At 45.7% G+C, this 71,347-nt stretch overlaps 4 protein-coding genes and 2 long non-coding RNA genes across 6 annotated transcripts; 3 read left to right on the forward strand and 3 right to left on the reverse strand.

The window, feature by feature from the left end:
* Positions 1-20,749: 20,749 nt before the first annotated feature.
* Positions 20,750-26,571, reverse strand: LOC100192686 (sec23/sec24 transport family protein). The gene is made up of 14 exons (NM_001363269.1): positions 26,057-26,571; positions 25,911-25,982; positions 25,493-25,546; positions 25,214-25,389; positions 24,946-25,132; positions 24,641-24,786; positions 24,411-24,565; positions 24,218-24,299; positions 24,021-24,136; positions 23,596-23,691; positions 22,854-22,977; positions 22,151-22,416; positions 21,645-21,859; positions 20,750-21,202 (listed from the first exon to the last, which is right to left on the reverse strand). Exons 1-14 carry the CDS (start codon positions 26,382-26,384, stop codon positions 20,976-20,978), a joined length of 2,244 nt encoding a protein of 747 aa, NP_001350198.1. The 5' UTR covers positions 26,385-26,571; the 3' UTR covers positions 20,750-20,975.
* Positions 26,572-27,995: 1,424 nt separating this feature from the next.
* LOC541612 (Ferredoxin-6, chloroplastic) lies at positions 27,996-29,508 on the reverse strand. The gene is made up of 2 exons (NM_001111367.2): positions 29,290-29,508; positions 27,996-28,912 (listed from the first exon to the last, which is right to left on the reverse strand). The coding sequence occupies exons 1-2, from the start codon at positions 29,414-29,416 to the stop codon at positions 28,239-28,241; spliced, it is 801 nt and encodes a 266-aa protein (NP_001104837.2). The 5' UTR covers positions 29,417-29,508; the 3' UTR covers positions 27,996-28,238.
* Positions 29,509-30,919: 1,411 nt separating this feature from the next.
* On the reverse strand, positions 30,920-37,426 carry LOC100382900 (uncharacterized). Its single transcript, NM_001175588.1, has 5 exons — positions 37,122-37,426; positions 33,030-33,162; positions 32,250-32,903; positions 31,982-32,102; positions 30,920-31,401 (listed from the first exon to the last, which is right to left on the reverse strand). The coding sequence occupies exons 1-5, from the start codon at positions 37,196-37,198 to the stop codon at positions 31,376-31,378; spliced, it is 1,011 nt and encodes a 336-aa protein (NP_001169059.1). The 5' UTR covers positions 37,199-37,426; the 3' UTR covers positions 30,920-31,375.
* A 4,212-nt stretch (positions 37,427-41,638) lies between these two features.
* On the forward strand, positions 41,639-43,224 carry LOC103630401 (uncharacterized). Its single transcript, XR_002263278.3, has 4 exons — positions 41,639-41,889; positions 41,993-42,490; positions 42,596-42,691; positions 42,786-43,224. It is a non-coding gene; the product is annotated as an uncharacterized lncRNA (long non-coding RNA).
* A 502-nt stretch (positions 43,225-43,726) lies between these two features.
* On the forward strand, positions 43,727-44,731 carry LOC118472321 (uncharacterized; the record flags this gene model as incomplete). Its single annotated transcript, XM_035960307.1, has 4 exons — positions 43,727-44,008; positions 44,089-44,174; positions 44,249-44,340; positions 44,493-44,731. Coding segments are annotated over 4 exons (699 nt in total), but the record flags the coding sequence as incomplete, so codon positions are not given.
* A 2,240-nt stretch (positions 44,732-46,971) lies between these two features.
* Positions 46,972-49,009, forward strand: LOC118472259 (uncharacterized). The gene is made up of 3 exons (XR_004850376.1): positions 46,972-47,061; positions 47,152-47,316; positions 48,426-49,009. It is a non-coding gene; the product is annotated as an uncharacterized lncRNA (long non-coding RNA).
* Positions 49,010-71,347: the final 22,338 nt, after the last annotated feature.

Here is a 71,347-nt window from a genome sequence, read left to right on the forward strand (position 1 = left end):
TCGATGGGCGCACCGGACAGTCCGGTGCGCCATCGGGCACTGTCCGGTGCGCCATCGGGCACTGTCCGGTGCGCCAGTCACGTCACCCAACCTTTAGGGATCGACCGTTGGAGCTCTGACATGTGGGGCCACCGGACAGTCCGGTGGTGCACCGGACAGTCAATGTTCACTGTCCGGTGCGCCTTCTGGCGCCTGCTCTGACTTCTGTGCGCGCAGTCCGCACTGTAGCGTTGTTAGCCGACCGTTGAACTCGACCGTTGGCGCAGTAGCCGTTGCTCCGCATGGCACACCGGACAGTCCGGTGAATTATAACGGAGGGCCATTTCCAGAAACCTGAAACTGAGCAGTTCTAGTGGATTCACCCTGGTGCACCGGACACTGTCCGGTGCGCCAGACCAGGGCAGCCTTCGGTTTTCTTTGCTCCTTTTTATTTGAACCCTTTCTTGGACTTTTTATTGGTTTGTGTTGAACCTTTGGCACTTGTAGAACTTATAATCTAAAGCAAACTAGCTAGTCCGATAATTTGTGTTGGGCAATTCAACCACCAAAATCATTTAGGAAAAGGTGTGACCCTATTTCCCTTTCAGGATCACTTAAGAGAGGTTCACTATAAATCTTGTCCCTTGGGACACCATAACGTGGAGTAGGCAAGCATTTGAAGTTTGACCAAACCACGGGAAACATTATTGTGTCTGTTGTGCTTGTTTCTTTGTGATTGTTCTTCCTCTATCTATGTTCTATCTTGAAAGGGCAGTGAAGAGAACTTTTCTCTTCTTCTCACTCCGACTTGGTCTTATTTTGCACTAACTCTTAATTTGGACCAAGTTTATGTTTTAAGTTATGTTTTGCAGGCATCACCTATTCACCCTCCCTCTAGGTGACTCTCCATTCCATACATCAAACTTCAATGGGCTATATAGACTTTTTTCCTAAAATAAATATACTTCTAGGTCTAACATTAGATGTCAATGTTAAAGAAAAGTTATATATATCATATATAGATTTTATCATTACACTTTAAAAATAAAGTGAAGTGGCCTATGAGTATCCATCTGTCCCACTTTTGATAGCGTTAGTTCAACGACAGTTATGTTAAAAAGGTCCTAATGAGCCCCTAGCTCTAATACCACTAAGAGGGGGTGAATTAGGAAAACTATTTTTGCACTGATCTAGGCATCTAATTTTTCACTTAAACAAAATCTATGCGGATAACCAAGCATTGATTTATGCAACTAAGATTTTGTCTAAGTGTTGTTATCTCTACCACATAGCCTATAATTAAGATAATAAGATAAATCACACAACCAAAGGCAACAATTAAATGTGAAAACTTAAATGAGATAGAGATACAAACTCTCATTAATGTACCAGTATTTTTACTATGGTATCAGAAAGCGCACAAACTTCAAACTAATCCTCGTTGGAGACCCTATACAAAGGACAGCCCTTGTGAGGCCCAAGCTCTTGGCTAGGTAACTCTATAGATAGTTGCGAGCCTCCTCCGCGAGCAAGTGGCGCTCTCCTTCTAGCCTCTGACGGATACTCCCATCATCTCCACTATCGAGATTCCAGCAAAAATGTCGCAAGCCTTGTTCCCTCTAGTACACGATGGTGGCCACACCCCAAACACGATTGGTGTGTGTTGGGGGCCTCTTTGGCCAAAGGTCTTTAAAACATATCGGTTATTCCTAAATCTGTTTCAGGTATAACAAGGTAATAGCTGAAGGATACCTTCTATCAGATATCATAATGAGGGGTACCCAGATTATGCCCCTAAGCATACCTAACACTTGAGTACCGAAAAATTAGAAAGCATGTTCCCCGAGATCAAGCAGGGTTGAATCACGATTCATTTGAGGCCCCGCTCAAAGGTCGCTCAAAACTGCATCTCGCCCGAGCCCATCCATGAGCGAAGGCTGCACCCGTGAGAAATCCTCGACTCGCTCGATGGCCCCCCTTCACTAAAAGCAATTTCCATCTCACCCGAGCTCATCTCAGATAGAGGACAGCCTCATGCCCAGCCTTAGCCGGAGATCTCGGGAACCATGAATACGTGTGCATTAAATGCAACGATATGGATATCTGCTCCATATGACACTGCAGTCAACAGAGGACGATGGGATGGGACCACGGTCCCATCTACTTTCACCAACCACGATGACGCACACCCACGAATACCAGACACTGCTCCCCCACTCTGGTCACTGTTCTCGAACAACTCCGGATGGTACATGCAAACGTCTAGGCATAGCCTCACCCTCGGGAGAGAACTCTGCCACACCCGAAGACGGCTTTAGCCTCGAGAGAAAACTCTGCCTCGCCTGAGCTCAATCTCAGCCAACTGCCTTGGAAGTAGCCACCAACTCCCGATGAATCCCGCAGGAGGTCACTCTGGCGACTATTCTAAACCACTCACTACACGACTGTGTGCCTAGGCACATGCCCAATTGTGGCCTCGGGAGAATCCTCCGCCTTGCCCGGCCTCAATCTCAGCCAACTGCCCTGGCAGTAGCCACCAACTCCCCACGAATCCCGTAGGAGGCCACTCTAACGACTGTTCTAAACCACTCCCTACACGATTGTGTGCCTATGCATAGGCCCGACCGTGGCCTCGGGAGAAACCTCCGCCTCGCCCGAACATGGCCTCGGCCTAAATAACATCGACAAAAGGACGCCCGACGCCACCAACCCTTCCACAAAGACATCTGACAACAGGATGGCTACAAAAACTATAGGGCTGGTGTCAAGTCTACTTTATGCCATACGGGACAAATTACTAAGTGCTTTTCACCATACTTATCACTATTTCAACAACTACGGCTCGAACAACACATCCACAAGATGGGCTCGGGTACGCATCCGAGCCCTCGACCCTGGTCTCTGCTCTCTTCTTAGTCAAGATACGGGATACAGGGGTCGGACATCCTTCCAGTGATCAAAGGCAACCTCAAGGACAGAAGCCATCTCCGATGGCCATACTGTTATAGGGGCTCGAGCTTCCCTCCTCTCCACATTACGACAAACCTTGGTGCTCCTGGGATCCCTCCTTGAAGCTATAAAAGGAGGAGTTCAGGGCTTCCAAGGGTAGGGGAACAACACTTCATAGGTTTTGCTCTCCATGATCGATATTGGCACTTGTCTCAATCATCCTTAGAGACTTGGTATCCACTCCCTCTCTCGACTAGCTTGTACCCCCTACTATAAGCACTTAGGGGCAAGATAATATAAGTCTCATCCCCCCTCTACTGAAAGTAGGGCCTTCTATTGCCCGAACCAGGATAAACCTTGTGTATTCTTGCATCACCCATCTGGATCGGGACATGTAGCACTAATTCACTAGTTGGTTAGGACCCTCAGGTCAAAACACTAACACCTTCGTTTGGAGATGGTGTGTAATCATCACAATTGCAAAGACGAAGCTACAAGCTTTGGTTTAGTGGTGAAAATGCATGACGACGAAGCCAACAAGAGCAAGGGGAAATCCTCAAGACTTGATCGATAAGACTAGGAAGGGAAAATACAACAATGCCCTTTGTTGATTTCATAGTTCATATGTATAGGTCTGAGGGAATGATTGTAATTTTTACGAAGTTATACCTCACCACTACAAATAGGTGTATAGTACCGTGCATCGAGGACACCTTTTCTGGTGGTAACGAACTGAATCGCTCTGCCTACGAAGATGTTTCGAACTTTATCTCCTAATTGCTTTCTGTAAAGCCGAATGTATAACTGTAATTATTTTTGTCAATAAAAATTAAGAAGAGTCATATTCATGCGTTTAAGATGAGTTGTTATGTTTTGACCCTTTCATTGATTATTTACCTCATTAACCTTATTTTAATTAATCTCTTTAAGAAGGGTTGATTAAAGGGTGAAGAGGAATGTGGGGGATAGATATCCCCCGGGTCCACTAAAGGAGTAAAAGACCTCACGAAAGGCCCAAGGGCCCAATAAATCATAAGGTCATTCCTTCGTGGGCCTGGGGAGAAACAACCAACAAGGCAGAGCGACGTGATACCGGATTAGTGCAAGCCCGGATGGCCCACAACGTCGAGCGAGTAAATCGCAACAGAGACCCAACTTTCCCGCGCTGAAGCCCCCATGCAACAGAGCCATGCAAGGATAAGTCGGCGAGGGTTACGTAGGGATAAACTCAAGAGGTTCACTACCTCTTAGCTACTTGTTGTTATCATATCCACATGTACTGCCCCACGGTCGAGTATATAAGGCCTAGGGGCACCCCTTCAGAACGATCGACCCTATCTTACTTAGCCACCCACATCAACTCTCTGAGTCTTCAATCCAGAGATCCCTCTTGTAACCACGCTCACCAAGCATATTCACCAGGACGTAGGGTGTTACGCATCTCTAAGCGGCCCGAACCTGTAAATCTTGTCCACTGTCCCTCGTGCGATCGGCACGAACCATTTTGCTACAGTCGTCGACACCGTCCTACTCCTAGAAACACCTTGAGGGGCAACCCCGGGTGTGCGGTCGGACCCAAAACACCGACAGCTGGCGCGCCAGGTAGGGGGTGTGTTGACGATCCAAGCTAGCTCAATGGCCGTCACCTTCAACAGCAAGATCACCATGCGTCCCGGATCCGTATTCTGCTTTGGGACAATCTCATCTGTAGCGGATGAAGAGGGAATTCTACACCGTATCGCGGATCCGCCGGAAAAGAAGTCTCCTCCAACGAACCCCGAAAATGCCGGAGAGGCGCAACCTCCAGCTCTTCGGAAAAAGATCGTCTCCGAAAAGTCGGGGGCCGAGAGCTCGCTGACCCGGAAGACTCCGCAGTCTACTTCCTCGACAAAAGAATGGACACGGATCGCAAGGAAGAAGGAGACCAGGGAAAAGCAAGTCGATCTTTCCGTTCCTCCGGCCTCAAAGGAGAACGGAAAGAAAGTCGCCATGACAGCAGCTCCATTCTACCCCGACGTCCTCTTCATCGGGAGAGTGGAATCGCCTACCGTCTCCGACGACGAGCTGACCGCACCCGGAGAAGAACCGCCTCAACGAGAATCCCGCCGACGGAGGAATCGGCGCAGGAACGTTCGACGACATCACGCGGCCGGAGAACGGGATCCGGAGCAGCCTGTCTCGTGAGACGAGGTCTCGGAGATAGGAGAAACTCCGGAAGAACGCGTCTTCAGAGAACGAAGGAACTCCCGACGACGTGATCGCCGACGGGCTCAGGAACAAGCTGAGCAAGACGCAAGACAGCGTCGGGAGAATCCGCTCTTCGGGCGCAACCTGAATCCCGACTTCGCCCGAGCTATGAACACGCCAAGCGAAGTCGGAGGGGTACTAGCTCGGATAGCTGATGGACTTCCTCGGACTCCCGACGCCGAGGGATACCGACGCCTGTTCACCCAGGCAGCCAACCATCTTCTACCGCTCGCTCACCCGCCGAACGATCTACGACACGCCATCAACAGTCGCCGAGACGCGCGAAGCTCCATCAATGCTTCGCGCGAACGGCGGCATGAGAACGAGATTCGCCGTCGGGAGGAGTACGACCGGGATCATGGCATCCCGACTCAGAGCCAGGCCACCAGGACTGAGTCGGCAACGGCCTCAACTGGCGGTACCACTCGGGGACGGTCGAGGAACCACAATCACAACTCCCCTCCCTGGGACAGACGTCGTCCCCGACGACAGGAGGACACGTGCGGAGTGTCCGCTCTTACTCCGCGCCTTAGAGCCATCCAATGGCCTCCCAACTTCAAGGTATCCAATGTCGACAAATATGAACCTAAGCAGGATCCAGGGGGTTGGCTAGCCGTCTACACCACCGCTGCTCGAGCTGCCGGGGCATCTGAGGACGTTATGACCGCGTATTTGCCCATCGTCCTTGGGCAAGATGCGCTACAGTGGCTACGACATCTACCCCGACACTGCATCGACGACTGGGGAGACTTCAGTCGACGTTTCACCGCCAACTTCCAGTCTCTCTCCGACAAGCCAGCGCAACCGTGGGACCTCAAATCCATCAAGCGCCGGGGGGATGAGACTCTCCGGTCGTACCTCAAAAGGTTCCAGACCATGAGAAATCGCATCCCCGAGGTCACGGAGGCGGCCGTGATCGAGGACTTCTACAGAGGATCCAACGACTCGGCTTTTGTCCGAGCCATACTACAGAAGGCGCCGACTACTTCCGAGGAGCTGTTCCGGGAAGCCGACCTCTACATCACCGTCGACGAGCGAGCTCAGGACCTCATTGGAGGAGCAAAGCCTGCACCGGCAGCACCACGACGCGACGCGAACCAGCCACCCGACAAACGCTGGGAGAAGAGGCCTCGCGAAGAAGTACACGCCGCCGGACCACCTGCCTCTCGCGCCCGAGGAGGACCTCGCGGAGGCGAGCGCACGCTGGACGACATCCTCGACGCCCAGTGCCCATACCACAAGGACATGCGCCACACTCTCCGCAACTGTCGGGACTTCAAGCACTCCGTTGGGCATGGCCGACCCTTCCAACCTCTACCTCCTCCTCCGCCGAGGGGAGGACCGGATGAACCACGACAACCTCATCAGCCGGAGGAGGGGGGAGGAGGAGCTTTCCCACGCGTCGACAGGGAGGTCAACGTCATCTTCGGCGGACATGGGTCGCAAGAGAACAAGAGACAACAAAAGCTCAACGACCGCCAGATACTGGTGGCGACCACCGGTCCACCCGCCCCATACCGGTGGTCAGAACACCCGATCACCTTCACTCGGGAAGATCAATGGCTCAACTTCGACCATCCGGGCAAATACCCGCTCCTCGTCGATCCGGTGATCCGAGAGAGCCGGGTGAAGAAGGTGCTAGTGGACGGGGGGAGCAGCATCAACGTCACCTTCCCCCGGACACTCCAAGGCTTGGGGGCTCACCTCAAAGAGCTCCACAAGTCGGACACTCCTTTCTTCGGCATCGTGCCGACGGAGGGGGAATACCCGCTGGGCCACATCTACATGCCGGTCACCTTCGGAACTCCGGAGAACTACAGAACCGAGTTCCTAAGGTTTGAAGTGGCAAACTTCGACTGCGGGTACAACGCCATCATCGGAAGGCCGGGATTGGCCAAATTCATGGCCATTCCGCACTATACATACATGATACTGAAGATGCCAGGACCGCAGGGGATCATAACTGTGCGCGCCGACTTCCAAGGCGCCGCAGAATGTTTCCGAGTGGCCATCCAAGCAGCCCTCACCACCAAGCCGTCAACGGTCCCCTCCACACTGGCGAACTCTAAGCCTGAGGAGGACCTCGCAGTACCGGCAAACGAAGCTCAGGCCGCGACCTCTATGCGGCCGACTGAAGAAACCAAGCGAATCAACCTGGGGTTCGCTGATGAGCGCAAGACAGCCATCATCAGCTCTAGCTTGGACGACAAATAGGAAAGCACGCTCGTCCAGTTCCTGCAAGATAACCGAGATGTATTCGCATGGCAACCTGCGGATATGCCGGGAGTCCTAAGAGAACTGGCCGAGCACAAGTTGAAGGTTTATCCCCAGGCGAGGCTGATCCGGCAAAAGCTACGTCGTTTCACGCCCGACAAGAGAGAGTCCATTCGCGCCGAGTTAGCTCGCTTGGTTGCAGCTGGATTTATTAGAGAAGTATTACACCCCGAGTGGTTAGCCAATCCTGTTCTTGTACTCAAAAAGAATAAAGTGGATTGGCGCATGTGCGTCGACTATACTGATCTCAACAAACACTGTCCGAAGGATCCCTTCGGGCTCCCGAGGATAGATCAGGTGGTGGACTCCACCGCTGGATGTTCTGTGTTGTCTTTCTTAGATTGCTATTCCGGGTATCATCAGATTAGTTTGGCAAAAGAAGACGAGGAAAAAACGGCGTTCATCACTCTGTTTGGTGCTTTCTGTTATACCTCCATGTCGTTCGGCCTCAAAAACGCTGGAGCGACTTATCAGAGAGCCATCCAAACATGCTTAGCCGATCACTGGGGCAAGCGTGTGGAGGCTTACGTAGATGATGTGGTAATCAAAACAGAGAATTCAGAAAACTTCATCGAAGACTTACAGCTGGTTTTCAACAGCCTGAGACGATATAGATGGAAGCTCAATCCTGAAAAATGTGTTTTCGGGGTACCAGCAGGAAAGTTGCCCGGGTTTATCGTCAGCCACCGGGGAATTGAGGCTAATCCAGATAAGATTGAAGCTATCATGAAGATGGAAGCTCCTCGGTCACAAAAGAAGGTTCAGCGACTCACTGGATGTATGGCAGCTCTGAGCAGATTTATATCCAGGCTGGGAGAAAAAGGTTTGCCATTTTACAAGCTACTCAAGAAGGTGGATAAGTTTCAATGAACTTCAGAAGCACAAGAAGCTCTAGATGCACTAAAGAAATTCTTGACAACACCACCAGTACTGAAACCACCCCGGCGAGCTATGTCGACTCAACCGGCTGAAGATTTGCTACTGTATATCTCTTGCACGACTCACGTGGTAAGCACCGCGTTGGTAGTCGAGCGAGTAGAAGAAGGACACGCCTATCCAGTACAACATCCTGTTTACTTCATCAGTGAAGTTCTAGGCCCCTCGAAGAAAAAGTATCCTCAGGTTCAGAAGCTATTATACGCAGTACTTCTAACTGCCTGCAAGCTGCGTCACTACTTTGACGACCACAAAGTCATAGTAGTCACTGGTTTTCCAATAGGGGATATTCTTCACAACAAGGAAGCCATTGGCCGAATAGCCAAGTGGGCTTGCGAACTGGGATCCCACGACATCGAGTTCCGACCTCGCACTGCCATCAAAACTCAAGCACTGGTTGATTTCGTATCAGAGTGGACAGAACAACAAGTACCGGATAATCCAAAAACCGCAGAAGTATGGCGAATGTATTTTGATGGCTCGCTGAAGCTGCAGGGAGCAGGAGCAGGGATTCTCTTCACCGCACCTGGAGGCGAACACCTCAAATACGCCCTACAGTTGCTATTCCCGGCCTCTAACAATGCAGCCGAGTATGAAGCTTTGATACACGGATTGAACATCGCCATATCACTGGGCGTCAAGAGATTGATGGTATACGGAGATTCTCTGGTAGTCATCAGCCAGATAAACAAGGAATGGGATTGTTCAAGCGATTCAATGGGAAAATACTGCGCTGCCGTCCGAAAGCTGGAAGATAAATTCGAGGGTCTGGAATTTCATCATATAGAAAGAGATCGGAACACAGCAGCCGATGTACTGTCCAAGCTCGGATCCAGTCGAACTTAGGTCCCACCCGGAGTCTTCGTGCAAGAAATTCTGCAGCCGAGTATCTCAATGGATCAAACAGAAGAGTGCAACATCATAGATCAACCCGAGTCAGACTCTGATGACTGGAGAAGGCTGATTATTAAGTATATAAAGAATGAAGAAGAACCAGACGACAAGAACTCGGCAGAGCGCATTGCCAGGCAGTCGGCTCACTATACACTCATTGGGGAGGTATTGTACAGAAGGGGCGCATCAGACATTCTCATGAAGTGCGTTCTCCCGTCCACTGGGAAGCAACTTCTGGAGGAGGTCCATGCAGGGCAATGTGGAATACATGCAGCATCCAGAACACTAGTCGGGAAGGTTTTCAGGTCAGGATTCTATTGGCCGACAGCGAAGAACGATGCAGCCGAGTTAGTTCAGAGGTGCGAAGCTTGCCAATACTTGTCAAAGCAACAGCACATGCCAGCACAGCAACTACAGACCATACCAGTAACCTGGCCTTTCGCATGCTGGGGACTAGATATGATTGGACCTTTCAAAAAAGCTCAAGGGGGATATACTCATGTATTGGTGGCGATTGACAAATTCACTAAATGGATAGAGTTCAAGCCCATTGCTTCTTTAACCTCTGCTAAGGCCGTGGAATTCATACAAGACATAATATTCAGATTCGGGATACCAAACAGTATCATCACTGACTTAGGATCCAACTTCACCAGTTCAGAATTCTTCGACTTCTGCGAGCAAAAGAGCATTCAGATCAAGTACGCATCTGTAGCGCATCCAAGAGCCAAAGGGCAGGTTGAGCGAGCTAACGGAATGATATTGGAGGCACTCAGGAAAAAGGTCTTCGATAAGAATGAAAAATTCGCAGGAAAGTAGATAAGAGAATTGCCTTATGTTGTTTGGAGCCTAAGAACCCAACCTAGCCGAGCCCTGCATGGAAACACCCCTTTCTTCATGGTCTATGGGTCGGAGGCAGTGCTACCTGCTGATCTCAAGTTTGGGGCGCCAAGGTTGATCTTCGAAAGCATAGCAGAAGCTGAGGCCACCAGGCTGGAGGACATTGATGTACTTGAGGAAGAACGGCTGAATGCGGTAATCCAATCAGCACGGTACCAGCAGACTCTAAGGCGCTATCACGACAAGGCTGTGCGGCAACGGTTCTTTTCAGTAGGAGACCTCGTCCTCCGCCGAATTCTAACGGGGGAGGGACGGCACAAGTTATCACCCTTATGGGAAGGACCCTTCATGGTAGCAGAAGTCACTCGGCCCGGATCGTATCGCCTCACTCAGATGGATGGCACGGAAGTTGGGAACTCCTGGAACATAGAGCACCTCAGAAAGTTTTATCCCTAGCTGTATTTCAAAACTGCTGGGGCGACAATGTATTCTGTAAAGTGGAAATATGTCATCAATAAAGAGAGATTTCAAAGATACTCAGTTCGTTTACGATTGACTTGCATCCTTACTTAACTCAGGGTGACCACTATGCCCTACAAACGGAGCAATCGACTTAAGTCGGCAACGACTTAAGGCGGTGCAACATGCTCACGCTTACTTAACTCGGGGTGACCTCTATGCCCTACAAACGGAGCAATCGACTTAAGTCGGCAACGACTTAAGGCGGTGCAACATGCTCACGCTTACTTAACTCGGGGTGACCACTATGCCCTACAAACGGAGCAATCGACTTAAGTCGGCAACAACTTAAGGCGGTGCGACATGCTCATGCTTACTTAACTCAGGGTGACCACTATGCCCTACAAACGGAGCAATCGACTTAAGTCGGCAACGACTTAAGGCGGTGCAACATGCTCACGCTTACTTAACTCGGGGTAACCACTATGCCCTACAAACGGAGCAATCGACTTAAGTCGGCAACGACTTAAGGCAGTGCAACATGCTCACGCTTACTTAACTCGGGGTGACCACTATGCCCTACAAACGGAGCAATCGACTTAAGTCGGCAACGACTTAAGGCGGTGCGACATGCTCACGCTTACTTAACTCGGGGTGACCACTATGCCCTACGAACGGAGCAATCGACTTAAGTCGGCAACGACTTAAGGCGGTGCAACATGCTCATGCTTACTTGACTCGGGGTGGCCACTATACCCTACTAACGGAGCTACCGGCTAAAGTCAGTGCAGCTTAAGCCGGTGCAACATACTCGCGCCTATGTAATCTAGGGGATGACTTCCATATCCCGCAAACAAATTTCATAATCATCATGCGTCGTTACCACAACTTTACGAACCAACAAATTCTGATACAATAAGAGAATAATTATGTCATTCGAATGATAAACTGATGTCCTCTAACAAATACTCGATCATGCTAACCGCGCGCTCAGAAGCGCGCAAAATGTTTCTCTATTTCGCAATGTCTTTCTCAGGAGCGACCGACGAAGAAGGGCGACTCGAGGAATCGGGGGCAGCATTCACGTCAGCCTTTATGTCTTCAGGAACAACCACGCCGGGTCTCCTCATTAAGATTCGTCCAGCCCGAATAGCCTTGTCCATGGCTTTATCGCGCTGGGCTTTGAGAGTAGCAGCAGTTTCTTCGACAACTTTAGCAGCCAGCCGAGCAGCCTCTAACTCCTGGGCAATGGATTTCTTGGAAGCTCGGAGTTCTTTGATGGTGGCATCCTTCGCTGATATCAATTGCTTAAGGCGGGTCACTTCGTCCGCAGATTCTTGCAGCTTACAACGCTGATTGTCCAGTTCCTCCATTGTAAAGCGGTGACTCCTCTCCAAGATTGACAGCGAACTGCTAGAATCACGATACAATCTGTCTAGATTGTCACGAGAAGCAGCAAGGATACGTTTTTCTTCCTGCAAATAAAAATCAACTCCTTCAGAAACCAAGCAAGTAATAAGAGCATAGCAAGGCAAAGCACAGTTTTGTAAGTTACCTTTTCAGAGTCAAGCCGAGCATGAAGAGAAGAACTCAGGGCATTGGCGTCATCCAAGGCAGCGGAGACCTGATTTAGTTCAGTTTGGCTCTGAGAGTACTTCTCCTCGAATTCAGCGCACCGTTGAACTATTTCAGCCTGATCTCGGGAATGTTTTTCCTCAAGAATTGCAATCTGCCGAGTCATTCCTAGCAAGAGGTAATCAAACAAAACGAGGTCAGAAGGTAAAACAGTCCACAACAAAGGCAAAGAGAAGAAAAAGGGCACTAACCGGCGTTAGTTGCCTCCAACTCGGATACACGACGATGAAGTGACACTGGATTCCAACACGCAAGAGACGAAGCCACTTCTGGGACGGAAGCACCCTGCAATCTCAGCTGGCTGGCCATCCCATCCACCAAAGCCTGATGAGAAAAAACAGATGAACATAATGACAACAGTTCATGCAACATAAAGAACGAGCTAAAATACAGCACAGTACCTGGAGGTTGGAAAAGAACGAACGGATCCCCAAATCAGGAGAAATCAGCTGATAACCAGGCGCAAGGCCACCACCCGAAGCAGCTTGCAACGGACCAGAAGGAATCAGCTCAGTGCCTTCAACAGAGCCAAACGCCCGATCAGCGGGGACGCTGCCCTCTAAAGCGACTCCCTGGTCCAAAGTTTGGGCTACCACCATGCAGCCAGAGTGTGGAGGTGATCCCGCGTGAACGTCCATGGAAGTGCAGGAAGGAGACCCTGCTTGGGCACCCTCGGGGGCTGGGTCATAGTTGGCACTGCCCACTTGAGCCGGATCATCCCCGGCAGCACCCTCGGGGGTTGGGCAGTGGCTTACACTCTTCACCCGAGCTAAGTCATCCCCGGCGACATCCTCGGGGGCTGGACATGTGTCGGCACCATTCTTGAGGTCCAGGCTCTCCGCAGTAACCACCTCTAAGGTTGACGAGCCTTTAGCCACTTCCATGGGACCAGGACAATCCAAGTCAGCATCCCGACCCTCGAGACCGCGCTCTAAGGTCGACGAGGCATGGGATGACCTCAACCCAGCATCAGGCACGGCAGCGCAAGCCTCTGTTGCATCATCATCCACTGGCTCTGATAACAAGTCCTCTGGGACCATATCCTCAAGAGTTTGATCAAAGTTGGCCAGAGACAGTTCTTGCAGACCGATGAGGGCAGACAAAGCAGGAGAAGGAACTCCACTACTTCCACCGCTAGCAATGAACTGCCGACTGTTTTTCCGAGTTAAAGGAGCTTCATTTTCTTCCTCCTCATCTTCCACAGTGACAACACAAGCAGCACCCCCATTGGGTTCGGCAATAGATGGAGCACCCCCATTGGGATCAGTAGCAGTTTGGGTACACCAATTGGGGTCAGCGTCAATAAGTCCAGTCGCAGGCACTTCTTCAGTAGCAGGAACTGAGGTACCAGCATCCTCATCAAAACTGGATACTCGCCGGAGGCGTCTTCTTTTCTTCTTTTGCTCATCAGCAGAAGGCTCAGGCTGATTGGTTCGGTTAGGGCGTCTTGGGCGAGTACTGACAGGTTTCTGGACATCCAAAGTTGTATCAACCTCTGGAAGGGGCACCACTACCAACGTACCAGCAGGAGCAGCGCCGGAGGAATCCTCAGCTAGCAGATCAAGCATGTCATTTATGTCCGCATCACTAGGGTTCAGGGGCACCTCAAAATGGACCTGCCGTTCATCATCAGGAATCTCCCCAAGCGAAGCAACCAAAGTACTGACTTCTTCAGCAGAGGGTCGCACTCTAAGGCCCAAATTGCCATCAGTCACAGGCGGATTTGACACAAAAAGGGTGAAGGCTTTGGGAGGAGGCAGGTTCCAGGCTGAGTATGCCACTGGAGCACCAACATTTGACACCTTACCCCTGAGGATCATTTCAAGTCGGTTTACCAAGTCTACAGAAGGAATTCTCCTATTGGTAACCCGAGTTGAGTCGACTAGCCCTCGATACAGATATGCTGGATAGGTCCTGTCTTTCAGTGGCTGAATGTTCTTGAAAACAAAGTCAGCGACCACAGCTTCAGCAGTTAGACCTCTCTCTTTCAGCAGTCCAACTTCAGTTAGCAACACACCTGCTTCAGCCACTTCCTGATCTGTGGGAGACTCGGTCCAGCTCGGAGTGCGAACGTCTGGCTGTCTTCCCGACCGGGAGGGGAGAGAATTTCCATAATTATCAACTATGAACCACTCTAGACGCCACCCCTTAATACTGTCCTTGAGGGGAATTTCAAGATACTCAGTTTTCCGACCGCGGCGCATCTCCAAACTGGCACCTCCGACCAACTGATGCTGTCCCCCGGCCATCCCAGGGCGACAATGATACAAATACTTCCATAAGCCGAAATGCGGCAGCACGCCAAGAAAGGCTTCGCATAAGTGGACGAAAATGGAGATTTGCAGAATGGAATTAGGGTTCAAATGGGTCAAGTTAATGTGGTAGAAATCAAGGAGGTCGCGGAAAAAGGGAGAGATGGGAAGGCCGAGGCCGCGGAGAAGAAAAGGAGCGTAGACTACAGACTCGTGGGTATCCTCTGTCGGGACAGTAGTCCCGTGGCAAATCCGCCAAGAACAGAGTTCCCGCGGAGGAAGAACCCCGATGGATACGAGGTGGAGAAGTTCAGCTTCGGAAATAATGGACATATGGTTACCTGCGAAAGGCAACTGGCTGTTGGGGTCGATCAGAGGGATCACCGCAGCAGACGAGCTCGCAGTTTTCCTCTTGGGCGCCATCTCGATTTTCACCAGCGAACAGAGTAGGAGGCGAATGGCAGAGAGGATTCAGAAGCGGGAATGCAAGAACTAGGGCACGGAAAGCAAAGGCGGCTAAAAGCGCAGCTCTTATGGGATATTCTCGAGCCAGATACCGTTTCAAAAAGTGCCCAGTCATCACCCGGCGGTTATTTCCGAAACCTCAGCATGACACGTGGTCATTCGGCAGTTATTTCCAAAAAGCCGATGCGTCACCTCATCACTCGGTTATCATCCTCAAAATAACTCATGCGGCCGGCTATCACTCGGCGTTGACTCTAAAACGCTGATTTCATATTCAGTCGCTCGGCATTACCTCTAAAATGCCAACGTCACCATCCAGTCACTCGGCGTTGACTCTAAAACGCCGATTTTATATTCAGTTGCTCGGCATTACCTCTAAAAAGCCGATGCCGACCTCCAGTCATTCGGCGTTGCCTCTAAAACATTGATCTCGTATTCAATTGCTCGGCATTACTTCTAAAATGCCGACGTCGACCTTCAATCACTCGGCGTTGCCTCTAAAACGCTGATCTCGTGTTCAATCGCTCGGCATTACTTCTAAAATGCCGACGTCGACCTTCAATCACTCGGCGTTACCTCTAAAACGCTGATCTCGTGTTCGATCGCTCGGTATTACTTCTAAAATGCCGACGTCGACCTTCAATCGCTCGGCGTTGCCTCTAAAACGCTGATACCGACTACAAGATTACTCGGCAGCTACTTCTGGAAGCGTCAGTGTGATGCCCAAGTTATTCATCAGTTTTATAATCAAGCAAAGCGAGACATCAAGAAGAAGCCAACGTCATTCTTTCATTAAGGGAAGACAATAAGCTTACAAATCAACTCTTTGCGAGTTGATGCTTCCCTACTATTACTACATTACATTACTACTACTACTATACTACACTATACTACTCTACATTACTACTACATTATTCTAACTACACTATACTAATATCTAAAGACCAGTGGCGCTTAGCCACTGGCCTTGCTGCTGCTGCCACCGCCGCCGCCCCTGGTGCTGCCGTTGCTGCTGCCGCCTCTGGTGCTGCCCTTGCTCCCGTCGCCGCCGCCGCTGCCCCCGCCACTGCCGCTGCCGTCACCGTCGCCACCGTCGTCGTCGTCACCGTCGTCGTCGTCGTCATCCTCGTCCTCGTCGCCGTCCGAGTCCTCCTCATCCGAGGAGTACTCCGACTCATCCGAGCCCTCGAGCCCGGAGCGCTCGACGGCCCGGATGTACGTCCAGACTTCCGCGGCAATCCCCTGGGAGTCGTCTGAATCATCAGACGACGCCGGGGGAGAGACGGGAGCCGGAGACCCCTCGGACTCGGAGGAGAACTCCTCCTCCGAGTATTCCGAGCCGCCGAAGTCCTCCGACGGAGGAGTCGGCTCGCGCTTGCGTTTGTTACTCTTGCCCATGGCGGAAGTAGACAGGAGAAAAGAGAAGGATGCAGTAAAGAACAGCGAAGAGATGTGAAAAAACCAGAGGAGCAACGGCGCTATTTATAGAAGGGAAAGGCAACCGCTCACCTCCAACCGTGGTCACTGAACAGTCGCAAAGCATTCAATACGCACTTCCACCCGTCTGAAGACACGTCAGGCGGCTGACGCCGTTTCACGCAACACTACACCCATTGGGACTCCAGTCAACAGCGCAAAGGATATGATTACACTCATCGTCCCATCACATTACTACTCAGAAGCAGCCGGCTAAAACACTCAGCGTACCAAGCCGTCCCTTGCCCACACCCATTGGGGGGGGACGCCCAGGAATTATCAGTATATTTTTCAAAACGGTCACATCTGTGCAGGGCACGCAGTGAATACCTCAAGACAAAAATGAGATATCAGTAAGGATCAGAGGAAAGCCAAATATAGCCAGCGAAGTACAAAATATAGCTGACAGAAGCGACGTGAAGACTAGACAGAGAACGTCCATCAAACGTCCAATCAGTCGCAGAAGCAAATAAATTGCACTACCTAGCAAGATATGGATGGATTGCGAACTCGGCTACTAAAGACAAAATATATGCTGACCTCTGCAGCAAAATATTGATGACATAATGCTGACCTACAAAGCATAATGCAAATAACTTCATGCCAATTTCTACAAACGAAAGGGATGATTTTCAGCAAAGAGGCACGAAAGGAAGACCTTCGAATGGATTATCCTTAAAAAATCCATTTGAAGGTCGGGGGCTACACCCATTGGGTGCACCTCCGGTGCACCCCATGGATTATCATTCCAAGCCGAGATAGCGCCGACTTCTAAGGCATGGGACAAAATTAAAAGACCAACCCTCAACCAAGATGCAGGAGCACAAATGGAGATAATTTCTGGGGAAGACCTTCGAGTAGATTGTTTTCTAAAATCTACTCAAAGCTCGGGGGCTACACCCATTGGGTGCACCTCCGGTGCACCCAATGAAGTTCAGAATCCTACAAAATTGAAATGCCGACCTCTAAGGCACAAGCATGAAACCAAGCTTCGGTCAAAAGAGTGATCGGAGCAAGAGAAGACAGCAGGAAGACGTTCTTCTTCAAAACACCCGCAAGCTGGACCTGGGATCTTTGGGCTGATTACTTCTAAATTAACCCAAAGATCGGGGGCTTGTGGGGGATAGATATCCCCCGGGTCCACTAAAGGAGTAAAAGACCTCACGAAAGGCCCAAGGGCCCAATAAATCATAAGGTCATTCCTTCGTGGGCCTGGGGAGAAACAACCAACAAGGCAGAGCGACGTGATACTGGATTGGTGCAAGCCCGGATGGCCCACAACGTCGAGCGAGTAAATCGCAACAGAGACCCGACTTTCCCGCGCTGAAGCCCCCATGCAACAGAGCCATGCGAGGATAAGTCGGCGAGGGTTACGTAGGGATAAACTCAAGAGGTTCACTACCTCTTAGCTACTTGTTGTTATCATATCCACATGTACTGCCCCACGGTCGAGTATATAAGGCCTAGGGGGCACCCCTTCAGAACGATCGACCCTATCTTACTTAGCCACCCACATCAACTCTCTGAGTCTTCAATCCAGAGAGCCCTCTTGTAACCACGCTCACCAAGCATATTCACCAGGACGTAGGGTGTTACGCATCTCTAAGCGGCCCGAACCTGTAAATCTTGTCCACTGTCCCTCGTGCGATCGGCACGAACCATTTTGCTACAGTCGTCGACACCGTCCTACTCCTAGAAACACCTTGAGGGGCAACCCCGGGTGTGCGGTCGGACCCAAAACACCGACAAGGAAGGTTAATTCATTTATGTTGCCTTGTTTTTTATATCCTTCGGGAATCAAAAGCAAGTGACCAACAGTGTGATCTCACAAGATATAACCCCTTTTGGTACAACTATACTGACACGTGCAAGTGATGTGCGCAAGCACTAAGGGTTTTAAGGGTGTCTAACCTCACTCCTAACAACTAGGAATAACTTAGAGCACGCGCTAACAAGTGGTCTAACTAACCTAAGCATTTCGCAAAGCACTTATGCTAATCACCGAGCGATTCTTTAAGCACTTGAGTGTCTAGAGCTAAAGGATTGGAGTTTTGGCTCACACACTATGTTTCTCAGCTCCCACACTTGAGAAATAACTAGATGGGTGGTATTTATAGCCCATAAGCGTAAAAGATATGTTGCCTGCCATGTCAACTAGCCATTATGACCTAGTCGTTTCTGATCCTTGAGCCTTTATGTATCCGCTCACTAGACATGTCTGGTGAATTAGACATGGATCTAGTTGTGTTTGCAACCCTTACTGAGTGTCGTATGTGGTACGAGATTCGGTGCATCACAGGACATGTCTAGTGTGTTGACAATCCCGTACATGTTATAGAGCTTACTGGTGCCCTGTCTGGTGTGCCCTCCGGTGCACACATACGCGTTTGGTGCACTCTATCTTTAGCTCAATCTTTAGCATAGGCACTACATCTATATGGTGTGACATCTGGTGTACTACCTGACACATCTGGTGCACTATGCAACTTGTTTTCTTTGTGCCTTCATGTTTTTTGCTTGGGCTTCCTCTATCTTGTGTTTTGGACTCTTGCATGATGTTGATAAGTTTTAAATGAGTCTTCTAATGTCTTGCTTTAAGGTGTTGATTGTATTGATTATCTCGTTGTCTCTGACCAAGTCTATATTGCATCCTTTAAAATAAAAACATAAACACTAGAAAATATATTAGTCTAAATAGAAATACTTATGTTGATCATCGAACACCAAAACCTTTAATTAAATAGGCCCATTTTCCTTACTATCGTTGAACTCTAGATGCTTCTACTTTTGTGGCCATTTCACTCTAGGAGCATCCTGAAGAATACCAAAAGATCTAGTTGTAAGTCTTAGTCTCGAGAAATCCTTCTTCTCGGGAACATCTTAAGAGTGCCCGGAAGATCTAATTATAGACCTTAACCTGAAGGGACCCTTAAATCTTGCTAAAATGTTGAGTGAGGGCCTTAGGAGATTGAGAGCCCTAGAGGTTCAAGGATGTCGGGGGAGAGGCTAGGAGCGTAGGAGAGCCCCGAAGGTCCAAAAGGCCCGAGAGCATATGGCTAACGTATGCTAATGACATCTTTGAAAGATGTATTGAGATTATCTAAGACCTTGTTTGGAACCTCTAAAACTAATAATTAGCTACTAAAAATAGTTATTAGGTTTCAAAGAGTCTCAGCTAATACCATAGCTAATAGTTAGCTACCTCACAACTAATAATTAGTTTATTAGTTGGCTCAGTCCAGCTAATAATTTATTAGCTAGCTAACTATCAGCTCTAGAGTTCCAAACAAGGCCTAAGATATAGACTTATCTGAACGCTGATACGGTTATTTGATTTTTTTTTCCAAACGAAAAAATTATTTAAAAGATCGCAAGGAACACTTTGCCGGCCTGCAAGGAGACTACTAGAGTGTTTGGTTTGAGTAATCACTCTATCCAAAATAAGGTGGTGCATCATGAGTTCATTCCTCAGATTTGGTGGGATGACTCCATTCCTCATATTAGTACTAACTAACTAACTATAAGGAATGAGATGGTGATGGATCAACTCATTCTATTCCACAAACCAAACAAAAATAGTGAGGAGTGAGAAGATGATGGACTAGCTCATTCCTTAAACCAAACACCTCATACATGTATAAAACCGTCCACATCATCTACCATTGTAACCATGGTGCCAAAATATGCTGTGGTGTACATATGACCATAGATACACATATTTGACAAGTTCACGTACACATATTTGACAAGTTCACGTACTTGCTTACCTGTCTTGCAACTTTGCTGGATCAAGGATACAACCATATATTCATACACGTTGTATGGTGGATTCACACTCTATTTAAAACCTTTAAAACTAATAGTTAGCTACTAAAAAATAGTTGTTAGGTTCCAAACACCATCAACTAATACCGCAGGTAATTGTAGCTAATTGTTAGCTAGCTAGCTCACAGCTAACAATTAGGTCTCGTTTGAAAACAGTCTAGTTTTTAAGAAATCAGTTTTTATTTTTTAAGTTAGAAAAGACCAACTTTTTGGTTTTTAAGAAATTAATAATCTAATTTCTATAAACTGAGTCATAAATCCATAGTTTTTAAGAAATTAATAATCTAATTTCTATAAACTGAGTCATAAATCCATATGTTTGGAACCAACTTAATTTCTATAAACCAGTTTTTAAAAAATTATATGCTTCCAAGTAGATCCTCAGTTCATTAGCTAGCTAACTATTAGCTCTAGGTTTCGAACGGCCTCAATTTAATCGGAATAAACAGCAGCATTAATATACACCAAAATTTGAGTTCTCCAAAAAAAATCAGACAGCCAGGATCACACGGTGTATTGGTGTACTCGACCCTTTTACCAGTGTACCAGAAAGGCTTCTCTGATTAATCAAGCCTAAAGCAGTTATTGCCAGAAGCAACTACAAATCATGTGGCCCCTCATATTATTTTGACATTGTTTCTCCATTTTGGCTATCTAAGTTAACTACTACGATATTAATTAGGGTTAAAAAGCATCCGAGTTTATACGCTCTGCAGCGGGACCAAAAGGGTCTTCTAGCTGAAACTAGCTTCCAATTTCTTCCTGGATGATCTCTCCTGCAACATTCCTAACGCTCTCACGGAAGGCTACAAAACCTGAACCAGTTGTAAGACCTGATCCATCGACATCTTGCTCTTCAATGAGATAGCTCTCAAACAATGTTGAATCATCTTCCCCTCCATGGATGAATGTAAGCTTTGGGGTTATACATCTGTCCTGCTTCAGTTTATTGATTGTTGTTCTCAAAAGACCTACATGGTATGTAGAAATAATCAGCAGCTGAAACAAGCAAGTACGAGTGCTCCTATCTATCCTCAATAACAAAAAGTAGACTTTCAAGAATATTAATATTAAGGGTCTAATATCTAGTCAGCCACCACTACACCAAACAATATTCTTTGGAGCTTTGCAGCAAATCTTTTTCTTTAGTGCTTGTTGGTGGTCTTGTTTCAAACTATTCTGCCTGTTTTATCTAGTTTTCAGGTTGGTATGTAAGGGTGTCTGTGGGTGTTTAATACTTTGTCCGGCCATGCTGGACAATCCTGTTTCTACTCTTCTTAATGAAACGACAGGCAGATCTCCTGCGTTGTTCGAGAAAAAAAATTGTTTGGAGATTTGAGCAATTCTTTTTTTGTGAAAGAATATATGTACTACTCAAAATATGCACAGGAAAATGAAAAACTATGTACTTACAGTCACGGGGTGGAGGAAAAGGAAATGAAGGATCAGCAGTTGAGGAATAGTAAACGATAAGGTTGGTAAATGTGTCAAGAAGAAATATTGGGCTCTCGCTCATGATTAGAGCAGCACGGCTGAGAGTGTGTCGTGGGAATGCTTGCTTGTCAGGCGAGGAATACGATATTAAAACCGGATATATAGCTTTAGCTAGAGAAGATGGCTCCAGTGCACTGCAAAAAAATCTCAAACTTGTTAATTTATAGTTAGAATATTTGTTCACGTTAATTGAATATGGGATGAGAGATCCTTACAGCAGGAACATTATATAATTTTTTGTTCTCAAAGTGAGCAACTCAACATGGAATGTTTTTTACACTTTTTACATCTGTTTCAGAGAATCATGAATAATATTCTAACTAAACAAGCCTTCTTTGGGATAAAATATCAAAGTTTAACATAAGGAAAATTGTTCACAGGATATGCTGCAAACCAGAACATAGCGAAATAAAAACAATACGAACCTGAAAAGGCATTGTAGATATATCCTGTAATCTGGGTGTACACCTTCTTCATGCAAGCGAAGAAGAGGACTTCTCAACAATGCAAAAACAAGTTGAGGTATCGTTTGAAGCTGCGGGCACTGCGAGAAGTCAATGTCTATGCTCGATAGTGGAGTTCGCACATCAGAACTCAGGACCTGATTATACCGGGCTGCAAGGAGGGATAGCCAAGCATGAACTTGATGCCTGCCTTCTCTAACCCCCTTATCCACGCATTCTAAAATAACCTGGAAGTGTATGTGAGAAGATTTAGTGTATATCACCATATGTAGTGGAAGGATACAGCTCCATTGTAAGAAGTACAAGGAATCGTAGTGTTCTCATTGTCTTTTATCAGAGTTCAATGATCGCTGATATGCAAACATCTAAAATCATTGAATAATCTGAAAACATTTTTAATTAAGAAAATCCTGTTGATACTACCGGTTAAAGATCAGCAAAGGAGAATCTTCCTGATAGCTGCGTTCATTGATCCTTGTTCCAAATTAATTCACTGATCTTTGATCTTTGTATCACAGAATTTCTAATACTATCAACACATCTTGATATTAATCACCTCTAATCAATTGTTATACTATGTTTTTTCTATTTCAATTCATTCTGCACGACTTGTAGAGAAAATAATATACCTGATTTAAAGCAGAAACAAACATAATATAATTACCTTATGAACAAGGATATGCAGTACAACCTCTGGATCTACACTGTCATAAATTTCACTGATATTCCTAGCTGGACGGTACTGCAATGTTCTTATTCTCAGCCGCCTCTTTAGAGAGAACTTATAACTGCGAAGGTGTAACATTACAAGAATAGAGATGAGCTCCAAGGGCAGCAACAAAATAAAACATAAGTAGCCAAAATTGTGAAAAGTAAAGGATGTCAATATGTTTCACTTTATGTAATGTTCTCATGTTGAGTTGCTGTTAATATGATAATTAGTTTGATAAGAAACCAGAAACTTAATAGTTGCGAAGTTCAAAAAATAACTGGATCAAAAATATTGATAGTTGAAATGAGTATGCATGTAACAAGCTAGTTATCAGTTGAATAGCATGAATATTAGTTGGATCAAACAAGATATTGATTTCTTTTTTATGAAAATTTTCATGGGAGGCCACTTCTCTGCATACTTATAAAATGTATAGAACTATAGATAAAAAAATACAGATGTATTAAGGATAGGGGTATGTGCAAGCCCCCGTGGCTAAAAAATCAAAATATTTATAATCCCTGAAACATACTGTCATTTTTATTAATGTTTTAGCTTGATGAATAACAGCTAACTAGTGAACATTCCTGCTTGAACTATCTTTTCCACTGAACATGAATACAAAGGTATAGTAACTGCAAGGCATGCAAGATGCTTGTTAACTATAAGAAAGCAATTTCTTGTCTCTATGTACCTTGCAGATGATTGTGATCCATCGCCTGATGTCTCCTTGGCAGGTTCAATCACGCTGTACTGAAAAGCGATCTGCACAACAGCAGGATCTGTATGCCTATAAATATATATCACATTAGTTAATCACCATCAAGTATTACACATCCCCATCAATTAATATGATCCAGAAATATGTTTCTACAGGTAAACAGCTAAAATGTACATTTGAACTGTGAACTACTATCATTCACATATAAATTTGCTTCTTCAAACTGCTTGGGCATGTAGCTTCATTTAGTGAGCATTAGTGCAAACTAGATTAAGTGCAACGAGAAAATTCTGATTCTGGCAGTATCTGCCTTTTAAGAGGAAATCAAATATCTCCTTTGACAAATACATCATTTAGTAGCAAGTAACCAATTACAGGGTTAAGTTAAAATAATATACCTGGAGAAACCGTTGTTATGGGAAAACTCAAAGTCATATGCATAAGTGGCAAATGAATCACAGCAGATAATGTGTTGCACACTTTCATACTGAGGGTCAGGAAAGAAATGTCCATACTGTAGAAGGATGAATGCATTACAAACTGGCTACACATATATAGTAGGGTTAAAGTGAACATAAATAGAATGTCTACTTACAGAATTGCCTGGTTCAAAATCTGAAGATGTTCTCAGCCTTAGAACACAACCAAATGCGTAGGGTCGACTTAGTAAGCGGTATCTGTTTGTGGGAATTGCAAGAAAGGAAGAAAAGATCATTCATAATTATTAGGAAATTTGGCTGTCAGAATTTTCTGAATAGAACACAGAATATTCATTCAACCAAGCATACATGTCTTGAGGAAGTGTTGAATCATCTGCATTTGCATAAAGAAATAGATATCCACCACTTTCAATACTTAAAAACTTCAGTGAAGCCAAATCCGTGTATTCATCAGTTACAGCAAATATGTCTATGCAAACTCCTGACTGAACAGCAACAGCTGCCTGTTTCAATTGTCAATAAGATCAGTACATGGCAGAGAAAGTCAAACCAATTTTGAATTTCAGACTCATGCTTACTAGGTCTCTGTAGAAAGGTATCTGTTCAGGGAGCAATGCAAGGTTAGCGTCTACCCCTTTACTAGCATATTGCTCCCCATATCTCCTGGTATCTAGCAGACCAGCTCCATAATCAGGAGCACCAGACAGAAAAGCAAATACTCGAGCTGCTCTCCATATGACAAGGAACAAAAGTAAATTAGCATAAAGATACTGGTTACTAGATTGTTTGCAAAGTGTAAACATACATCATCTTATGAGTTATTAAGCTAGTTGCCTGATTGACACCAGATATTTCATGAGATATGGAAAGTGTGTCCACTCACCCAAAGCAAAAGTAGAACCATATCCTGAACTTAGGTACTCAATTAAAGCAGACATGGCTGTCCCAAAACCACGTCCGCCAAGCAAAACAGCATCCTCTTCATGCCCAGAAGCAGCCCCTCTCTCCCATGAAGATGTAGGTCGCAGTGTCTCCAGGGCAGCAGCAATTCGATCCTTGCATGTGTCAACCTGCCGATAAATTATCTTACCGTTAGCAATAAGTCCATGTCTAAATCTCTTTGTAATTCAGCTGGTAGCTTTGTAACATACTGGAGCCAAAAAAGAAAGTAGGGGCATGGCATCTTCAAGGGCAACAGGCAGACCATCTTCTTCCAAGTCCGGAGGAATAAAAACATTTTTCACAAGTGGAATCGGACCTTGGACATCATACAACCCAATCTTGTGGCTGAATGTCATAAGCCCAAATAAGGAGCCCGGAATAAGAGCTGTTGCATGGTGAAAACCCAAACGAAGAAGGGTCAAACTGAATTGACAAATGACAGTCATTGGACGAACCAAAAAAAAATCAGAAAGTTCAGAATTTCATACCTTCTAGGGCCGCAAGAAGTGCACTCTTGATAAGTTCAAGGAACTCTTCAGAGCCTGAAGGCATTATCAAGTCCCAGATTACATTATAGCGCATCACACAAGATCAACAGACTATATGGCGGTCCAAAAGAAAAAAATGGTGTGTCCATGATCAGCAATGAATGATGTGCCAAACCTAGGCATTATTTCCTCTCTTTTTATTTTGTTATTTGCTTTGAAATAGACAAAAGTGAGAGTTTATCAAGGTCCATTCATTGCCTTGTGTTCTTTTTATTCCCAAAACATGTTATCATTTTTCAATCTAGTTGGATTCTTACGGTATGACCTAGAATTCACATGTGAAGGTAACTTCGCACATCAAATGGACTGTGATAGAATTAGATGGTCGGAATGTACTGATCGAATGGACTGGACTTACATGCGAGGTCCACTGCGGCCACATAAACAGGCAGCGCCTGCACGCCGTCTCCTCCAGCCCCTGCCTCATCCACTGCACGTATTTAACCTACAGGTCAAAATTCATCCCGCATCACGCGGCGGGAAGGAAGCTGCGTGCCGTAGTACCTGCGATCTCGAGGTCAACGAAAGAGGAATTGAGCTCGGGGCAGGCGTCGGGACGCTGGAACCGTCGCTCGGCCTCGTCGTCGAATCCGTTGAGCGTGCCGCAGAGCGCGCAGGTCCAGCCCCAGCGCTCCAGATCGCAGTGGCTGCTCAAGTACGCCCAGCAGTGCTCGCAGCGTGGGATGCGGTCCCCGCCGGCGCCGGTGGTCGGGGGCTGGCCGCGCTCGTCGACGGCGGCGAAGGGCGTCACGGCGACGCCCCACTGGACGGCGCACGACTCCAGCGCCTCCGGCGTGGCCGGGAAGCGGGAGACCGTGGCTCGCACAGCCATGGCCGAGGCAGTGGGGGGACAAGTCTGAGATTCAGGCACGCTTGGGAGGTGCGAGTGCGATGCCGAGGGGGAAGACCAGCCGGACCAGTCGACCAGCGGAGAAGGCGAGGGGCGCGACCGCGCGAGTCGTCGGGACTCGGGAATCACGGCTGCAACAGCCTCAGTGTCTGACACGCTGGGCCTACACACAGAGAATGGAGAAGGGATACGTTTCTTCACTGGCTAGAGACGCACTTGTTCGGGGTTTATGTTACGTCACCATGTTAGCACAAAGCACACACCCACTTGCCACTGTTTCCCTGCCCATCCCTCCGCCAGCAGTTCACTATGTTCGTTTGTCTGATCCGTATCGAATTATACTACTTCTACAGTATTTTTATTTCTATAAATTATAACTTTAACAGTTTAAACATCTAACTTTAATCCAAAATGAACAATTTATTAAAGAGGGCAGAAAATCTTTGCTTTTATTAGACTTTGTAACCAATGTAAACCGTGTAAACCAATATAAAATATAGGTGGATCTTTTTAAAAACATGAAGAATAGTTGTAAGAGTTGATTTAAAATATGTTATTTTAAAAAAGGTTTTCCCACCTCTATCTTTGTATTAGTTTGTGACTGTGGATCCTTAATGAGGGTACATATTACACTCCTTTTATAGGTTCATTTATACGATCACTAAAGTTCAGACCTTCACGAAGATTTGGAAAACTCTATGTTAACGAGAGAAAATAAAGCATATGCGATTGTAAAATGTAGGAAGGACACTAGATTTAAAGGTTCATGGCGGCAGAGCGTAACAGTCTACGTTCTCGTGGCTGTTCTCTTGATTGCTAGTTGTATTGCTTGGAAATCAGAAATAGGGAGTGTGCTCATGTGTAAAAAGTTGTATTTTATCTAAGATTTATTTATTTTATATGATATGAGTTTTTAAAAATAAACGAAGCTATAAAAGTCTCAATGGCTTATCAGACAAAAATGTACAGGTAATTTGGACGATCATCTTATGCAACAACTACGTAAGTCTTTATTTGGTTATTTCCATTCCATATAAATTAGATGGAATTGAAAACTTATAAGGCCTAGGTTGGATATTTTGGGATTGGAGTGTTTTAGAGAAATCGAAGTGTGTTTAAATCCCTAATAGATCAAATTTCTCCTTAATACATCTTAATCCACTTCAATCTCACTTATTCATAAAATACTCAAACTAGGTTTAAAGAATTTTGACTTGATAGATATTAAAACACACACAATCTCATCCAATCCATATGGATTGAATGGAAACGAACAGGCCCAAAAGACTAGTTTGGAAGCGAGAAAATCGGAGGGGATTAGAGAGTTAGATTCCCCTTTTATTCAATCTCTTCCGATTTTATGGCTCCCAAACTACTTTAGGTCTTGTTCGTTTGTGTCGGATTGCACCCGGAATCGTTCCAACTAAGTGCTCGTTCGGTTAGTTAGGATTAAGACCTAGAACTATTCCAGGTAATCAGTTTTAATATAAATAAAGCTAACATTCCAGGTGGAACAATTCCAGAAGATCCGTTCCGAACAAAACGAACAAGCCCTAATCAAAGTTTATATAAATTAGAGAAACAATCCGGCTAGAAATCGTTCCGACCCACCAATCCGACACAAACGAACAAGGCCTTAGTGGGCTTCTATCCGGCCACACTAAGCACCAACTTAGGCCCAAATGACCTCTAAATGGAGATGAAAACTGAAATCTCGAGCCAACTAGCCAATTGAACTCAATGCCAATTTCACAAGTTCGCACACAGACACAGTGTGCAGTTTTTGACATTGCTGGTCACATTTGCAGTTTGAATTGCAAAACCATATTGCCAGCATTATTGCCACAACTCATATGCCATGATCTCATCGAACGACCGAAATTGATGACAAGAACTAGCCCATCTCAACAACGAAACCCCCCTTCCGCTGGTGGCACGGAACAGCAACGAACGCACCACCACCTTTGGAGCAGCCACTGCATATGCATAAAGCAACCCAATCTCTAGTACAGGTCCTCCTCCTTGTGGGTGTGGATGACGCAGTCTGCCTTGGGGTAGGAGATGCAGGTGAGGAGGTACCCCTCGGCCATCTGGCCGTCGTCGAGGAAGGACCCCTCCGACTGGTCGACCTCGCCGGCCGACATCCTCCCGGCGCAGGTGGAGCAGGACCCGGCGCGGCAGGAGAAGGGCAGCTCCACCCCGGCGGTCTCGGCCGCCTCGAGGATGTAGGTGTCGTCGGGGGCCTCGAACTCGTGCTCCGTCCCGTCCGGGCCGACCAGCTTCACCTTGTGCAGCACGGCCGCCGCGGCCGCCACGAACCTGCTGGACAGCCGTGGCCCGGACGCGCGGGCCGCCTGCCTCGCGTGGCCGGCGAAGGAGAGGGTGTTGGCCGCCGGAGCCGCGGTCTGATAGTGATAGCTTGCCCCGGATCTGGGAGCGGGCAATCTTGCGGCGGTGGCAGTCGACATCTTGCTCCCCTGGTGATCCCCGATGGATGGGTGGATGGGTTACTGGCAAGAAAGCACAAGGGGAATGGTGTCACTTTCGGATCACTACTACTACTACTACCGAGTAAGGCACAGAAAATTGCGGATGGAAATCGAAAATTCGTATGGACATCTTGGGAATTATCACCTGTTTAAAAAATACCACGGTGTGACAACACTATTACGCTAGTATGAGTGAAAAATGAACCCAGCATCAGGGACAGATCCGGCAGGCAACCCAACATCCTGCCGCGACGCTAGAGCGGGGCCGAGGCAGAGCACAAACAAAAGGGGTGGCATCACATCAGACAGCGCGATCTACGACTACAGGGATCCTGCCGCGCATATGCGCCTGCGATCAAGGTGGTGGGCTGGTGGCGAACGGGTCGTGCGATGCGTACCTGCTCTTCCTGTTCCTGGACGGGACGGGGCGCGGCGGACGCCGGTACCCAGGCGAAGCGCGGGGCGGAGGAGGTGGTTGGGTGGGTCGATGGACGATGGATGCTGTGCAGTGCCGGGCACACGCATGGCGGCTTTATTAATAGGGGCAGCGTCGTCTTGCTGCCCATCGGCCTCGACGCCTCTGGGCTGGACGGCTGGTCGGCAGGCACACGGCTGGCTCCTTGAGCGAAAGGCCGTGGTGGTGCCAAGATTGCCGATCACAAGAGGAGGACGTATGATTCGCGCGATGAGCCGACGACCCTTGGTGGGGGTCCAGGGGGCGGATCAGCACAGCCAACCCTTACTGACACCAGGATCCCACGTGTCAGCGATAAGTTCTGGCGCAGAAGAACAGTGGGGAATAAAAAAAACAACCACTCAGGGCACCCCAACTGAAGTACTGAACTTGAGTACGATTTTTTTATATAGTTTTCCACGCAAAAGAAATGTTTTATCGTTTTGTCGGATTTCAAAATCATAATCGCACTTGTTCACAAAATATTGCTGAATGCAGAGATGAAGGGTATATTTGGTTGGGTTGTGGCTGTAGAAAAAGCTATTGTGGGCTGTGAGTTGTGAAAAAAGCTGACGTGGCTTGTGAGTTGTGAACTGTTAAAAAGCTGAAAACCGTTTGGTGAAAACCACTAAAAGCCGTTAAAAGTTCTTCGATATATGTTTTTTCACGGTTCCATCCAAAAGCCACTAAAAGCATATCAATGGATGCTTTAAATTTTACACTGCAAGAAAGTCAGCTTTTAAAAAAACTATTTTCTGGATCCAGCCCTTTGGTTTGGCTTTTGGTTTTTAGAGGACAAAAGTTAAAGCCAAACCAAACACACCCGAAGACTACACCAGTGGTCCCGTGCTGTTTTGTCGAATCTTAGTCATATTCGAAATAAGGCTCAGATACAAATTCAGATAGAGAAGTCTTACTCCAAGAGTCCAATCTTTAGTATTTGAATAAATCGCAGATACAAATTCAACCATGTTCACAGTTTACACAGATTTGAAACAATTTTGTTTATAGTTAGAGCATATACAATCTTATTTAATATAAGATCTCTTGGGAACTAATTAAAAAAATACTAAAGACAGACTCTAAACCCGTTTCTACATAATTCTCTATACATATTATTTTTAGCTGCATTTATGGTCTAAAGTCTCAGGTATCATTTTCTTAAATGTCTCGTGTTCTTGGAAAACTGAACCATTGTCTTATGTATAGAAATTATTTAGCAGTTCTGCCCTTAAGAACTATTTAGCAGTTCTTTTTGTCAATTCTTCCTTTTATGGTCAAAAATATATAGAAATTCTTGCCTCAATCAGGCGATCAAAAGAGTGTTCCCCCCCCCCCCCCCAAAAAAAGGTCGACAAAGAAAAGTTCATCCTGGATTCCCTGGTACATAAAAACTTGCACTTGTTCTCCTTGTACCTGTTGCTGTATGCATGCATGATTGGGAACTTAACTGACAGGCACCAAAAGGACGCACCAGCACAGCAAGCAGATGAGAACGAACCCTGGAAGGGCGTCCTTGCTCAATGAATCTGATAAGTCAAACGAAATGGCAGCAATTGGAGAGAGTTCCAGGTCCATGCAGGAAACCGTATTTGATACAATATCCCAGGTAAGGGCAGTTACAAACTATAGGTTCAATACAATGGATCATTTCTATTCAATTCGACCTTCACTTTCATAACAATATATTAACACTAGGTAACCGCACCCCAGAAATTCCACTCTCGTTGACCTGCCAATTCTGAGTTATATATGATGCATGAGCAAAAACTTTTACATCATGTGTTGGTGCTGAATAAATACAGGGATTAGTGAATAATATTTTTTATGACAGATCATGCCACTGACAAGCAAGCAACCAGAACTACCATCTGTAGGGCATGGCACATTGGAGCACAACATTGAAATGCTTTGAAACAATGATGGTCCTCCAGAATCCATGACACAGCACAAGCGTGATCACTATGAGTACAGCGTGGACTGTGGTAATATATAACACAACGTGAACCAAAACTATTAACGGGATTCGGTCATTTCACATGTGATACCAGCAGGCCTGCAGCAAGCAGGAAATCATCTCAGATAAATGGGAACAGAACAGGTTGAATGAAAATTTATTCTGGTCAGACTCCAGTTCGTCTTTGTTCAAAAACAAGATTCCAGTTCGATCTCCAACAGATTTCTACAACTTTTTGCTGATCAAAGTACAAACTAAAGAGTTCGCTAAACATTTGACAGTAAAAGAACATTAAGCACATAAAATGGCATTCTACAGTTCCATGTTGTCTTGGGGCCTGTTTGGATCAGCCACGGCCTAACAATCAGCCCTTGGTATCCAAACATGTCCTTAGTCAAAAGAAATAACTAGCAGTGTGTTATGAATCATATGCAAAATGGATACCGATGGTATTAAAGAGTTATCCCTGGACCTTTCATTTGCAGCAACCAAGTTTTCAGGAACACTATAAGTTACAACTGATGGTGTTCTGTTCTACATCTTTCTTCAGGTCTTAAGCAAAAAACAAATGCCTTAATTTCTTTTGTTGATTTAACCCTTTTGTTCCAAAACAACGTGATCAATCATCATATTTAAATGCTTAAAAAGAACAGATGACCCATGGAAAAAAGAAACTCACAGAGAACAGCAAGTGCAATCAGTACTGCTGTCACTAAACGGATTTGAGAATGATTATGATCTGTAAAATAACCAGATCTACATAATCTCCTCTTAATGACTTCAGGCCAGAAATACATAACCTACAACAATATAAATATAAAGTTATTATATATGAATATTAGTGCACAGAAAAAATATTTAAAGCGCCAGAAAACTTTTAGCCTAAAATAGATTACAGCATACAGAGAATCAGAAAATGAAACACGTGATTAAGAAGAGTAAAGTACCCTTCCAGATTGAGGTAGATTGAAAGAAGGTAGCATGTTTCCATTTCTCAAGCTATCCATATCTTCTCCATCCTTCCTCCTCTTGGTAAAGCTTTCACGATCACGACGTCGTTTTGTAAACCATAGGTTTCTTATAAAATTATGGTATTGTCTGCTCAGTTTGTTTTTGCAAAAAAATCTCCTACTTGTAGAATCATCAACATCCAAAACAAACATATTGCTATTGTTATGATCCCCTTCACATGCACCTTCTCCACATGAACATTTACGTTTCCCCGCTCCTTCCACATCTTTATCTGAATTCCTGTGTTCATATGTTGTATGTTCTTGGGTGGAATGATAACCATTTACTAAAGGAACATTGTCAAGCTTAAGCTCCACAATTTCATCTGTACCAGTGGAATGATATGCATGGTCATCCTTGCTGGAACCAGAAAGGAAGGATGCCAGCCCATCACCATCATGTTCACTTGAGTATAAATGTTTTGGAGTTCTGCTAGAACCTAGCCTAAGACTCTCCAAATTTTCTTCCACCTGAGAAATCTGGTCTGCAATTGCTCTAATGAATTGCCTGAATTTTAAGATTGCATTTTCTCTTGACTTTGACTTGTCAGAGAATGCAGCAGCATTCACTTCCCTCTCAAATTGCTCCAGCTGCAAGTTAGAAGAATAATTGCCTTAGAAAAAAACGAATGCAAATGTTAGCCTCTAAAATATTAATAAATCATACAAGGCTCGGAGTAGTTGGAGGCTATATATGGAAAGCTTGACTGTTTGAACCTGCCATTTGGTAGTTCCAAGAGCAGTAATCACATCTCTCTCAGATTGTATTGGAGCATGAAACTTTGCATCAGAAGTACCATCCTGCATAACTTTCCTTTCATGCAAAAGTAAGCGGTAGACACCCTCCATTCTGTACACCAACCCAAAAAGAGAAGATATCAATACAGCAAACAAACTGGCCTTTATTTATTCTTTGTTGATGTGTTTTACACTCCATTGTAGAAAGGGAGGGGAGAGAGCGGACTAGTGTGTGTTCTGTGCTCTGGGTGTTTTTTTTCTTCTGTTTTCTGTAGGGGATCTTTACCCTCCTAATATATAAAAAAAAGCTACATGGTAGTCCTGTGTGCTCAAGAAAAAAACTTTTTTCTCGAAAAGCGCAGGAGAACTGCGCATCTTTATATTAAGAAGGAAACAGAAAGGCCTTAGAGGGCCAGACATGTTACAGTTATAAGAAAGATCTTAATAGTACAGTTATACACTTAGACTACTTAGGGCCAAATTATGGTTGTAGTGCTGCTACGCTGTGAATCTAGCTTTTGCGGAAACCTTTACAAATCCTAGTAAAGACCTGTTCGTTATCATCTTAATCCATGTGGATTGGACAGGATTGGATGAGTTTGAATCCATAGCAAGTCAAAATCTATACTGTTTTTTCCAATCACATCCAATCCATGTGACATAAGAATAACCGAACAAGGCCTAACAGTTTGCAGTGATAGGTCCTAAAAAGATGCTTTTAACAAACCACACCATCCAAATCTAGCAAAAAATGCTTTTGAAATGCCACCGCAATGCAAAGTTTTTAGTACCATGCAAGATTGAACACATACTTGATGGTGGCATTCGATGAACTGTACCTCACCAATATAAAAATAGTTAAATTGCACATTTTGGGTTTTTCTGCCCAGTCCTAACCCAGAGGAACTCGCACTGTGTTCCAAACCCCTCGCGTCGTGTGATGCCAGGGCACAGAAGAGTTAGATTGCACATTTCAGGTTCAGGCTTCGGGTTTTTCTGTACAATTGAAGACTCCGATGATTGTGTAGTGTGGACTGTGCCACTGTGGAGTGTGGACTAGTGTGAGCTGAGCTGTGAATCTGTGATTTGTGAACATTGTGTGATTCTGTGATCTGATCTTGAGAGCATACCATAGTTATTAAGGTGGTAAGGCGAGTTAAGGCGAGCACCCCCTTTTTAACTTTTAAGCGAAAAGCCGTAAGGAGAGGCGACACCTTAATTATATATAAAAATATAAAAAATATATCAAATATTGTTTATAACTTTATATATCACAAATTCGAAGATAATAAGCACACTAGCACAATTATCAGGCCTAGTAGGCCCATTTCAACCTAGTACAAGAGAGAAACAGAAAAAAGAAAGATAAAAAATAAAGAAACACATGACAAATCAGCTAGCCCAATAATTTTAGGGTTACTCAACTAGCACAAATATCTATCTCCCTCTACTCCTATCAGCCGCCAGCAGTCCTCACTCTTCCCCTTCTCCCTCTCCCTCCCTGCAGTCCTCACCCACTCTCTCTCAGCCACCAGCAGTCCTCCCTCTTCCCTTCTCCCTCCCCGCAGCTCCTTCTCCCTGCATGCCGTCGCCTGAGATAGGGAGTCTGCGCGCCGCTGAGACCGTCCACGCTCTGCCATGCCCACGCTTAGCTTCCCCCAAGCATCGCCACGAGGACGCCCCACACCTTAGCGGACGCACGTCGGGGCAAGGCGAGGTGGCCGCCTCACCCTGGCAGCACGCTTTACCGCTTAATCGTCGCTTACGCCTTAATAAGCATGGAGCATACAGTGCTGACTGCTGACTGCAGCAGTGCTGCAGTTCTCTGGCGCATTCCTCATGGGGACCCATGTCACCAGCACCAATGCACCATGCAGAAGAAAATCCTGGTTGCGTCTGTGTTCCAAGGGAAAGACTCTCTGCTCTTTGATGGACTGATATCCTCCCTTGCTGCTGCCAGAACTTGGCTGCAGATAGGGCTGGAAAAAAAAGCTTGAGGCTCGCGAGGCGGCTCGGGCTCTCTCAGGCTTGGCTCGGAGAGGCTCGCGAGCCCGAGCCGAGCCTACTTTTGTGACTCGCTCAAACAACGAGCCGAGCCCGAGCCGGCTCGTGAGCCAGACAACTCATGTAGTACTTATGTTGTGACACTATTATATGACTATGTTATTGATTTATTTCCTTATTTTTTATGGACCTAATGCTATATATAGTTTAAAATATGTTCCAACATTTTTGGTACATATTTTTATTTTATATATAATAAAAATATACAATTTATGCTCTAAATTGGACTTCGTGTGGTGGCTCGCGAGCCTGAACAAGCCGAGCCTGATCTCCGAGCTCGCAATGCGACTGAGCCGAGCTTGGCTCGGCTCGTTTCCAGCCCTAGCTGCAGAGTGCAGCCTGCAGGTATGTGCTCCGTCGCCCTTTTGAGTTCTGCAGTTCTGCTGCACCACGCCAATCAGATCGGAATCGCTGAGATTTAACACAGTTTCTTGAGAATTATGATGTGCTATCAGTGACATGATCATGGAACCATCTCTATCAATTGCGCTACGCTCAAAAGAGGACCTTGATCAACGGCAATGTGCCTTCCAAAACTAATTTTGGAGGCCTTCGTATGCTTTCTGTGATCTGATCTAAGACTGTAAAATACCTGGACCCGATATTTTGGGTACTCGAAATTTCGGGTCGAGTTCAGGTTCAACTCTTGGATACCCGAAATATTTAAACCCAAACAACTCGACCTGAAATTTCAGTGCACCTCCGATGGGTTCGCGGCTACCTAGGCTTCATGTGGGACTATTTTTTATATTTTAGAAGTCATTGTTTGGAAAATGTTAGAGAAACCCTTATTTGCAACTCCTTTTTTGCGACTTGGAAAATACAACAGTTATGGGAATTGTTGTTTTAGGAACTTTTAGAGCATCTCCACTAGTTCCCAAAAGAACTCTCTAAAATTAATTTAGGGTGTTATTAACAAAAAATCATCCTGCAATAGTTCCTTAAATGAGATCCCCAAATATACCAACTTCCTAAATATCCCTATTTGGTCGCCGAACTTAGAGCAACTCCAATAGTTATGTAAGTTTTAGCTCTCTAAATCACATATTTAAGAAGTTGCTAAATGACTTTTGGAGTAAAAAAATGTGAGTTCTCCAATAGTTCTCTAAATATAGGTTGTAATTTTGTTTTGTATTTGTCCACATAAAAAAATAAGTCACAAAAACTATATAATGCAGTCAATATTTTTGTTTAGGGAGTTGTTAAATGGTTGCCAAATGTAGAGAGAAAATGAGGTTAGATGACAAGTTGTTAAATTTAGAAAGTTCATTTAGAGAACTGTTGGAGAATAGTTTTCATATTAACTATATAAATTATTGATTTAGGAAGTCTTTTAGAGAACTACTGGAGTTGCTCTTAGGGAGCTGCTTTGCACTCCCAATAGGCTATTCCGTGTGTCAATCACACCATGAAACTACTTGTCCACCATCGAATTCGTGCATGTAGGCAAGTGATGCACATTAAATGTTTTGAACTACGGGGAGAATGAATTTATCATCCTCGTTTGACAAGTTTGAAGATGACCCATCCAAAAGTTTAGAGGAGATCGATCGATCACGATTCATACGGAATGAAAATAGTAATAAGAGAAGAACGATGATTATTGAACTTTATTGTACAATTGAAACCAAATTTAAAGTTGCAAGTAACAGCTATAAAAGGTGGATTAGCATAATTTAAAAATATTTAATAGCCTAGAAACTGGGAACTATTGGAGACTAAGATTGTTTTTGTTTCCAATTTGTATTTAGTAACTTGCTAAATCTGAGTCTAGGGAACTAGTGGAGATTAGGTCTGAAATTATAGTCCCCAAACAATTTAGACAAACAGAAGAAACCACACAGAGAGATTTCTTTGCTCCAGAATTGGTCCAGTACAGAACAGGCAATGATTTTTTTTCCTAAACGACCACGAATCTCAAGAGGCAACCACTGCCAACCTAGCGTAGGACTCCAGCGCCAGGCAGCAAGCAGGTCAAGGAAGAAGCAGGGCGAGCGGAGGCCGTACCTATCGGCGGAGTCCTGCACGCACTCGGCGGCGGGGAACAGCAGATCCGACTCCCACCGCCCGAAGCCCTCCGCCATGGAGCGGGATCCGGTCCGTCCCGCCGCCGAACGGACCCCGAACGGCCAGGAGGGAGGGACGAGGCGCGCTGCGAGACAGCGCGCGAGGGCGAATTCGTGCGCGTGGCTCTAGAGCTCGTTTTTGGAGGGGAAATTCGTTTGGTTGGTGTCCGCTTATTGCGGCTCGGTTGCGCTCCGTTTGGCGGCTCCTTTTCCTCTTCCGTGTTGATGTTTCACGAACAGCCAGGTTGTCTTTCCGGTTGGAGCGGAACGTGAGAACTTCCTTCCAATGTTCTTTTTCATGTGAGATTGAATTGCCGTGTGAAACTAGGACCTGATTATCTGGTCTCAATTTTAGTGGCTAGATCTGAAGAATAAAAATTTATTAGCGAAGTGCTCATATGTTGTTATGATATTCATTTATGCTTAAATACGGCGTCAATCTTTACTACCCTTCTCTACTACTCTATATGTGTGGACTGTAGGCGTCCACACCGAGCGTTCTGCCATCGCGTTCTGCCATCGCTCCCCGCCCTGCAGCCAGCCGCCCCGCAATCCCCGCCCGCAATCCGCCGCTGGAAGGTGCTCGCCGATGGAAGGTCATCCGCGCCCGCAATCCGCCGCTGGAAGGTGCTCGCCGATGGTAGGTTATCAGGTCCGCTGGAAGGTCCTCACGTCCGCTGGAAGGTCCTCACGCCTGCCGGATTGAGCGGAGAATGGAAGGTCCTCACGCCCGCACGCCCGCTGGAAGGTCCTTGATTGAGCGGATAATGGAAGGTCACCGTACGCGGATGGAAGGTCCGTGGCCAAATCCCTGGGATCCGCAACCTCCTCCTCTGTCACCGTCAATGGAATGTCAGAGATCTCCGCTCAGGTCCGTCAATGGAAGGCAGACCTCCCTTTCATGGACCTTCCATCCGCCCTCAAGAATTCCAGACGCCACGGTATCCCGCACTGCCTGCAGCCGCTGCGGGGCGTCCTCTCCCGCGCTGCAGGAAGTAATCCGCCTCCCTTCGCGCTACCTGCAGCCGCACGCTCCTTCGACGGCGGGATCCCGCACCCTCGAATCCCGCCAGCGTCCAGCGATGGCGCTCCTTCCTTCGACGGCCAGCCCCGCAGCGGCTCCCCTCGAATCCCGCACGCGCGCCAACTATGGAAGGGGCGTCCCTCGCATCCCGCCCGCAGCGGATCCCTCAAATCCCATCAACAGCGGCTCCCATCCCCGCTCACATTCCAAATTCGGCTCCCATTTCGATTTCGCTGCTATAAGGCCTCCAAACTACCACCGCGCTACTCCGATTTTGCTGGAGTCGCGAGACGTTGCAGGCCCTTCGACGTTCGACCCTCATCTTCAATCTCCTCCAAAGAGGTGAGTCTCACTTAATGTTTGGTACCATCTGTATTTTTGGGAATGTGGGTTCATTCTATGGATCGATTTCGCCAAATACTTGTTTTTGTGATACAATTGTATTTTATGTACTTTATACACTCCCTGAACTGTCCATCACTCATCACAATTGACCGACACAAATAGTTGTCGTTGAATTTTGCCAAATTTTGCTAAGCACATACCCACTAAAATATAGTTCTTGTTCATTTTTTGTTTGTCTGTGTCTTGTTGATTTGACTAAACTAAATGTCAATAGTCAAATTTTTTGTTTGTCTGTGTCTTATCAATTGTGCATGATGTCAAAGGAAAGTTGAGAGACCATTGGCAACATACACTGTCCAATCATTTAAATTCTCGAATGAGCTTTTACTCTCTTTGTAAGTTTCTTTGTCTTCTATGGATGGATGGGTTCATTCTATGGATCGATTTCACCAAATACTTGTTTCTGTGATACAATTGTATTTTATGTACTTTATACACTTCCTGAACTGTCCATCACTCATCACAATTGACCGACAGAAATAGTTGTCGCTGAATTTCGCCAAATTTTGCTAAGCACATACCCACTAAAATATATTTCTTGTTCATTTTTGTTTGTCTGTGTCTTGTTGATTTGACTAAACTAAATGTCAATAATCAAATTTTTTGTTTGTCTGTGTCTTATCAATTGTGCATGATGTCAAAGGAAAGTTGGGAGACCATTGGCAACATACACTGTCCAATCATTTAAATTCTCGAATGAGCTTTTACTCTCTTTGTAAGTTTCTTTGTCTTCTATGGATGGATGGGTTCATTCTATGGATCGATTTCACCAAATACTTGTTTCTGTGATACAATTGTATTTTGCCCCTGTTTGGTTCAGCTTTTAGGGGGCTTCTGGCCACCAGAAGCTAGAAGCTGAACCAAACGCTCAACTTTTTAGCCAGCTTCAATAAAATTTGTTTAGATAAAAATCATTCAAAATCAACATAAACACATAATCGGTTGAGTTGTTGCAATAGTAGTAATCCGTCACTTTCTAGATCCTGAGTCCTATGGATAAGTTTATCTTCCTTCGCACGTAATCCTAATAATACTTAGATTCTCTACACAGCCAGATTCTCTCCACAGCCAGATTTTCAGAAAAGCTGATCAGAAAAAAGCTGAACCAAACAGGCCCTTTATGTACTTTATACACTTCCTGAACTGTCCATCACTCATCACAATTGACCGACAGAAATAGTTGTCGCTGAATTTCGCCAAATTTTGCTAAGCACATACCCACTAAAATATATTTCTTGTTCATTTTTGTTTGTCTGTGTCTTGTTGATTTGACTAAACTAAATGTCAATAATCAAATTTTTTGTTTGTCTGTGTCTTATCAATTGTGCATGATGTCAAAGGAAAGTTGGGAGACCATTGGCAACATACACTGTCCAATCATTTAAATTCTCGAATGAGCTTTTACTCTCTTTGTAAGTTTCTTTGTATACATTAATCACATCTGCAAAGGTCATGGTTCTTTCTTGTTTTACACTTAAGACCTGTTTGGGCGTGCTCCATTCCTGCAGTATCTGAAAATACAGAGTCGTAGGTTAAAAAATGAAGTTTTAAGCTTTTGTTTCCAGTCTTAAGTGATAATGGTTATAGCTTATTGAAACTCCAATCCTTAGTCTTCTTCCATGATCCATCTCCACCTTCATGGTTTGTGAAATAGGTGGAGCTGGAGGTCTCCTGAACAGGATTTATGGTTCCGGCTTTTCTAGGTGTGTAGCAAAAACTATCTGTTCTGAAAAAGCTAGAATGACTTACAATTTGCAACCCGAAGGAGTATTTAACGACACTATGACATTTCTCTCTCTATTGTTGCTGGGAAGGTAATGGTTCTTTTCTTTCCTGATACTTGGGGCCTGTCTGAGAGAGCAGAGAGAAAGCCTACATCAGTATGGTTCACTGGAACACACACCCTCAGTCTGCGTCTATGACACAGTGCCACAAATTATTGGAGTTGGAGTTCTCCCAATTATTCTTTTAGCCACATCCCTAATCCAGAAACTCGGTGGATTCAAACTCGGTAGAATTGGAGCTGCAGCAGATTTTACATGTGCCTCCTTTTTTTGTGCTGGAATTAGAGTTCAGTATTAGAGTTTAGTACTAGTAACTGGTACTCCTTTTTTGTGCTACTGCTCTACTTCGCCCATCAAAAATATAGTAGCTTGTATGACTGCACACCTGATGTTCGTCTCCGGCTGAAAACCATTAATCAGCTACCAAGACTGATTTAATTTTTTGCTGAAAGAGACAAAAGAGCATTAAATCAGTCATGCATGTTTTGTGTAGTCCATTAATTTTTAGCTGAAAGAGACAAAAGAGCATTAAATCGGTTTTACATCCATGCAGCCTAAGAAAGGTTTTGCAGAGAGAACAAGCAGTAGGGTTTCAAGTAGGCCAAGCACCCCACCAAGTATTTCGTTTTTTCTGCTCTATACCTGAATTATAAGGATTTTAATGCATGACAGATAGTAAGATTCGGAAATTTGTCTAAATAGTTGATATGAAAACTAAAAATAAGCTTTCTGTCTGTGCCTGACTACTGATTAGAGTTTGTGCTACTTCAAATTTGTTATTGGAAAATTGCCAAACGAAGAATTTAATTTTCTTGCTTGAAGCTAAGAACCATGGCGCTTGAAAGCACAAGCCTAAAATGGATTCTCTGAATCTTGCAATCTGCACTACGCTTTCTGAATTTTTCTATTCTACTTGCTTGTGTTCTATATTTATTGTTCATGAAACAATACCTTCTCTAATCAGTATTGTTCATCTCCGGCTTCAGGAGGACAACTGACAGCACACCGCTCACCAAACAGTGGAGAGGAGGAGCATCACAGTGCACTTATTATACGGTTCCGTTGCATATTATAGTGATGATAGTGCAGAGTTTGTTAAAAGGTAAGGGCAGCCATAATGTACAGTGTTGTAGTTGTATGTTTCATTTCTTTCTCTAATAAGTATTATATCATTTGATCAAGATCAAGTCAGTTTATGTTTGGGCAGGTTATAATGTTTTTGCCTTTTTATCTATTGTAGAGACACTTTCTACACGAAGCAAGCTTTCTATTGGTGTTGTGTGTCCATACAATGCTCAAGTTAGAGCTATACAGGAAAAGGTTGGGAAGGCCTGCAGGAGGAATGATTATTTCTCAGTGAAAGTAAAATCTGTGGATGGTTTCCAAGGCGCGGAGGAAGATATAATTACCATATCAACAGTCAGGAGTAATGGAGCTGGTACAGTTGGGTTTCTATCAAACTTATAGAGGACTAACGTGGCTCTAACAAGGGCCAAGTAAGTTCTGCACCGAGCATTTAAATTTCACTTCAATTACTTCATAATCTTTTATCTGGTGCATGATAATAAAAACTATTTAATTTTTAACATTTTGTTGTAGGCATTGCTTATGGATTGTGGGGAATGGAACCACTCTGTTCAACAGCAATTCTGTTTGGTAGAAGATTGTCAAGGACACAAGGGATAGAGGTTGTTTTTTAATGCCACTAATGAGAAGGAGTTGCTGAATGCAATTTTCAAGCCTGCTGTTGAGTATCCTCAGGCGGACAATTTAGCTGGCGAGGAGACAAGGCAGCGATTGAGTACCAGGATGAGGTGAGATGGGGAAATTGGTTCGTTTTATGAAAATTGGGTTTGTGTAGATATCCTCCATAAATCAACAGTGGAGCAGGATGAAAAGGACTCCATTGAGGAAACAAATGGTTTACATGTGGAATATGATGACCAGGAAAAGATCAAGTACCTAGCAGAAGGGAAGCTGGTTTCTTTTTGCGGACAGGTTTTGAAAGAGGCGTCTGATTTACAGCCTAGCACTGGGGACGCTGCCAGTGTAGACATACATAATGTATTAGACTTACGGGCACCTGTTATTGTCAAGGTATATATCTGGATCCCGTAAGCTTTATGTTAGCTTTTTTGAAATTCTTGACCATATTTTAGGATAATCTGTTTATGCTGAGATGAAATTTTGTTTGCATTTCAGGTTTTGAAAGGAATGTGCATCATGGATGCTCAGATCTTCAAAAGGCACTTGAAAAAGTTCTATCCATTAATTACCAAACTTATCTGTTGTGATTAGGTACATACTTTCTCAGGTTTAGTTTCTAGAATTCTAGGTACCATCAACGAAACATGTGATAACGCCAGAGCTTTAATTTGTGGTTACACTTCAGATGGATGTTCGTGGAGCCCTTGGTGATCTCTTTAGCAAACAGCTTACTCCACTCATGTCTTGAAGTATGGCAGTATTTCCTCCGTTGCATATATCTTGTTGGAATATATTCGTCATCAGCATTTTTGTGCAAACATGGAGCACCGGTAGGGTGCTTGACATCCTTAAGGCACTGTCTGGTGCAAGTGCAACAGCTATTCCCTAGGAAGTTAAGAGCTTTGCCAGCGGGAACGGCAACTCCCTAGGCCGCATATTTTTGAATGACGCAAGGGAAGTAGCTTGATTGTTTCGCACCGTGTTTTCCCTAGCGACTTGGATGATACGAGGGACGACGCTTCCATTATACAGTAGAGTAGTGTTGGTGACATGTACGCATTGTTCAGGACATTGTACTTGAGGCCTGTTGTTATTTTATGGCAATAGTAGATTATTTGCGGCAAGCCTCTGAACCATCAGGTCACAGGTTCGAAGCAGCCTCTACGCATTTGCTAAGGGAAGGTTTGCCTTGGTTTATCCTTTCCCAAATCCCATTCATGTGGGAGCCTCCGGCACTTGGTGTTCCCTTATGTTTCTTATTTGAGGAGTTTTTTTTAGATAATGGAGGTAATATCTGGTTTCAGCAAAAACTAGGGATGAAGTGCTACTTAAAAATGTGGGCACTAGGATTTGAACCTTGGTAGGTGGTGTCATGCATCCACAATTTTGAACTGACACAAACTGGTTTGTTCAGATAAAAGAAGTTATTTTGTGGTGAAATAATAAATCAGAATGCATGACTGTTTCAACTTTCTATGAATTGGACTAGCAGAGACGTCTTATAAATAATGTTCATTTTTCAGTAATGCATGAATACATCAATTGTTACTATTATTGTGTACTCTTATGGTCAACTTTCTCTTGGACATTCCTTCAAAAAAACATTCCCTTAGATAATTATGATCTTTTGGAACTGTTTTTTTTGTTTTCAGCTGCAGATACCTTAATGAAGGCAGTGACGGTGACAATGCTCCAGAAACAAGCAGTGATGTAAGCAATGAGAGTGACAATGACAATGACAATGGAAGGTCTATTGGAAGAACAACCCAATGTTTAGCAGAAAATATTTGCACCGATCAAGAAAGGTTGTCCAGTGATGACTGTGATTCCAGTAACCAGGAACCTCCCCCTGTTTTCCAATATATGGAGCATGATGCACCATATGGAAGACAACCATTAGCAGATATGGTATGTCTTTTTCGGTTCTTGTGCAACCAAATGTAGTATTTGTAACCTAGCTGACAGTTATATTTTATTAATACCTACAGATTTCAGTATTTGCATGTAAGTTTCCTGATCTAAATACATACAAGAGCTGTGATCTTCTCCCGTCCAGTTGGATCTCTGTAGCCTGGTACTTCCCTTAACTCCTTTAGCTATTGGTTCATTAGTTACATAGCTGTATTATCCAATGAAAGTTGATTGCAGGTATCCCATATACCGGATACCAACAGGACCTACGCTACAAGATCTAGATGCTTGCTTTTTAACATTCCATTCATTGTCAACAACACCTGACGGTGAGCGCTCGTGTTTCTTCTTGGTGGAAAACAATACAAATTAGCATACCCTGTCCTGTTCAGAGTATGTCTAGGTGCATATTAAAAGCAGCAGTAAACCTGAAGAATCTCATTTCTGAGCTATTTGCTAATTGAGATGCAATGTTGAGCAGGTACGATAAGCGGTTGTCCTGAGACAGATAACTTCCATAACAGTAAAGTTGCTTCTATTCCTGGGAAGATCACACTGCCTCTGATCGGCCAAGCATCTTACAAATTAAATGGTTCCTTGTGGACGTCAAATCAGCACCATGAGCAGCAGTTGACTACGTCGCTTCTGAAAGCTGCTGATGACTGGCTTTGCCAGCGGCAAGTAGATCACCCAGATTACCGCTTCTTCCTCACACACTAAATTGGATGTCCATCCAAACTACCTACCTACTGAACATCACAGCTCGATGCCCACTATTTTATTCAATGAACTTACATTATCGCTTTATATAGTCCACAATCACTGCAGTACAAGGAGCTTTATTATAGTGATGATCGTACACACTCAAGTGGGACATGGCCACTGTCATGGAGTACAAGGGCCTACCCCTGCAGCAGGCCGTCGACTACTATGTCAGGGGCACAATGCAGAATATCCGAAGACAACTATTATCAATAATTATCCAATATAAACTATTTACAAATCTTTACTAATGTTTACAAAATAGCATATCCCTATATCATTGTTTTTGAGGAAAAATGACGTATTAGTATTGATACATCGCGTATCCATAGGAAGTCTCGTAATTGATTAATAACATCTTGTTGACCACATGTGTAGCTATTAGACAATATATGAGTTTGATATATGAACATGTATGGTGTTTAGTTGCTTCTTCTACTTTGTTCGAATTGATGAATAAAAAATGAATGGATCTTTCCTCCTTTTCCTCCCGTCGGGAGAGCACATCTCATGAAGTGATCCAAAATTAATTACTACTAATGCTTTTATCAGCGGTGTTCGTGTACCGTCGCAACGCACATGTTTACCACACGAATTTACATATCATAGTGATATTTGTCGTTCCATTTATATGTTTCATAAAATATTAAACCTCCGTCGCAACGCACGGGCACTCACCTAGTATAAGGTTTAAGGAGGGCGTCCACCTTAACTCACCATGCCCCCGCTCCCGTCATCCCCGTCGAGATGCCAGCCCAGGATGCTCGCGCCCCATCCTTCCCGACATCCTTTGCGTCGTCATTCTCGCCCCCGCGCCCCTCCATTCTCGCCTTGACTCCCTGCCTCCGTGAACCCCGCGTCCACCGGCCCTGCGCCCCATCTCGATTCGTGACCGCTGCCCCTCCCCTTCTTTCCCCAATACCACGTCTTCAGATCTGCAACTTCTGCACGCCGACATCGGCGCCGGGGTCCCCCGTCGGGGCGCTGATCAACGCGGCGGAGCTTCCCTCGCCCCCGCCCGCCATTCCCGCGCTAGGAAAGGAGTCTGCCCGCCCCCGCCCGCCATCCCCGCGCGAGGAAAGGAGTCCACCCACCCCCGCGACGCCGCGATGCCCGTGCTTCTCTACGCGACGTCGCGATGCCCGCACAGCAAGGGCGTGCCCCCACCCCGACGCCCCCCGCCTCACCATGCCCTCGGCTCGCCGCGCGATCCATGCCCCCAGCCCGGCTGCAGCGATCCCAGCTTCCCCTACTACTTCAAGGCCGGTATCCCCAATTCCCCATCCCTTCTCCTCCGTCTGTGACACGCCCCATTCCATACCTGGCGGTGACGACATTCACCGCGCCCCCTTCCCCGGCAGCCGAGATGCCACGCGAGGCGTCACAGTGATCCCGCCCCCGCCAGCTCCACCCGTGACGCCATGGTGAGGGCCTTGCGGCTTGGTGGCCGCGCGGCCGCCGCAGTGAGGTGGTGCACCTACCGGCGCGCCGCCGTCGCCCTCTGCGTGGCCAACCTCGTCGCTGTGCTGCTCGTGGCCCGCGCGCTCTACGCTCCCAGCTCCTTCGCATTTGCACCCAAACGTACTCTCTCTCTCTCTCTCTCTCTCTCTCTCTCTCTCGCCAGCTCACTGTTAGTCCATGTGATTGTTCTGAACAAATTAATCCACCGATTAAGTTCGTGCCTGTGACTTTAGGCGGGGAGCTGAAGTATTCTAGGGAGCACATGAGGTGGGTGGATGAGTCGATCCGAATTCGCCGCGCAGCTGAGCCCGTCGAGCTCATTGAAGCGATAATAGCTGTCCTACGGAGCTCTTGTGTCTGGAATTCAATTTGTTCAGGTGTTCCATTGAAGAGGTGATCTGAAGCTTTTGAGACATTGGGTTTTGGCCTCTGGTGCGAGAAGGTGAAGAAGCTGCGAAGGCATTCGTGAGGGAAGAGAAGACACGAAAAGGGCTGCCGCTGGAGCTGGAGCAGAAAGTTTCACTTGAGATTCTCCAGAGACTGCACGATTTGGGGGAAGGTTCTAATACCACGGAACAACAAGGTTTGTATGTCAGCACCTAGGGATAACATATGAGTTTGTTTTCGCTTACCTCTTTGTAAGGCGTAATTTGGAATAAGCGTGAACTGTAATGAGATGTTTACTAACCTAAAATAAAATATTTTCCCTTCGTTTTTCTAATATATGCCAGAAGCTATAGAAGCATGGTGTGTTGGGAAGCTCAAGGACATGAGAAGTACATCTTCTAAGAATTTATCAAATTTTGGCCTCTCCAGTGAAGATTCAAGTATGGGAGCTTACTTGAAGTTGCTATGGTGACATATTTATACTTTTTTATTTTGTTAACAATTATAATGCCATCTGGTTCGATATTTAGGGATGTTAAAGCGAGCCTTGGAGTTTAACTGGCAAATGCTATTGGAGGACATTGGTCTTTGGATACCTCCCAATATATGGTAAAATCATATGGATTGGATCTGAGATTTAAGTTCGACTTGTACTCACTTGCAGGCAAGGAAAGTGCAAGTGTGTACACTTCTTAGTACGTTGGTGTTTGGAGTTCATTTTATTGTGTAATGCAATAACTGAATCCTTTTAGAATGCTCTGTCTCATGTCTTATTTTCCTGAAAACCCACTAACGGTCCTTTCCTTTCATTTAATTTCTCTCAAACAGAGATTATGTGTTTTTTGGGAGGAGACATTAACAACTTGGGATGTGTGAAGTCACTGAAACTTTGCTCTCTTAATAAACTCCTAAAGTTGTTTCTAACTGATCCTTGAATCATAAGTTCAAGTTCCAGATTTTACATGGCTACAACAGATATAAACCTTCGTAGTAATTTTATTGGCCTTCTTCCAAGGCATAGAGCCTTCAGTTATGAACTGCTACAATAAGTTCAAAGGTCTTTTTGATATGACTTCATAGAATGCAGAAGGAAAAAAATTTCTCTGCCATTAGCTCCTGGCGAAACCATTTAGATTAGTAAAGATGTAATTTTCAATTGTAACTCCTTAAAGTACATATTTCCTTTAATTAGTTCCAGTAGGGGTATCCACCCCTCCTGTTTCATCAAAAAAAAAATTATTGGCCTTCTATTTTGATTGAGTAATCCACAGTTTCCACATTATACTTGAGTGAAATACTGAAGGGTCATGTTGAATCCACAGTGCCCTCTAACCACATGATTTACATGTGTACTAATTTGCAAATGTCACAAGAGTCATTTTTTGGAAGTTACTCTCAGTTGATCATCTTGCAGCAAAATTCAGATCATAGTGAAACATGGGCATTTGATCTATAGATTAACGTCATATTGCACTAGGGTAGCCCCTCCTTGGCTCCTTATATGATTATATATAGTATGATGGCACATGCCAGTGTTCTTTGCAATAAAGTTAGGTTTCAGTGGTATTAAATCACAATTTTTTGTCTCAAGTCACAACTTCATCTGAACCTTCCTTAGATATTATAAAACTTATAAATGAATTTCACTTCTGCTACTTGATAAGTTTCTTTTTTTTATATATGATGAATCATTTTTTATGCTCTTTGGATCTCTATTTTCTTCTATCTTTTTCTGGTTTTGTTTACGTATTAACTACATCTTGTATTTACTCTCACCTATTCAATTCTGTTTTTGACGAAATAGGTATCTCAACGATGTGGACTACTATGGCGGGTTCGAGCAAGATGAGCTGGATGAGCTGTTTGAGGCGATGCAATCAAACTACAAGGCCTGGTGCTTAGGTTTTGCACCCCCTGTGTGTTGGAGGAGATATGGAATCAGTGGCAGTTCAGGAGTTTAACAGGACACTCTTCAATATACGTCCGGACATTGCACTTAATGTTGCCTAGACGATCTTCCAGAGCGATGTGCGCAGCCTCCTCCCGCACGTTAGTGTCCCATGCCACATTGTTCAGAGCACCAAGGATCTCGCGGTGCCAGTTGTGGTGTCTGAGTACCTGCACAGGCACCTTGGTGGCGACTCCATCGTGGAGGTGATGCCGTCTGAAGGCCATCTTCCCCAGCTTAGCTCTCCAGACATCGTAACCCCTGTCTTACTCCGGCACATCCAGCATGACATCACAGTCTAGGTTGGCCAGCCGTTCCAAAAAGACAATGTGGAAATTGTAGCATATATATATATGACCATGTAATCTATTGTTCGTCTAATGTAGGATACCGTGTTGGATGCTCTGACATCTTAAGTCCTTGAGAAGCTCTTCATGTCATTTGTGTTTTTCCATGAAACCGAAACTACTACCAGTATATGTTGGTGTCGATGATCATTTTCGGCTGTAGGGTTTGCTTATATAGTTCTGGGCTTCTTTGCAAAGGAGATAGATCGGGCCGAATCTCTACTACCCTACAAGGGTCCAAGGAGGGCGTCCACCCTGACTCACCATGCCCCCGCTCCTGTCATCCCCGCCGAGATGCTAGCCCAAGGATGCTTGCGCCCCATCCTCCCCGACATCCTTTGCGCCGTCATTCTCGCCCCCGCGTCCCTCCATTCTCGCCTGTTTCCAGGTGTACCAAAAGTAATATCCTTCATGGCATCATGCAGGAAAAAATGTTTACTACAGACTACAATTATCATAAGCAACATTTTTTAGTACTGCCAATGTAACCAAACAGTTAGCCTGTTTTGGCAACTTAATGACCATTTGCTACAGTAGTACGCCTATTCTGATAATGAGTTGTGGTGTCTGAAGAGGTGGGTGTATATTGTTATGTTAGGCAAAGGGATTCTTGTTTCATGGCTAACATGGTACAAACATCTTTGCGTAGAAAGTACAGCCAGTGCAGTTTTGAATGTAATTGTTTTTACTTATCTTTAACGTATGGACTATGGATAATTGGAGATACCAAATAACATTAAGTAGTTCTTGAGATGCGTTTTTTACGACATGTCCTTGTTTTTATGATACGTCCTTATTTTATACATGTTTGCATCATCACCTTAATTTACTGTTGAAAGCAAAGATACATTTATTGGTTTCAATAGGTTTTATCTATTGACTTCTTAATAGTCATTTCGTACTGGCAGAACAGTCTTTGAGCACTGATATTTAATCTTGCTTTTACGTTATAACAAGGCAAATCTGGTTTGCCTCCATGTAAGTAAATAACTTTTCAGTATGATCTTGCATTTATGCTTTGAGGTTTTTCATGGTTGATGGTTCATATGCAATTTTCTTCTTTCTCTTGGAGCTTCTGTTATGGCACTGAAATCTTATGGTTATTGACATGTTTGTTTCTTTATATTCCTTTGTAGGATGGGCATTTAAGAGTTTTCAACTGGCCTACCATGGGGTCTGTTCTCACAAAAATCGATACTAAAACATCGATTAAGGATCTTACTATCAGGTAACAAATGGCCATTGAACTCTTTTTCCACTTGATTATTGGTTGAGATACTGATGGGTTCCTCTGCTTTGATCCATCTTCTCAGTTCTGATGAGAAGTTTCTTGCTGTGAATAGGAGCAGTGGCCCATGTAGAGTGTGGGATTTGCAGTCATCTGAAGTTGTAGCCAGTCTGCCAAGAGAAACAGTGAGTTTTTTTCTTGAACGGAATACATTTGTTTAATGATTTTGTGCCTTGTTTCAATAGAGTTTTGTTATGTACATTTCTAGGGGGAAATATTTGGATTCTGCAGATTCTCTAACAAGGCTGACAACAGTCATGTCTTATTTATAACTGTGATGGAAGGTGACATTAAGGTTTAAGTTGACCAAGTTACAAATTGAATTAGGCAACAAGCTTAAGGTCTAACAATGCCTGAACAATATTGATTTTTAGGCGATTATGGAAAAATAGTGTCTTGGAATACTACCTCATGGACGAGAACTAGATCAAAGAAATAATGTCTGGTATTGATAATGTTTACCACACGAATTTTGCATATCATAGTGATATTTGTTGTTCCGTTTATATGTTTCATACAATTTTTTTACTTCCGTAGCAACGCACGGGCACTCACCTAGTTGCTATATAAGCGGCTTATTTGCAAGAGGAAAATATGATAATTCAATCCCATACTGGCTTAATCAGTGGCAGTCTTAACTCTATAGCTCTTCCTGTTTATCTTCTTAATTATACAATTAGGATTCTCCTGTACATAGCCGCTTCCTGTATATACACTACGTTGTAATTTACCATTATTAATACAAAATTTACAGTAGGGAACCCCTCCTGATGTTTAAAAAAGCGGCTTATTTGCAAGCGTGCAATCGAACTTTTTTTCCTTAGATGGTCATCTAACGTTGAATTGATTATTAGTACAAAGGTCATTCCACCATCGCTGGTTGTTTCTCTATTAACCCCATGCGCCTTTTATAATCTAATCAAGTGTGCCGAACAGAACATACTTTGCCCAGAACAAGACGTCGTGCGACGGCCGAGAAAATCTACTCCCGGGTCCAGCAATAGCCGCACGTGCTCTACTACGAACACCTGTGCAACTCCATATGGTCGCCAGGAAAATCGAGCCCTGACGCCCGCACGATCTTGTTGCTAGAGAAACCCCATGAGCTACTGCACGTCGTGATCGAATCTGCTCGCCAAGAGAACCTATCACACAATCTGATCACCCTCTTATCGAATCCCCTCACCCTGATCGGAGTCATGAAAGGCGGATGCGAGTACGCGACGAGCCCTACCAGATGATAGCAATGAAATTGTGCATCGTTTGACCATCTCAGAACAATCAGTACATGTCGCTGAAGTCACAGACCACCCTGGAGTCACAGATCAGCTCAACATCAATGACATGTTCCCTTCGCATTTTTTGGCACACAACATCATCTCCATAGAGGAAGTAGTTGCTCGCGGGCTTTTTGAATCCTGGTTTTGAGAATCGATCTTCACCTGATCGCCAAGGAGATGACGTGGAGCAAGGTAACTCTTGTCAATTTTAAGGTATGAGTGCAATGTTATGATCTGATGGTGCCTGCTCTGATATGTATGTTTGATGTTTCACTAGGTAATGGTTCATCCCCTGACATGGGTCATGCATTTACACCAGCGTAGAAGAAAAATAAAATTATTCTTAAGGTGATATATGTATACTGATTTCATACATTGAGAAACTGGTCACATTGTGTCATCCTAATATTATGCAGATTTTTCAGAGAGGGGTGTTATTTGATGATGTGGATGTCGCACATGACTTTTACAAGGAATATGCACATAATTTTGGTTTTTATGTTCGTATCAGCCAACAAAGACACGATGACAATGGAGTGGTTCAGTGGAAGCGGTTTTGTGCGCTAGAGAGGGTTGTTGTGCTAAGAAAACTAAACCCAATGATCCTTCTGAAGAGATGCAGAGAACTAGAGAGAGTAGATATGAATCTCAAGCTTATATATATGTCAAACATACCAGTGAAGGCAAGTATGAAATTGAAGTACTGTATGAGGGACATAACCATGCCTTTGTGACATCTAGCAAACGTCATTTGTTACGTTCCAACCGTCATGTTAGTGAGAAGGCCAAAACAACTCTCTTTAACTGACACAAGGCAAGCATTGGAACATCACAGACATACATACTACTTCAGGTGGGAGGGGGCTTTGGGTACGTAGGTTGCACGAAAAAGGATCTCAGAATTACTATGGTGATTTCAGAAACAAAATAAAAGACACAGATGTTCAGATGTTTATTGACAACTTCCATGCTCTTAAGCAATTGGACCCTGTTTTTTCTTTGAACATGAAGTGAATGATAGTCGATTGTCTCGAGTGTTTTGGACTGATACATCCAGTAAGAAGAGTTTTGTTCATTTTGGTGATGTGTTGTCTTTTGATACCACTTACAACACAAACAAGTATGACATGAAGTTTGCACCTTTTATTGGGGTCAATCATCTTATGTGTTCCATTTTCTTTGGTGTTGCATTCTTAGTTGATGAGAAGATTGAGCGATATGTTTGGTTATTTCATACGTTTCAACGATGTATGGAGGAAAGGTCATGCATTTATTGTGATAGATGAGGATGCTAGTATGATGACTGCTATTGCTATTGTTTTCCGAGACACTATACACAGGTTGTGCATGTGGCACATTATGAAAAATTGCCTTAGAAAATTGATGCTCGTCTTCTAAATGACAAGTTTAGGAAAATGATAAACTCATATGTATGGGGATCGGAAACCCATAAGAGTTTGAGATTAGATGGCAAACTTGGGTTACAAAATATCGCTTAGAGAAAAAATGAATGGTTGGTTCAAATGTATCAAATCCATGAGTCATGGATACCAGCATATTTCAGAGAAATTTGGCTTGGGGCATTCTTCGAACGACGTCAAGGTCAGAGCACTAGTACAAAAAGGCTCAAAGTCTGCGGGGACGATATATTTTTACTGGCGGTTTCGGTTATCCACCGACTGTGTTATTTCTAGTGGCGGTTCCTTAAGAAAACCGCCACTAGAAATCCATGATTTGTAGTGGCGGTTTTCTTAAGGAACCGCCACTAGAAATACGATTTCTAGTGGCGGTTTTCTTAAGAAACCGCCACTAGAAATCATTTTTATCCTTAATTTTTCGAGTTTTTCAAACGGCCTCGTATGACAAAACCACCAAAATAAAAGTTGTAGATATCTAAAAGTTATGAAACTTTGTAGTTGACAACTTTTTTGTTTGAACTCATTTCGGTTCTCAAAAATTGAATCTAAGTATGTCAAATTTAAAATTCAAATTTTGCAAACTACCTCGGATGAAAAAAGTGTCAAAATAAAAGTTGTAGAACTTCAAAAGTTATTTATCTTTGTAGTTGACAATTTTTTTATTTGAATTCGTTTAGGGTCTCAAATAAGCAATTTACACTCAAATGGTTGTAATATGTGGAGAAAACAACTACAAACTAGACACAAGACATGTCATAGACGGAGTGGTAGGGGAGGGTACGCGCGAGGGTGAGGTCGACGGTTCGAATACTAACAACCGCGTGCGCGAAAAATGCCGCGGCTTGCGACTTGCGACGGAGGCGGGTGGGGTGGGCCTAATAAAAATAAATTTTTTTAACTATTTTTAAAATATGTTTTATGTTTCCTGGAAACGATTTGCACTGGCGGTTTTATTACGTCGACCGCCAGTGAAAATCGATTTTCACTGGCGGTTTTATTACGCCAACCGCCAGTGAAAATCGATTTTCACTGGCGGTCCTCAGTTACCCGCCTGTAAAAATGATGATTTCTACTGGCCCCTAGCACTGACGGTTACGAAAAACGCCACTATAAATAGGTTTACAACCGCCACTATAGAACTTCTTTGTACTAGTGGAGAGTGCAAATTCATTTTTCAGTTGTTTCATCAGTCGTAAGCTTGCACTTATTGAGTTCTAGATACAGTTTGACACCGCATTGAAATGCCAACGACAGGAGGAACTGATAGATGACAACACTTCTATGCATACAAACCCAAAACTTTTTACATCATGGGAAATAGAGACCATGGCAGTTCCGTATTCACACATGAGGTATTTAGATTATTTCAAGAGGAAGTGCTTATTGCAAGGGAGCACTATGATGTACAGACAATCACTGAAATGGAGATTGCAGAATTGTTACGGTAGTCGATAACTCGCACAGAGTTAGAGAGGTGGTTTGCTTCAATATCGAGCAGGTATACAAGTGTTTATGCAGGCTATTTCAGTCCACCAAAATACCATGCCGTCAAATCATACGTATGCTCAAAGGTGGAAGGATAATTGAACTACCCATACAATACATCACGAAGAGATGGACAATTAATTGCAAAACGTAGCTTTTATTCGTACATGATCTATGTTCTAAGATTGAGTACTTTTTTGGTAATCAACATTAGTTTGTTATCTTTTTCAGAGAAGCAACATTCGATAGGTAATGCAATTTAGTTTGTTATGTTGTTACACTATTACATAATTATGTTCTTGATTTATTTTCTTATTTATGGATCCAATGCTAGATACAGTTTAAAATATATTGCTGTTTTTTGGTACATATTTTTTTATTTTATATATAATAAAATTATACAATTTATGCTCTAAATCAGGTTTAATATAGCGGCTCGTGAGCTCGAGCCAAGCTGAGCCTGGCTCACTCGATCACTGAGCCGATCCGAGCTTGGTCGACTCGTTTCTAGTCCTAGTCATTGTTTATAGAGTGAGGTTTAAAATAGTAGGTGAGATAAGAGAACTGCTGGAGATATCCTTAAGAATTTAATCTAAAATTTAGTGGCTGAAGTTTACATCATAATATATAAAGATAATTAAATAGATATTAAAAGAAACTATACAAAATAATTTTATATTTTTACAAAATATAGGATCTAAAATATATCATAGTATTTATAAATTGTAGTTTTTTAGGAGTGGTTGGTTGGTTGCACGAGGTCGAACCATGCTTGTAGGTAGCAATGAAAATAAACAGAAATGGGTAGAAAAAACTCTCTTTTGTTTCTGCTCATGTACTTCCTCGTTGAGGTCATCTCCAACAGATCTCTTATCATACTTTCTATCTCATCCACTATTTTAAACTTCTCTCTACTACAGTGTCAAACAGTGTCATCTACAACTTCACGTCCTCTATTTTACATGATCCACTTAAGACAACCTCATAGCAAAAGCGGAAACAGAGCAAGTTATAATGATGTGCATAAACAGAATGATATAATTGGAAATTCAACGAAAACGAAAAAAGAGTTAGGGTTCAACATATGGATGGCCTTTAGGTTCCAAAAAAGATTAGACGACAGATGTTCATAATATTCCAACAGACTAATAGGCACTCAGACAGCAAAACAGCAACACGTACATTCAACAATTGTCTCATTCCAACATTCCAACGATCAAATGAGCTAAGTCTGCAAGGCAGTAATAACAATAACAATCCAACGTTCAACAATTGTCTCAATTCAAAAAATGTTCGTAATATGGTCGCCAACTCATAAAATAAGTCCACAAAGCACAAATGTCTAAATTCAACAAGTCCACTGACCATTGTCTACACTTGACACTCCACAACCCACATGCATTTAGTTCAGGCACAATAGCATACTCACACTCACATAGAGAGAGACATAATAAAAATCAACGGTCAATAAACATTCAATGATATAAACACCATTTCGCCATGGCATCAAGTATTTGCAAGATTTCTCCATAGCTCACCATCTTCATTCATGAATTTTGGATCACTCTCATGGTCGTGTTCCTATATTTTAGAATACATGTATATGAGTATTTGCAAATGATAGATAGGAGGCACGCAAGTATTGCAAAAGCAACCAAAATACCTCATCATCCATTGGGTTACTAGCATTAGGAGATAAAGAAACAGTCTCCGAGGGTTTTGGTTCAGCCACAATTAAAGGAACACTTTTAGAATCTAAAAGTTAAAGATATATACATAAGTAATTCAATATACATCATTAAAGATAGAGATATACATAAGTATATTTGAACAATTGTAATTGAACAACTATTAGAAGACAGACATATACATTTTCTTGTTGCTTTGATCTAATCCTTGGTGCAGATTAGAGCTTGCACATCTCAGGGTCAAGTCACATATGGTATGGATCAATGACTCGACCATCGACATTAAATGTCAACTCATATGCCATCATTGACAGTCGAACAAACATTATGTCACGAGCTATTTAGCGAAGAACTGGATACTTATATGTGTTGTTCTTTCAATATTCCAAAATGTAAAATAGGCTTTTTGTTTTAGAAGTGGCTTAGCCATATAGCTATCCAATTTAGTGTACTCATCCCTACCAGACAAGTCACCATACAAGTAACTCTCAAGTTTATAATTTTTATTGTCCTACTATAAAGGACTTATTGGACTGATATCTTCGGTTGTCTTTGGAGGATCTGGTCTTTCAAAAGCATAAAAGTTATACAATTTCATTGAAACACTAACTATTTTTTCAAGGGTCACTTGATAATAATAATCATAAAACCTTTTCATTTAGAACTCTATGATCCTTTTCTTATACATAGGATCAAAGAAGCATGCTATAACAAGACTCATACAAGAACTCCAATATTTCTCAAAATTTTCTCCCGTACTGTCGGAGAGGGAATTCTCCGGCCGGGTGGCGGAACACACCCGCCCTAAATCCTAAGATGAGGAGGGGCCTAAGCGTTTTGCCTGCTAGATGGAACCGGGAAGAATACAAGAACACACAAGGGTTTAGAGTGGTTCGGCCCGCCGGAGCGTAATACCCTACTCCACTGTGTGGTGTATTGAGCTTGAGAGCTTGTATAAACTTGTGAGTTTGAGTGAGTGTGAGAGCGTGAGCCTAAGTTGGGTCTGAGTCAGCTTGCCTTGTAACGCCGTGTGCCCTCCCTTTTATAGCTCAAGGGGGGCACGTACAAGGATACTGAGCCCCGACATGTGGGCCTAGGGACAAATGGAAGGAAACAACTAATGCCTGTAACGCCAGGGTGAACTCCGAGTGCCATAATGTTCGTAGTGCATACAGTGTTAATACTGAGAGCACTTAGAGGGGGGGGGTGAATAGGTGATCCTGTAACACTTCAAAATCTTAAGCCACAAAACTTGGTTAATCGTTAGCACAATAATTGCCAAGTGGCTAGATCGGAATCCTCAACAAAACACAACAACCAACAAGGATCAATCACAGAGATGACACGGTGGTTATCCCGTGGTTCGGCCAAGACCAACGCTTGCCTACTCCACGTTGTGGCGTCCCAGCGGACGAGGGTTGCAATCAACCCCTCTCAAGCGGTCCAAAGACCCACTTGAATACCATGATGTTTTGCTTTGCTTATCTTTATCCCACTTGCGAGGAATCTCCACAAATTGGAGTCTCTCGCCCTTACACTTAAAGTTCACAAAGAAGCACGGAGTAAGGGAGGGAAGCAACACACACAAATCCACAGCAAAATGCGCACACACACGGCCAAGAATCGAGCTCAAAAGACTATCTCAAAGTTCTCACTAGAACGGAGCTCGAATCACTGAGAATGACAAACGAATGCGCAAAGACTGAGTGTGGATGATCAAGAATGCTCTGAGGTTGCTTGGTGTCTTCCTCCATGCGCCTAGGGGTCCCTTTTATAGCCCCAAGGCAGCTAGGAGCCGTTGAGAGCAAATCTGGAAGGCCATTCTTGCCTTCTGTCGTTTGGCGCACCGGACAGTCCGGTGCCCGATTTCCTTCCTTAAATAGCGAAGCCGACCGTTGGCCGCCAGAGAGCCGTTGGCGCACTGGACATGTCCGGTGCACACCGGACAGTCCGGTGCCCCCTTCTAGCCGTTGGCTCGGCCACGTGTCCCGCGCAGATCGCGCGGCCGACCGTTGGCCCGACCGACCGTTGGCTCACCGGACAGTCCGGTGCACACCAGACAGTCCGGTGAATTATAGTCGTACGTCGCCGGTAAATTCCCGAGAGCGACCACTTCGCTCGAGCCAGCCTGGCGCACCGGACACTGTCCGGTGCACCACCGGACAGTCCGGTGCTCCCAGACTCAGCAGATTCTTGGCTGCTCGAGCCAAGACATTTCCAATTGGATTTTTCCTGTTTCAAGCACTTAGACACAATACATTAGTCTTCAAAACAATGTACTAAGGCTTAGAAACATACCTTTACTCTTGATTTGCACTTTGTCCATCCATGGGTATAGATTCACATTTAAGCACTTGTGTTGGCACTCAATCACCAAAATACTTAGAAATGGCCCAAGGGCACATTTCCCTTTCAATCTCCCCCTTTTTGGTGATTTATGCCAACACAACATAAAGCAACTAGAACAAGTGCAATATCACTTCAAATAAAACTCAAATTTATTTTGATTCAATTTTGGCATATATGGATCATCCTTTGCCACCACTTGGTTTGTTTTTGCAAACCAACCTCAAATTTCTATCTCTAAGTCAAACACACATGTTAAGGCATAAAGAGAGTCATTCCAAGAGTATTTGATTCAAGATTTCAAAAACTCCCCCTTTTTCCCATAATCAACATTTCTCCCCACAAGAAACCAACTTTTGACAAGAGAGACAATAAAAGAGTTTTGACAAAACAAAAAACTCTATTCTACTATTTTCAAAATCTCTCAAGTGGTAGCTGATCCATTTATCGCTTTGGCCTTTATTTTCTCCCCCTTTGGCATCAAGCACCAAAACGGGATCAATCTTGGCCCTTTAACCCCATTGCCTCACCAAAATCTTCAATTAAGAGCAAATAGGCAATAAGAGTTAAAAGATGAACTTGGAAAAGTTACTCTTTTCATCGGAGTGCAGTGGAAGTCTTGCATGGTCCAAGTCCACCTTTTCCCTTTCAATTCTCCTTCGAGACTAAATCAAGCAAACTCAGGCATATGGTTAGTCTCAAAGGGTCAAGTTGTAACACATCTCCCCCTAAAACTGTGCATCACTTTGCAACTGACTTGTGAGGTCCAGGGAGTGTTTGTACAACTTGAGCACCATACTAAGCAACAAAATGCAAAAAGGAACATGATCAAGAGCATAAATACATGTATGCTACAATTCAATCCAAGTTCCGCGAATCTAAGACATTTAGCTCACTACGTAGCCTGCAAAAGGTCTTCTCATCTAGAGGCTTGGTAAAGATATCGGCTAGCTGGTTCTCGGTGCTAACATGAAACACTTCGATATCTCCCTTTTGCTGGTGGTCTCTCAAAAAGTGATGCCGGATGTCAATGTGCTTTGTGCGGCTGTGTTCAACAGGATTTTCCGCCATGCGGATAGCACTCTCATTGTCACATAGGAGTGGGACTTTGCTCAGATTGTAGCCAAAGTCCCGAAGGGTTTGCCTCATCCAAAGTAGTTGCGCGCAACACTGCCCTGCGGCAACATACTCGGCCTCAGCGGTGGATAGGGCAACAGAGGTTTGTTTCTTAGAGTTCCACGACACCAGGGACCTTCCTAAGAATTGGCACGTCCCTGATGTACTCTTCCTATCGACCTTACATCCAGCATAGTCGGAATCTGAGTATCCAACCAAGTCAAAGATAGACCCCTTTGGATACCAGAGCCCGAAGCAAGGCGTAGCAACCAAATATCTAAGAATTCGCTTCACCGCCACTAAGTGACACTCCTTAGGATCGGATTGAAATCTAGCACACATGCATACGCTAAGCATAATATCCGGTCTACTAGCACATAAATAAAGCAAAGAACCTATCATGGACCGGTATGCTTTCTGATCAACGGACTTACCTCCTTTGTTGAGGTCGGTGTGTCCGTCGGTTCCCATCGGAGTCTTTGCGGGCTTGGCGTCCTTCATCCCAAACCGCTTTAGCAAGTCTTGCGTGTACTTTGTTTGGGAGATGAAGGTGCCGTCCTTGAGTTGCTTCACTTGAAACCCAAGGAAGTAGTTCAACTCGCCCATCATCGACATCTCGAATTTCTGCATCATAACCCTGCTAAACTCTTCACAAGACTTTTGGTTAGTAGAACCAAATATTATGTCATCGACATAAATTTGGCACACAAAAAGATCACCGTCGCAAGTCTTAGTAAAGAGAGTTGGATCGGCTTTCCCAACCTTGAAAGCATTAGCAATTAAGAAGTCTCTAAGGCATTCATACCATGCTCTTGGGGCTTGCTTAAGTCCATAGAGCGCCTTAGAGAGCTTACACACGTGGTCGGGGTACCGTTCATCCTCGAAGCCAGGGGGTTGCTCCACGTACACCTCCTCCTTGATTGGCCCATTGAGGAAAGCGCTCTTCACATCCATTTGGTACAACCTGAAAGAATGGTGAGCGACATATGCTAGCAAGATACGGATTGATTCTAGCCTAGCCACAGGAGCAAAGGTCTCCTCAAAGTCCAAACCTGCGACTTGGGCATACCCTTTTGCCACAAGTCGAGCCTTGTTCCTCGTCACCATCCCGTGCTCGTCCTGTTTGTTGCGGAACACCCACTTGGTTCCCACAACATTTTGCTTGGGACGAGGCACCAGTGTCCAAACTTCATTGCGCTTGAAGTTGTTGAGTTCCTCCTGTATGGCCAACACCTAGTCCGGATCTAGCAAGGCCTCTTCTACCCTGAAAGGCTCAATAGAAGAGACAAAAGAGTAATGCTCACAAAAATTAACTAATCTCGAGCGAGTAGTTACTCCCTTGCTAATGTCACCCAAAATTTGGTCGACGGGATGATCCCTTTGAATCACCGCTCGAACTTGGGTTGGAGGTGCCGGTTGCGCTTCTTCCTCCATCACGTGATCATCTTGTGCTCCCCCTTGATCACACGCCTCCTTTTGATGAACCTGTTCATCGTCTTGAGTTGGGGGATGCACTGTTGTTGAGGAAGAAGGTTGATCTCGTTCATCTTGTTCCTGTGGCCGCACTTCTCCAATCGCCATGGTTCGTATAGCGTCCGTCGGAACATCTTCTTCATCTACATCATCACAATCAACAACTTGCTCTCTTGGAGAGCCATTAGTCTCATCAAATACAACGTCGCTAGAGACTTCAACCAAACCCGATGATTTGTTGAAGACTCTATACGCCTTTGTATTTGAGTCATAACCTAACAAAAACCCTTCTACAGCTTTGGGAGCAAATTTAGAATTTCTACCCTTCTTCACTAGAATGTAGCACCTGCTCCCAAATACACGAAAGTAAGATACATTGGGTTTGTTACCGGTTAGCAGCTCATACGACGTCTTCTTGAGGAGGCGGTGAAGGTAGACCCTGTTGATGGCGTGGCAAGCCGTGTTCACGGCTTCCGACCAAAAGCACTCGGGGGTCTTGAATTCTCCAAGCATAGTTCTCGCCATATCTATGAGCGTCCTGTTCTTCCTCTCTACCACACCATTTTGCTGAGGTGTGTAGGGAGCGGAGAACTCGTGCTTGATCCCCTCCTCCTCAAGGAACTCTTCCACTTGAAGGTTCTTGAATTCGGACCCGTTGTCGCTCCTTATCTTCTTCACCTTGAGCTCAAACTCATTTTGAGCTCTCCTTAGGAAGCGCTTGAGGGTCCCTTGGGTTTCAGACTTATCCTGCAAAAAGAACACCCAAGTGAAGCGGGAAAAGTCATCAACAATAACTAGACCATACTTACTTCCTCCTATGCTCAGATAGGCGACGGGTCCGAAGAGGTCCATATGTAGCAGCTCCAGGGGTCTTGATGTTGTCATCACATTTTTGGTGTGATGAGAGCCTCCCACTTGTTTCCCTGCTTGACAAGCTGCACAAGGTCTATCTTTTTCGAAATGAACATTGGTTAAACCTATCACATGTTCTCCCTTTAAAAGCTTGTGGAGGTTCTTCATCCCCACATGTGCTAAGCGGCGATGCCACAGCCAGCCCATGCAAGTCTTAGCCATTAAGCATGCATCTAGACCGGCCTCTTCTTTTGCAAAATCAACTAGGTAAAGCTTGCCGTCTAGTACACCCTTAAAAGCTAGTGAACCATCACATCTTCTAAAGACAGACACATCTACATTTGTAAACAAACAGTTATATCCCATATTGCATAATTGACTAACAGATAGCAAATTATATCCAAGAGACTCTACTAAAAACACATTAGAGATAGAGTGCTCATTTGAGATTGCAATTTTACCTAACCCTTTTACCTTGCCTTGATTCCCATCACCGAATATTATTGAATCTTGGGAATCTTTGTTTTTGACGTAGGAGGTGAACATCTTCTTCTCCCCCGTCATATGGTTTGTGCATCCGCTGTCAATAATCCAGCTTGAACCCCCGGATGCATAAACCTGCAAGGCAAATTTAGGCTTGGGTCTTAGGTACCCAACTCATGTTGGGTCCTGCAAGGTTAGCACAAATATCCTTAGGGACCCAAATGCAAGTTTTGTCTCCCTTGCATCTTGCCCCTAATTTTCTAGCAACTATCTTCCTATCCTTTCTACTAATAGCAAAAGAAGCATTTAAAGCATGATATATTGTAGAAGGTTCATTTACTTTTCTAGGAACATTAACAACATTTCTCCTAGGCAAATTATGAACAGCATTTCTCCTACCAACATTTCTATCATGCACATTAGAAGAACTAGAAGCAAACATGGCATGAGAATCAAAGGCATTATATGCATTACAACTCCTATAAGCATTTCTAGATTGTCTCCTATCATGGTACATAAAAGCATGGTTCTTTTGCACACTACTAGCCATAGGGGCCTTTCCTTTCTCCTTGGCGGAGATGGGAGCCTTATGGCTTGTCAAGTTCTTGGCTTCCCTCTTGTAGCCAAGTCCATCCTTAATTGAGGGGTGTCTACCAATCGTGTAGGCATCCCTTGCAAATTTTAGCTTGTCAAATTCATTCTTGCTAGTCTTAAGTTGGGCATTAAGACTAGCTAATTCCTCATTGAATTTAGAAATTGAAACTAAATGATCACTACAAGCATCAATGTCAAAATCTTTACACCTATTACAAGTTTCAACAATTTCTACACAAGAATTAGATTTACTAGCTACTTCTAGTTTAGCATTTAAATCATCATTAAAACTTTTTAACTTAGCAATAGTTTCATGACAAGAAGATAATTCACTAGAGAGCATTTCATTCCTCTTAATTTCTAGAGCAAGAGATTTCTGAGCTTCTACAAATTTATCATGTTCTTCATACAACAAATCCTCTTGCTTTTCTAACAGTATATTCCTATCATTCAAGGCATCAATCAATTCATTAATTTTGTCTACCTTAGTTCTATCTAATCCCTTGAATAAGCATGAGTAATCTATCTCATCATCATCACTAGACTCATCCTCACTTGAAGAAGCATAAGTACTAGTATTAGGAGTGCTTACTTTCTTCTCCCTTGCCATGAGGCAAGTGTGACGCTCGTTGGGGAAGAGGGATGACTTGTTGAAGGCAGTGGCGGCGAGTCCCTCATTGTCGGAGTCGGACGAGGAGCGGTCCGAATCCCACTCCTTGCCAAGATGAGCCTCGCCCTTTGCCTTCTTATAGTTCTTCTTTTTCTCCCTCTTGTTCCCTTGATCCTGATCACTATCATTGTCGGGACAGTTAGCAATAAAATGACCAAGCTTACCGCATTTGAAGCATGAGCGCTTCCCCTTGGCTTTGGTCTTGCTTGGCTGTCCCTTGCGACCTTTAAGCACCGTCTTGAATCTTTTGATGATGAGAGCCATCTCTTCATCATTAAGTCCGGCCGCCTCAATCTGTGCCACCTTGCTAGGTAGCGCCTCCTTGCTTCGTGTTGCCTTGAGAGCAAGGGGTTGCAGCTCGTTGATCGGACCATTCAAGGCGTCGTCCACGTACCTCGCTTCCTTGATCATCATTCGCCCGCTAACGAATTTCCCAATAACTTCTTCGGGCGACATCTTGGTGTACCTGGGATTTTCACGAATATTATTCACCAAATGAGGATCAAGAACGGTAAATGACCTTAGCATTAGGCGGACGACATCGTGGTCCGTCCATCGCGTGCTCCCGTAGCTCCTTATTTTGTTGATAAGGGTCTTGAGCCGGTTGTATGTTTGTGTCGGCTCCTCGCCCCTTATCATCGCGAACCGTCCAAGCTCGCCTTCCACCAACTCCATTTTGGTGAGCAAGGTGACATCGTTTCCCTCATGAGAGATCTTGAGGGTGTCCCAGATCTGCTTGGCATTGTCCAAGCCGCTCACCTTGTGATACTCGTCCCTGCACAAAGAGGCTAGCAACACAGTAGTAGCTTGTGCATTTTTATGAATCTGTTCATTAATAAACACAGGGCTATTCGAGCTATCAAATTTCATTCCACTTTCCACAATCTCCCAAATGCTTGGATGGAGAGAAAACAGATGAGTACGCATTTTGTGGCTCCAAAATCCGTAGTCCTCTCCATCAAAGTGAGGGGGCTTGCCAAGTGGAATGGGGAGAAATTGAGCATTTGAACTATGCGGAATGCGCGAATAATCGAAAGAAAAGTTTGAGTTAACCGTCTTTCGTCTATCGTGGTCGTCGTCGTCCTTTTGGGAGGAGGAAGATTCGTCGCTGTCGTAGTAGACAATTTCCTTGATGCGCCTTGTCTTCTTCTTCCTCCCGTCTTTTCTTTTGTGGCCCGAGCCTGAGTCGGTGGGCTTGTCATCATTGGGCTCGTTTACGAAGGTCTCCTTCTCCTTGTTGTTGATCACCATCCCCTTGCCCTTAAGATCCATCTCTTCGGGCGGTTAGTCCCTTTCTTGAAGAGAACGGCTCCGATACCAATTGAGAGCACCTAGAGGGGGGTGAATAGGTGATCCTGTAACACTTCAAAATCTTAAGCCACAAAACTTGGTTAATCATTAGCACAATAATTGCCAAGTGGCTAGATCGGAATCCTCAACAAAACACAACAACCAACAAGGATCAATCACAGAGATGACACGGTGGTTATCCCGTGGTTCGGCCAAGACCAACGCTTGCCTACTCCATGTTGTGGCGTCCCAGCGGACGAGGGTTGCAATCAACCCCTCTCAAGCGGTCCAAAGACCCACTTGAATACCACAATGTTTTGCTTTGCTTATCTTTATCCCACTTGCGAGGAATCTCCACAAATTGGAGTCTCTCGCCCTTACACTTAAAGTTCACAAAGAAGCACGGAGTAAGGGAGGGAAGCAACACACACAAATCCACAGCAAAATGCGCACACACACGGCCAAGAATCGAGCTCAAAAGACTATCTCAAAGTTCTCACTAGAACGGAGCTCGAATCACTGAGAATGACAAACGAATGCGCAAAGACTGAGTGTGGATGATCAAGAATGCTCTGAGGTTGCTTGGTGTCTTCCTCCATGCGCGTAGGGGTCCCTTTTATAGCCCCAAGGCAGCTAGGAGCCGTTGAGAGCAAATCTGGAAGGCCATTCTTGCCTTCTGTCGTTTGGCGCACCGGACAGTCCGGTGCACACCGGACACTGTCCGGTGCCCGATTTCCTTCCTTAAATAGCGAAGCCGACCGTTGGCCGCCAGAGAGCCGTTGGCGCATCGGACATGTCCGGTGCACACTGGACAGTCCGGTGCCCCCTTCTAGCCGTTGGCTCGGCCACGTGTCCCGCGCAGATCGCGCGGCCGACCGTTGGCCCGGCCGACTGTTGGCTCACCGGACAGTCCGGTGCACACCAGACAGTCCGGTGAATTATAGTCGTACGTCGCCGGTAAATTCCCGAGAGCGACCACTTCGCTCGAGCCAGCCTGGCGCACCGGACACTGTCCGGTGCACCACCGGACAGTCCGGTGCTCCCAGACTCAGCAGATTCTTGGCTGCTCGAGCCAAGACATTTCCAATTGGATTTTTCCTGTTTCAAGCACTTAGACACAATACATTAGTCTTCAAAACAATGTACTAAGGCTTAGAAACATACCTTTACCCATGGAGGTCCTGGACCTTGCCCGGAGGTCCGGTCCGTATATGCAGGGGTCCGACACTTTCCCATGAGGGTCCGGATCCACTGTTTATACCTTGGAGGATTTTGTCTTCTCTGGCCACGTGGTGGCCCCGGAGCCGTCCACGTGGTGGGGTCGGGTGTTGTTCGCCACGCGACTAGAGATAGCCGCGCGAGCACCACGTCTCCACACTGTAGTAAGGGGTACCCCTATTTCAGGGTACCGACAGTGGCCCCCATGCCCACCTAAGGGGAGGATACGAGCCTGCAGGTGGGGCCAAAGCTTGACTGGCGACCGACGCGCTGCTTCCGTGCGTTTGCTGACGTAATCACCACCAGTCCGCCTTCGGTCACGCCAACTACCATGTCTGTAGTCGCGGCTGACTAACCCGCGGCCCCCACGCATGATGGTTTCGCCGGGCCACGCGCGAGGCGCCTTGATACCGCTGCATTGGTTTGAAAAATTACCTTCTCTATCCTCTGCGGCGGCCCCGAGGCGACACAGTGCGAGCGGTGGTTCGCCTTCTCTGCACCCAGGAACCGGCGCCCAAGGAGTATGACTCGTGGGCCTGGGCCCCCGTGTCAGAGACTGGGCCGTTGGTTTCGGCGGAGACGAAGAGGCGCGGCGGTTTGCTCCTCGCATGGTAGTTTGCCTTCTTCGCACTCGGAGATCGATTCCCAAGGAGTATGACTCGTGGGCCTGGGCCCCCGTGTCAGAGGCTAGGCCGCTGCTTTCGGCTTGGATGAAGAGGCGCACTACCACGGGCGGTGGCTCGCTCCTCACGCGGCGGTTCGCCTTCTTCGCACCCGAAGACCGACACCCAAGGAGTATGACCCATGGGCCTGGGTCCCCGTGTCAGAGACTGAGCCATTGGTTTCGGCGGAGTTGAAGAGGCGCACCGCCGCAGGCGGTGGTTCGCTCCTCGCGCGGTTGTTCGCCTTCTCAGCACTCGGAGACCCGCACACCAGCTGTATGGCTTGTGGGCCTAGGCCCCCGTGTTAGAGGCTGGGTTGGTTTGGTGCATGTCGGGCGAGATTTTCTGCGGCGTCTCGGGGCACGAGTAAGGGAGTCTTCCTTGAAAAGGGATTCACCCCGCGTGCTGCGGGTACGTTTCCGCATTTTCTCCCAACTGTTGCGCCCTTTCGCCTTCGAGCTCTTCGCGCCCCTCTGCATTTGCCCTCCTCTGCTTTCTGCCGCCATAGTCGCCATGGCCTTGCTAGTCCATCCCGAGCGCTTCCAGTCCGAGGTGGCACTCAACTTGTTGCACAACCTGCTCGGATGGGGTGCGCCGGCGTTCGCCGGAAGGATCCGCGCCGGCGCCTCCCCCCTCGGCGGTCTCGCCGCCAGGGAGTTCGTGCTCTTCTCTCCAACCTCTCCTATGGGTCGGTGCTGCCGATTTCGCTTTTCTTCCTGCCGCTGCTAGAGGAGCTCGGCCTCCAACTTCGGCACCTCACGCCCCGCTCCATCCTTCGGGCGGCCATCTTTGCTCACCTCTGGAAGATGTTTGCGAGGGTGGTGCTTCTTCCACCAGCGCCCGGGCGAAAGGGTGCCGTGCAACGATCTTCCGGAGGTGGAAAGCGAGGTGAGCTGCGGCTCCATCTTTCGCGTGAACTTCACCAGCATCCCATGGTACGCCTCCATGAACTGGTCTAGCTCCATCTCCATGAGGTGGAAAGCGAGTTGAGCTGCAGCTCCATCTTTCGCGCCTCCATCTCTTTGGCTTTAATGGCCTCGACGTTGCCTCCAACGATGAGGGCTCCTTCGCCTTGGCGCATGCATCGAGGAGGCCGCTGCCGCTGGCAAGCTGTAGCACCGGGTTGCCACCAGTGCCGCTGTTCCCGGTGGCCGCCACCGTGTTCAGGGTGAGTGACAGGCCTGCGCTCGGCGGCCGATACTGAAGACGCCGCCTGGGAGGACGTACAAGATGCCGTGGAGACGGCGGTCGTGCGCTTCCAACGCGACCCTGCTGATGTCGAGTAGTTCATACCTGTAGAAATGAGGCTAGGGCTCCGCTTCAAGGCGGATGTAATAACTTTTGTTTTTGTAAGGTACTTTTGGGAACTATCAATAAAACAACTCTTATCTGTGCATTATTTGTTCTTGCTATGTGTGGCTTTACCAACTCCTCTCCTGGTACTTGGCCCCCCTAGGATGTAGGCTCGACGTGTTGAGGCTGGATACCAGCGTACCTAAGAAAGAGTTGGTGTCCCAGCCCCCAGGAGGTAGCCTCGACTGGGACTTGGACCTGTTCACAGCTTCAGCTAGGAAGTGTTAGTAGCACACCCATAGGGCCCATCGTTTGGTATCAGCCATCCTTTGACTCACGCAATAAGACCTGCAGGATTTAGCCTGGGGAGCCAAGCCGTGTGCTCAGACCCCCTGAATCACAACTCCAGATACTAGGACACCCATCGCAGAGTGGTGGAGCGTGCAGGCTTAGGGTACAGAACCAGGCTAATCGGCTACACGGCTCCGGACCACCCCAGGAGACGAGCGTCCATTCTCTAGGGCCGGATCCTAGGTTCCCGGACCCACCAGGCTATAGTTCCAAATACTAGGATACCTATCGCAGGGTGGTGGAGCATGCAGGCTTAGGGTACGGAACCAAGCTAAGCGGCTACACAGCTCCGGACCACCCCAGGGAACGGGTACCCGTTCTCTAGAACCGGCCCCTAGGCTGCCGAACCCCCCTGCTTTCATAGAGGGGTCCTAAACTGCAAGCCTGGCTACTCAATTTGGATGTCATGATACCAGCAAGGGTGGGGAACTGTATGGGTGGGTTAGATAAAAAATAATATCTGGAAACTGCAACAGAATAAAACCAACACAGAAGCACATCTGAGGGGGTAAATCCTTTCTTTTCATAACTCGATATGCATAGGTGCAAACCAACAAGCCGGGCTTACGAGGGCGGACCTCACCGGGCTGGCATACATGTATGCACAACCTAGTTACAAAAAACAAGAAACCCCAACCCCTCAGACTTGCTCCTATGGATAGAACTTATGGAGATACTCTATGTTCCAGGGGTTGGGAAGAGGCACTCCTTTAGTTGTGGCAAGGCGGACACACCCGGGTCGGCGTACTTCTGTCACCTTGAAGGGTCCTTCCCGACTGGGGGAGGGTTTGTGGAGCCCTTCTTGGTTCAGTACTCGCCGTAGGACTAGGTCCCGGACCCCGAGCTCCCTACTATGCACGATCCACTGGCGGTAGCGCCCGAGCGCTTGGTTGTAACGTGCATTTCAGATCGCCGCTTGCCATCTGCATTCATTGATGAAGTCCACGTCCTCACGCCGCAGCCGTTCCTACATAGACTCATCAGAAGACTGGGCCCGTGGGGAGCCCATAAGGGTTTCCAGGGGAAGACAGGCTTCGGACCCGTGGACCAGGAAGGGCGGGGTCGCCATGATAGCCCGGCTAGGTGTCGTCACTGGAGTCGGAGCCTCTGGTGAAGACATCCTTCAGGACCCCCTCGGGTGACTGATACCCAAGGTCTCGTTCTCCCGCGGCCACCTCACCGCTGTCGACCCTTTCCTAGCCAGGGCAACGATGAGGTTGGGAGCCATCCCTGGAGGTCTGCTCGCGCTGCTCGCTGACGCACTTCGCGAGTTCGATGATCTCGCGACACTCCGCGGCGCTATGGCGACTATTGGGGTGTACAGGGCATGAGCCGTTGTTACCCCTCTGCGGCCATGGGCGCTTGTTGCGCTCATTCCGGCCCCTAGTCGCAGCTGCGACGACCAGAGCGGCAGACGATGGCTTCTCATGGCCGCAATTCTTTTTCTTCTTCTTTTTGCCGTCCTGAGCGACGACACCTGAGCCACCCGTCTGGGCAGCCCCGGTCTGTGGCGCCGAGTGCCATGCACGACCCTCGGTGGCTTTGGCGCACTTGTCGGCCAGAGCGAAGAGTGTGGTGACAGTCTCCACATCGTGCGTGGCTAACTTCTCCAACATCTTCTCATCACGTACTCCCTGGCGGAAAGCAGTGATGATGGAATCATCGAAAATACGAGGTATGGTGCCTCGTACCTTGGTGAAGCGGGAGATAAATGCCCGGAGAGTTTCCTTGGGATCCTGCCTCACTGCGTGGAGGTGGGCCTCCACGCCATGTTGTTGGTAAGCGCTGGCGAAGTTCGCTGTGAACCGTGCGCAGAGCTCTTCCCAGAAGTAGATCGATCCTAGGGAAAGGTTCATGAGCCAAGTCCGAGCTGGCCTAGACAAGGCTACATGGAAGTATGTTGCCATTACGGCGGTGTCTCCACCTGCTGCCGTAATGGCGGTGACATACACCTGCAAGAATTACGACGGGTTAGTCGTACCGTCGTACTTCTCTGGCAGGTGTGGCCGGAACTTGGACGGCCAAGTCGCCGCGCGGAGATGATCTGCCAGCGCGGCGCAACCCACGCCGGCCAATGGGACACCCGCTTGGATTCGGGCGCCCGTCGGAGTTTGCGGTGCAACCGTAGCGAAGTCGTAGTCAAGGTTGGAAGCCTCGACGTTCTGTCGGTGCTCTCGTGCCCTCTCCAGAGAGACGCGGGCATCCTCGCCCACACGCTTGCGGTTGAGTTCTGCACGCAGGTCATTAGACCTTCCCAGAGAGACTGGAGCGTCCTCTCTCGCACACCGGCGGTTGAGCTCCGCCCGCAAGTCCTCGGTCGGTGTGGCCCTCACTGAGGGGGAGCGCACTGACGCCGACGCCTCATATTGACGCCGGGATGACCGACGCCTGGCCCTGGTTGAGCCAGAGTGCGCCATATCGAGCAGACGGTTGACATCGTCGCGCCACTGCTTCATGGCCCCCGGCGAGGCCATGGAGCTAGGAGGGTGGCGCAGCAGTTCTCTGGCCGCAGACAACGCCCCAGGCGCAGCCCTGGACGCCCTGGATGTCTGTGCGGGAGTGTGCTGCCGCGCAGAGTGCACAATAGTGGCTGCCCCAGGTGCAGGGAGGTTGGTGGCCCACAGTGTGGAAGAGGTGGCCTCCTCCTCCAGCATGAAGTCCTCGGGCACGAAATCTTGGTGCTTGACGATGTGGACCATGATGTCGAGCAGGAAAACAAGCAAAAACTTAAAGCCTAAAGCCCCCTACCTGGCGCGCCAAATGTCGGAGAGGGAATTCTCCGGTCGGGTGGCGGAACGCACCCGCCCTAAATCCTAAGATGAGGAGGGGCCTAAGCGTTTTGCCTGCTAGATGGAATCGGGAAGAACACAAGAACACACAAGGGTTTAGAGTGGTTCGGGCTGCCGGAGCATAATACACTACTC

Source organism: Zea mays, chromosome 6, assembly GCF_902167145.1.
Source record: "Zea mays cultivar B73 chromosome 6, Zm-B73-REFERENCE-NAM-5.0, whole genome shotgun sequence".
NCBI lineage: Eukaryota > Viridiplantae > Streptophyta > Magnoliopsida > Poales > Poaceae > Zea > Zea mays.

Bases quoted from the DNA above. Each gene is read 5' to 3' on its own strand.
- LOC100382900 (NM_001175588.1), bottom strand. From the start codon at position 37,198: ATGGCGGAGGGCTTCGGGCGGTGGGAGTCGGATCTGCTGTTCCCCGCC. The intron at 32,904-33,029 runs GTTCAAACAGTC...TCTAACTTGCAG, and splicing joins TTGGAACTACCAAATGGCAG to CTGGAGCAATTTGAGAGGGA. The intron at 31,402-31,981 runs GTGAGTTTCTTT...TGCTTGCTGCAG, and splicing joins GATTGCACTTGCTGTTCTCT to GCCTGCTGGTATCACATGTG.
- LOC100192686 (NM_001363269.1), bottom strand. From the start codon at position 26,384: ATGGCTGTGCGAGCCACGGTCTCCCGCTTCCCGGCCACGCCGGAGGCG. The intron at 25,547-25,910 runs GTAAGTCCAGTC...TAATGCCTTCAG, and splicing joins GGCCGCAGTGGACCTCGCAT to GCTCTGAAGAGTTCCTTGAA. The intron at 24,566-24,640 runs GTAAGCATGAGT...CAATTGAAACAG, and splicing joins TACCTTTCTACAGAGACCTA to GCAGCTGTTGCTGTTCAGTC.
- LOC541612 (NM_001111367.2), bottom strand. From the start codon at position 29,416: ATGCGTGTGCCCGGCACTGCACAGCATCCATCGTCCATCGACCCACCC. The intron at 28,913-29,289 runs GTACGCATCGCA...CTTTCTTGCCAG, and splicing joins TCCAGGAACAGGAAGAGCAG to TAACCCATCCACCCATCCAT.